At 35.3% G+C, this 51,161-nt stretch overlaps 1 protein-coding gene across 1 annotated transcript; it reads right to left on the bottom strand.

Annotated features, from left to right (window-relative positions):
* Positions 1–24,287: 24,287 nt before the first annotated feature.
* LOC121725956 (sterol 3-beta-glucosyltransferase-like) lies at positions 24,288–47,309 on the bottom strand. The gene is made up of 2 exons (XM_042113158.1): positions 46,609–47,309; positions 24,288–24,566 (listed from the first exon to the last, which is right to left on the bottom strand). The coding sequence occupies exons 1-2, from the start codon at positions 47,084–47,086 to the stop codon at positions 24,511–24,513; spliced, it is 534 nt and encodes a 177-aa protein (XP_041969092.1). The 5' UTR covers positions 47,087–47,309; the 3' UTR covers positions 24,288–24,510.
* Positions 47,310–51,161: the final 3,852 nt, after the last annotated feature.

Below are 51,161 nucleotides of genomic sequence, written 5' to 3'. Positions count from 1 at the left end.
TACGTACCTACTAATCGTCACAATATCGTTTGTAGCATCATGTCGTCCTCAAAATGTGTCGTCGTAAATATCATAAATCTCTAATCTCCGAATAGTCAGGTTGCGAGCTGATTATGATAATTTCAAAATAAGAACATCACTTAGATAAAATGATTGGTCTCGGCGCTACGCCGCGCCGTAGCGCCGAGCGCGAGACCAATCATATTTTATCTAAGCCCTATTAAGTATATCATCTACATTTTCAAATGTAGATACACTTTACAATACAATATGATATTTATTTGGCAGGAACTTAAAATGATAACATATTTTATTCAATTATGAAATCCATTAGCTTCATTTAGTGTCAATTAAGAACCAGCTTTGTGATACTTTTATTAGTCGATTACATTTTTACGATCTAGCCCATAAAAGTCAATCTTAATAGTGTCAGATTGAAGTACCGTACTGTGGGAGTGAAAAGACATACAAACTTACAGATTTCCGGGATAAAAAGTAGGTATCCTATGCCGGGACTCAAAGTATCTCTATACGAAATTTCAGCAAAATCGGTTTATCAGTTTAAGACTTTTAACAGTGAAGAGGTAACAGTCAGACAGACACACTTTCGCATTTATAATTTTAGTAAGGGCTAGAATTTTAATGATGCTAGCAACTCCGATGCGAAGCAATTGAGGACTTGAGTTGAAGAACACAATAAGTTCAGTAAAAAATTGCTTTTTTTTTGCATATATTATGGCCGAGGCTTTAGGGCCGGAAATAACGATTTGAAATTAAAAAAAAAAAGATCATTTTATGTGTAGCCAGATATATTATCCAGGTGATGGAGTATCTAAGTTACAAGGATTGTTCAAATTTTATAATTTAGTTTTAGGGAAAAAATTAGTCCGTATGTTACAAAATGTTAAGTAATCGTGTTCTTCAACTCACGTCTTCAATTCTTATAGTTCAATATTTGTCTTATAATTGGGGTTTGTCAATACAAATCCTTCCTCTAATTGCACGCCGGTTTTCTGTAAGGCCATTCGGTCTATCAAAATGTAAATGTTGTAAATTGTAATGTTATAAATTATAATGTACCTAACATACAGAGACATCTATCAGGCGGTAGGAAAAGCTTGAATATAATTTTTGCCCAAATAGCGAACTAATCAAAAGAAAACTTATAAAATAATTATTATTATGTATTTGTCGTTATAACTATGTAAATAGAAATTAATTTTAAGTTTTGTTAGTCTCGATAAAACTCGAGAGCGGCTGAACGGATTTGGCTGTCTTAAAATAATATTCGTGGAAGCCCAGGGAAGGATTATATTATTATTAGAAGGGTAGTGATACGAGATCATCTATGTATATTAAATTGATTAAAGTAGAATACAACATCTAGTTGCATGTAGGTAGCTCTATTATAGAGCTTCGTAGCTGTTCGTAGCTCTCCGTAGCTGACGTTTTAAAATGCAATTATTATAGAGTAAAGAAGTGTATTCAGTTTGGTAAAATCAGTGATGACAAAAGAATTTTTAAGAAGCACGCATTTTTTGGTCCTAATGGCCAGTTTCCATTATTCCAATCCAGCTGGTGGCTGGAATAAAGTAAACAGGCACTGGAATGCAATTCAGTATGTTCCAGGGCATTCCAGTACTCGTTTTCAGTAACAATCCAGCGCTAAATAGGATTGAAATAAAATTTAATATTATTTTAAATCAATAATATTTTTCATTCAACCGATCAGTGATCAAATCTCGAAATGGTGTTATCTTCATCTTAGTTTGTACGTGTCTATCAAAGACATGGGTTTCGTAAACCGCGATTAAATCGTCCCTTTGTCTTGTAGACAATGGGCTGCAAAGGTCAGTCACAACAAAACGAGACGACGCGACATAATATTATTATGAAATGTTTGAAATATAATGTACGTAACGCACTTGATTAAAATATGAATTTCGAGACTTTGCAGAATAAATAGAGAGTTAATCAGAAGAATGTAAGTAAGAGAAGGTGCTGGGTGCTGGCATGCTGGCATAGAAAATGTTACTCATAATATGGAGTGAACACAGGGCAACAAACATTATCTTTGACGGCATGTTTCCTTTTCAAATTCTGCAACATCTCAAAATGGTATAAATCTTACGCCGTAACTGTATAATTAATATCGTTGACAAATTTTGATAAACGAAGTTACAATTTACAACTTACTCTAAATTCTGCTAATATGCATCGACTTCTCGAGTACTTGCTACTAAGTAAAGTTTTTAATTGCCTAATTTTAAACATCGCAGCGCCACGTATCGTTTTGGTGTACCCTAACCCTAATGCGAGTGTATTGTCTAATGTAGACAGTGTATTGTCTAACACTAACACTTTCGGCCCGTATGGCGGAGAATGGGCCCGTATCCTTATGGGACGCAGGTCCTGGATAGTGGATACTATTGATTTAAATAATTTTAATAAAAAAGTGCATGGGGGTAGGCCCTTGGCAAAAGTTGGTAAGTGCTCTCAGACGCTCAAGTAATGACATTTTGTAAAATATAAGTTGTAACTCATTCGCGTTCTATTCTTAAGAAGAGTGTAAATCGTTAAAATATAATGTCGACGAGTGCTGGGCCATTAATAGCCAATTTTTAGCAATCTGTTTTCTAAACCTCCGAGGTGGTCTATTCTTTTTATTATTAAGGCTATGATCATGCTGCTCAAGTTAAGACTAAGTATCTGGGTAGTGGGTCCTGGAAGATAGGGATTTACTCGGATTAAAAAAAATCTGGATCGTTTTTTCTCCCCAAAATCAGGAAAAACAAATTATTACCATTTTTTTAAATTACCAATTACAGTACAATATTTATAATTTAAGGCCTCGTTAGCCTTTAACAATTAATGCCGATGATGTGCTGATTGATGAAGAGTATCAGCAATGCTTATCAAGCTGATCAGTCTGCGCCGGGATGAGGAATTGATATTTAAACAGAACCATTAATATCAATCGTCGTGTTGAGTAATTAATATTAGGTATGGAATAATGACAACTGCCAAGGAAATTGTTAATTATTTCACGAAGTTTATTAAAAGGAAGAAAACATTGTAAGTTTTTATTTTTATTCTTGGAGAATATTGACTCTACAATTAAGTACTGCGGGGTTAAAATGGTCACTTTAAAGAATCATGATATGAATCATAATATGATTCATTTTTCTAAAATCGCAAAATGCAACTCTGCTTGCAATTCATTTCTGTATTTTTGTACTGATTTGACATTTGTCAGTTTGACAGTTTTGACAATTCATTTTTGAATTGATTGAGAGGAATTGCTAAATGTGACTATTTTAGCCCCGCTGGGCTAATTTTATCAATAAATTTAGTAAATAATATTATGTAGAGTAGAGTGTAGACTATAGAGATGGGGGCATGCATAGAAATATATACAGGGTGCAATTAAACCTTCCTGCCAAAATTTTTCCAGGGCTTAGGTATTATTAGGAGAGTACATTTAAACAAAAAAAAAATTGGGTGTTATATTTTTTTATTAACATATTTTATCCCATTTTAAATCGTTGCAGAACGGTCACTCGCGGCGCGAGGGAATGAGAGGGGGTAATGCAGGGGGAGGCGCGCGCGCGGGGTCAATCACGCGCGGGCGACGCGTTGTGTCCATTAATTGTAGTGTTTTAGGATAACTTTCGGAAGCTATTTGTCAACATTTTAGTACTGACTGATTATAAAAGAAAAAAATACGTGTATTTTTATTTTTAACAAGGATCAGTATATCAAAATTTGGCAGGAAGGTTTGATTGCACCCTGTATACAGTACGAATGTTTCCATTACGAAGTGGCGAAAATGTTACCAAAATAAGATTGTTGGTAAATTAATAAATTAGTTAATGTTGTATTGTCAATTAAGGTGTATTACAAGTATTATAATGCAAATGGAAAAAATATGAAAGCAAAAATACCTTTTTTTACCATAACAGTTTTGTTTGTAATTTAGAGGTTACTATCTTAACATGATCACGGCATTGACAATTGTGGTAATTTCGTTATCTGTGTGTTGTGTTATGGTGCATGTGGTGTGGGGGCGGCAGATGTCGATGGTATCAGCGCCCTTCGCGATGCGCACGCGCCGACTGTCAATACGCTCTTAAGGTGACACCGCGTTAAATTAAAAAAAACCGTGTTTTCAATGAGAGGCCGGCCCGGCCTCTCATTGAAAACAAGAAATGGAACAGCATTAAATGGAAAGGGCGTAAGCAACAAAATGGTTCTTGTTGCGTAATTTAAAAACCATAAATATATTATTTCATATAAGCTATGTGCAAATTAAAGTGTATGATTGAACCAATCTATGTACTTACAAATTTTGGAAGCTTTTAAATCACTCTCCACTGTTGGCAAAATTAGAATCCCTTTTACACAGAGGTCTTTTTGATCGATTACTCTGTGTTATAAAAGTTGAACAATCGTGTTATGCTATGGGTAATTCAAAAACAAAGACATGATGAATACTGACAATGAATTTTAATTTCTTAGCTTTAGTCATTGCTGAGAAAAATCGATATCGCTACAGCCAAATTATCAAGGCGTCGCCTTAAGGCGAAGGCTGCGCTGGTGAAACGACTGAGGGAAGTAATATCTAAGAAGTTGATTTCAGATCGCGGACCTATGTAATATTGGTTACGTTTTGTCAAACCCAGCCTACTTACATTGAATTAACACGTCATATCCGTTCTTCAATGGTACTTAACATAATCTTAAAAACGCAAAAGTAGTAGGTAAAATATTGAATATTTGAATTTATAAACTGTTTGTTAATGCCAGTATGTAATTTTACTTTTTTTGTAATATTTCGAAATTTGTTTTGCACTTTTCTTTCAAATCATATCATCAAATCTTAATGTCATGAATAGACCCAAAATTAATATCTTTTAATAGTTCTTTATCTATAGCAGCTACTAAAGGAAGTTGTGAAATATGCTTCACGCTGAAATCGGTGTCGCTAATCGGGTACCCGAGACATTCCACAATCCACAATTAAACCACGCTTTCTAATTTTTCTTTGTCAATTTCGTAGCTTTGCACTCCATGCATAATTCTTTGATATTTCAGACTCAGTCAGAATTTCAACTGTAGATATCTATGAACAGAAAATATTTAATGTGTTAGAATAAGATTCACATGTATGCTATGCAGAGTTAAATCGCATTATGTATGCGTTTACGAGTAAATGTGTGTTTTAATATAATATTATATATAAAGTGATATGCATAATGCATTACATAATTAGGCACAAAAAATTAAAAAGTTATTTACTCTATCCTACGAGATTAATAACATCGACGGTCCCTACGTATAAAGCGACATGTCAAAAGTAGTGGTTTTCAGGAGAGCGTTTTTAAGATTCAAACTGTTACTGTAGATTATCATAAAACATTATCACAATGTTTTTGGTTGATTTGTAAAGCTTAATGTAGGCCGTTTCTAATGATATAACACAATTTTAAATATTTTCAATATTTTCGCCAAAATTACAAGATGACCGTTTTTACGCTGAAAATTCAAGACAAATTCAGTCTTGAATTGTCTGCGTAAAAACGGTTAAGTCGTACATGTCCGTTTTTACGTTGAAAAAATAAAAATATTATATTAGGTCCTAAATTCATTCAGCACTTTATAAAATGATTCTTATTGTCATAATTTATAAGTTTACAATGTATGAGTAATATAAATTCTGGCTCTTCAGTAAGAAAAACTAAAAATACAGACATATATTTTTATACGCTGCTAATTTAAGAAGTTTTTTCTATGTAATAATGAACGAATAAAAGGACATGTCATCAATAACTATAGGTCTAAAATGAAAAATTCTAATGAAATGTGACTATTTGATAAGTTCAACTGTATAGATTTCAAAAGTCTACAAATTTTAGTATCAATGCATTAATTAATTCTGTTTTCACTAAAGGGTAAAACGAAAACATCATTTCTTCTTCTTGGTCTTTTCGGATACGTCTTGAGCAAGGTCAATTTCTTTTCCAATTTCCCTTCCCTAGGTGACCATTGACGACCTTAGACTTTTATTGCATCTTACATGAATAAATTCTTTGAGGCTTCGTTATAACTTCTACAGTGGACAAGTCTGGACCGTAAAATATAATTCTGAGTCTATTATTATATTCAGCTTTTACTGACTCTTGAGAATATAATCATGAAGGTCGTAATTTTGAGCATTACCATTAAATACAGAGCTGCATCGATATAACCATCTTACACGTTCCTCACAGGAACAAAATAGTGTTTCATTCCAATTGACGACTACCAAATTGACCGCAGAACATCTTATCTATTCTAATATTATTGAGCTGAAGAGTTTGTTTGTTTGAACGCCCTAATCGCAGGAATTACTAGTCCGATTTTGAAAATTCTTTTAGTGTTAGATAGCTCATTTATCGAGGAAGGTTATAGGCTATAAATTATCACGCTAAAATAAATACGAGCAAGGAAACAGAAGAAAATGGAAAAAACGGAGAAGATTATTTGAAAGGGCTTATTTACCGTCGTTAGTTTGTCTATCGATCGAACAAGGAGTGTTCTTTATAGTTTTTAATTAATGTTACATTATTTATTAACTGTTTTAAATAAAATAAACAATATTTCATTTAATACAAAAACAATCTAACGCCTTTTGTTCGCAAAACAAATATGCAGTCAATGTTCTTGCAAAGCCGCAAACATAATGATATTTTATTTAGTTTTTTAAATAAAGTAACATAATATAATATTTATAAGCTTTTAGTTTTCCGTGATTAATAATTGAAAATGGGAACCTATCAGAATTCGCTTTCTATATGTGGTCCGTCCGTCTATCGCCGAGGTTCATCTCAAAAACCGCAATAGCAGAAATGTTCACCAAATTACGTTTTTTTGTTGGCGCTTTAAGAAATATATTTAAATCAAAATAAAACAATGATTATTGTGGGGCTTCGAACAACAAACGAGATCTTTTTGCTCCATGTCCATACCGGTAAGGCCCTAATGGTTGTTAATCATGAAAAGAAGCCTCAGCTTCCGTTGCAGCCATTATTTAACGTCACTGATTATTTATAACACTTAAATATTCATATTGGTTAAAATTTGATTGAATGTGTGGCACTAGTCCCACTAAAAACAAACAAAAATCTCATAATAACTGAACGTAAATGATAACAAGTCTATAAATAATTCTCTACCTTAGAGGTATAAACGGACATGTACGACATGTCGCGGGACGGTGCGTAATTTCCAACGCGGTACAAGACGGTAAGTATAGATGTCCGCATCTACCACAGCAAAATCTAATAAAACACCCAACTTGTCGTCATTTACGTCTTTTTATCTTTGAAATTACTTGTGATAGAAAAAAAAATAATGTAGGAATATGCGTCTCATTGTATGGAAGTGTATGATGCATTAAAATTTTTTTGCTATTTGGACATGACCTTTTATACGTAGGGACCGTCGACATGTATGCGTCCCCTTAAGTAACATTAAGCATGTTGTGGGTAATGCATCGCGAAGAGGTGACGCTAGTCTATTACCGCTACATGGCGGTATTGGGGAATTTTTGCAATACCGGTATAATACCAGTATTGATATTTCAAAAACCGGTTTTCCGGTTTTTCAGTATTTTTGCGGTATTTATCAAAAAAGCGCTAAATCCTTTTTAATTTAATCGAATAAACAAAAAAAAACATTAAATCAACTTGTTTATTTAAAGTTTAACAGTTAAATATTGTTTTGTTCCTTACACTAAACAAATAAGTAAAAAAAACTTCTTATACTTAACCAACAATTTAAACATTAAAAAAACGACTATCATTTACATATAAGTTTCCAGTGATGGAATCCAGACAGACCCGGAGAAACTGGAAGCAGTTCAAAATTGGCCAACCCCGTAAGAACAAAACCGAAGTACGGGCATTCTTCGGCCAATGCTCATGCTGGCATTTTGTTAAGGGATTCTCGGAGACAGCCAAACCATTACATCGGCTGACATAAGATAAATAACAATTTAGTTAGGATAAGACTTCTGAAGATTCTTTTCAGAAACTGAAGAAACATCTGTGTGAAACACCAATCCTGGAGTATCCACAAACTGAAGGTCAGTTTATAGTCAACACGGATGCAAGCAACACGGCCATCGGAGGGGTGTTAGGTATCTCAAAAACAGGGTGAAAGAGAAGTTGTTATTGCATATTTCAGCAAATCATTCATTATCTAAGCCCTCTGGCTTCTCTCTAGAAACTTGTGTGTGACAAGAAGGGAACTCTTGGCTGTCGTAAAGACGCTACAACATTTTAACAAATATCTTATCGGCAGACAGTTTTTACGGTGAACTGATCATGCAGCCTTGAAGTGGCAACTGCAATTCAAGAATCCAGAAGGTCAAGTAGCTCGATGGATTGAACATGAACAGCTCCAGGAGTTTGACTTCAAGACGGAACAGCAGCGGAAAGACGCATGGGAATGCACTTACACGAAGGCCGTGTTCGGAAGACTGCAAACATTGTGTTAAGCAGGAATCTAACGAAGTAACATTAAAGTTAACGAGAACAAGTCCTTTGGGTCTCTGGGAGAATAATGCTATGAGGGAGGCTCAAGAAAGAAATGACGACCATCGGCACATCATCACATGGAAGAAAACTCGAGTGTACTGGGCGCAATGGGATAGTCTGATACTTCGAAACGGAATACTCTACCGAAAATGGGAGAAGACTAACGGCAGAGAGTTCTATCTTCAGATAGTTGTCCCAAGAACGAGAGTACCAGATGTTCTTCATGAAATACACAGCATAAGAGTCAGCAGGTCTTTCTCTCCAAATCCTTCGAAACCTAGCATATAACATTATTATAATAATAATTAGTGTAACTAAGAAATATGCCAATTGCCAACACAGGACTCACACACACACAGCAAAACTATTATTTTACTAGCAGTTGATTTTGAGTGTATTGGTATACTTTCAATTGTTTCATAAATCATAATATTGTGTTGAAAACACTTGTGCGTATACAAAAATACATTAAAGCTAAAATACCGAAAAACCGGTATTTTTCTCTTTAGCACCGGTATTTAAAAATGGTCTAAATGGTGCGGTATTACCGGTTTTCCGGTAATACCAATTACCGGTATCCATGCCCTAATCACCACACAGACAGACAAACAAACATGTTATTTTTACTCTAAGCAAAATATACCTCCATGGTTATAAATAATAGGTATGTACTTATAGTAGGTAGGTACTCTAGTTTTACTGTCTTAATTAACTTAAAAGAAAATAATTTCAAAGTCAATTTCAAGTATATTCTTGTAAAATTTAAATTTGTAAATCAATGAAGAAATCTTGGCTAAGCTATATTGCAGTTGCAGTACTAAATATTGCAGTTTTAATGCCATAATAGTTATAATATCTACTTTACACTAAGTTATATAATATTATGATAATATTATATCCAATAATTCACTCAAAAATGTAACCAAAATGCAGATGGTCGATGCACATGCCATCCTATTTTACATGCAAATCGGGGTATTAATAAAAATGCAAAAGAAGCATTATGAGTGTATAATTTTTTTATTACCGAATATAGTAACGTACCTACTCAGGCACTTATTCGAGCTAAAAAGTTTAATGCATTTTTATTAAGCCAGTAATAAAATTTACACAATACTTTTTACCCGACTGCCAGGAAGGGTTATGTTTTTAGCTCGTATCTTGTATGTATGTAACTAGGTATGTATGTATATATTGTAATATTCTTTATTACCTTGTATCTAGAGAACCGCTAAACGTATTTTCACATTTGAGGTAGGCAAGTATCGTTATTGTTGAATTAGTTTAATGTAAAGTTGCGACAAAATAAAACAGAGACCCATGACAGGCCACAATTTACTATATTCCAAAATATAAAACGTTAAAATTATAAGTTATACACTTATAATAATAGTTATAAGTAGACATCGGATTATATGCACGATCAAAGTGCCGAAATATGCATGCAAATATGCACGAAAAAATGGCCGAAATATGCACAAAATATGCACAATCAAAAGTCACTTATTATAAAAATAACCCGTTTGCTCGTTATTTAAAAAAAAATATTTATTTTTGTAAGTGTTTTCCGGTGTTGCTCATAATAAATGCACTAATTTTCGTAATTTCATTAAATCCAGGACTTTTTCTTCTTTCCTTACTTACAATCTTAGTGCCCATGGAAGTTAATTACCGACTTTATTCAATTTTTTTTCAAATGTGGCCAACTACAAAGAAACATTTTGTTTCTAGAAAGATGTTGTACTTCGGGTGTTTTGCGGAAGTCTTTAAACAAGGGTGGGCTACATATTTGAAGGATTTTGATCTATCATACCTCTGTTTCGTGGCCTCGGTGTGTATTATGATAGCTAGTTTGGAGACAACGAGGGCATAATATGGCCGAAATATGCACTATCAACGAAAAAATGCCAAAATATGCACTATCGCCTAAAAAGCCCCATTATATGCATTTGCATATGCAAGTATGCAAATGCATATAATCCGATGTCTAGTTATAAGTAATTTGAATTTTTAAAACGTGATAATATGACCAAAATCTAAAATATCCAAATTCAAGAATTTGGCCACAAAAACGAAATTTCACGCGTGGGCCCAATTTTCTTCGCCTAATGAAGTAATTTTACGTTAGGTTGTAACCTTTGAGTTAAATTAATAATTGTCATTATTTTAATTAGCATGACAACGAGCATATGGCTGCAAGGCGGAGGTAACCCTTAGGGTTTGATAACTGTGAAATCATAATTGTCCCTTATATTACCGTACCTTCTTGGCCATATGTCACTCGAAATATTTGGGTCACTATAAAGATTGTTTTATGGGTTAATGTTGTAAAAATAATAATGGTTTTCATTAATTTTTATCTTTAAATTAGAATTATAGTTAGTTTCACAGTTAGATCACTGATTACTAAATAAATAATAATAATTACTACGTTAGGTGGTGTTCAAAATTTTTGCGTATTATGTACCTACTTGATCTAAATATTTTATTTTAACCTCTCGAATACCGGGATGTCAAAATTCTATTGAGCCGCAATGCTCGAGTTCTATGCCGCCATTTTTTTTTTAAATTTTACACCAATCAGCAACGAATTTAGGGCATACTTTTTGTAGCCAACTTCATACTCTTAAAAATAATGCATTGAACAAACAAAATTAAACCTTATACGCACTAAAATAAGTTAAAAAACTGCGTGAGGTCGAGTGCTGTCAGGTGGCTCGATAGCGAGTCAGTGGTACACGGAGTTATTTTACGGGTGGCTCGATATGGTGTCAAGGTTCAAGAAGTTAATAGTTATGTAGTTATTTAATCTTATGATAAGGCAAAATTTAGGTAACATACAGATTTATTTATTTAAGTATTTATTTTGTTCAATATTACAATAATATTACAAAATACAAGAAATGTTGCCGCAAAAACTACAAAGCATTGAGGTACTATAATACTTTATCTATGCTACAAAGAGTTTATCTGGACAAGATGTGGTCAAATATCAAGATAATATTGCCAAAGTGGGAAACATAACGATTGAAAGTGATAAGAACAGTTTTTTTAATAATTAAAGATTTTTCTTCCTCATATTCTTATTAAAAAAAACACTGCAACGCCAAGAACTCTACAGCAATGATACTTTTAACTGTGTGAAAAGTTAGTGACAACTGACAGGGGAGTGTGATCCCGTAGGCCGTAGGCCGTAGCACATCAATTGGTTTATCTGAGTTATCTGTAATCGGTGATTATCCTATCAAACAATAATTACAGTAGCTCTTTGGTCTTTCTCATGCGGGCCATTACATGTGCTAATGACTTTTCTAATTTGTAGCCGACCTTTCTTAAAAAAATTAACTCACCGAAAAAAGGGCTTAAAAGCAGCAGTAGTTAGTATATCGACGAAGTTGGACCGGCGTACATTGCGCCTCAAAATATTTGATCAGTAAGTAAGTAATTGCAACGACTGAACATAATATTATAGTCCATACAATTAGCGGCTGTTAGCAGAAGTCTTTTTCAACTTTATTTTGCCAATGTCTGCCGCCTCAATGCCTTACCGATGTCAGAGTTATAACGCCTCCGTGGTATAGTGGTATAGAGTGGCTCTTGACTCGGAGGTCGTGGGTTCGATTCCCGCGTTGGAAACATGGTATTTCCAAGTTTGGTTAGGACAATGCAGGCTGTCGGTTTTCCGTCCCACTGGGTTATGAGAGTAAAGGAATAGAGAGTGCTCTTGTATACACTTGGGCACCATAAAATTACTCCTGCGTAGCTGGCCTGGTTTCAATGAAACCTGCCACCGTCACCGAAACCGGTGTGGGAGCTATTAGATATTATTATAATGTCAGAGTGGCTCAATTTAAGACGTCTTTACCCTACCTCATAAGAGTTCTCTACTACCCTTGGCCATAAAATCCCAATAATAAAACCATAGTGGACGCTCACCAAAAACAACACCACAGTTTATCGATGAGCAGATAGCTGACCGCATCTGTATGGTAATGCCCATATATGGTAATGTCCATATGCCGCGCCACCTGGTGAATTAATTAGATCATTACGTCGGCGCGTGCGCAGCGACATCCCTGCTCGATGGTAATCTATGATGGGGTGGACTCATCACGTAAAACCAACGATTTGGCAGATGTAAATTCATCACTTTGACCATATTATTATTAATGAATAGTCTAAAGATTTTGCAAAAGCGCTGAAAGATCAATTTTTATTAATATTTATATGACCAAGGGTGCATACAGCAGCGTCATGAATTTTACCATACAAAAGTTAAAAAGACACTTTGAGCGCTGCTACTTTCACAGCAAAGTCTGCATAGGGGACCCATTCACATCCTAAATTATTACATCTAAGATATAACGTAGGTAGTTTTGTTACACCCTGTAAAATATTAACGAAGGTAATGCAATGTTGATATTTTTGCGTAAATTATACGATTTCAAAACCAAGAGCCACACGAAGAAATAATAACTCAAAATATAGTTATTGTTAATCATACCTTTTTATGGTTTACCGTTTCATGATCAAGGCTATAACGTAACTCTTGTACTATTGTAACCTTCTCAAAAGTAAAAGCAGTCGTATTATACCTAGTAACATGCTATAGTAACCTAATATTGTTCGTATCGGTAACTAGAGAGCGTAGCGGATACAGTAATGGTAGGTTTGCTGTGCATGTCAATCTAGGAAACATCATTGACGCCTATCTATAATCAGTGTCCGTATCATGATTTATAACAGTAGCTAATAGATAACGGCCGCTAGTCTATCTGTACTAAAACTATCCTATGTCCTTTCTCGGGACTCAAATTATCTCAATACCAAATTTCAGGAAAAACGGTTCAGCGTTTTGGACGTGAAGAGGTAACAGATAGACAGACACACTTTCGCATTTATAATATTAAAGTTTAGAAAGGTTTGATTTCTAGAAGATGTTCTTACTTGTTTTCCTCTTAGTTTCTATGAGCGAGATGGTTATGGCGTTAGATCCTTTAGGGCAGCATCATTTTTGTGGCGGAAGTCAGAATCCTTTTTCCTGTTCTTGAGATACAGCCTAATGAGTGAGTAACAGACATACGGACAGACAGAGAGACGGACAGACAGACAACGAAGTCTCAGTAATAGGGACCCGTTTTTACCCCTTGGCTCCCGCTACCATATGTGCAATGTGTGCAATACACACGGGCGCCATCCTCTAGGGGCACCAAATCGCCATCTTTAGGGGCGCCAAAACCAAGGATCCGAAAAATTTGCCTAAAGCAGGCCTGTCCCACTCGCGCCTTTAGGTATCGAACTGTAAGTATCCCTTTAAAGGGGCAGATCACAAGGGACTCACAAGCGAGCGGTGACGCGCGCGCAAGATTTTTTCGTCGCATATATCTATGTACTGATTTAACCGCTGTGACAGAATCATTATTAATCTGATAAATATGAACAATTGAAAAAAATCAAAGAAATATTTCAATAAAGTCATTTAAGACTTTAAAATACAAAAAAAGATAAAATAATACACAAACATAGCAAATAAACCAATTTGTTACAAACAAACCGCATACTACACATAAATAAACACAAGTTACTATGTTTAAGTTGTAAAAAAATCCTGACCAGCTCCTACACTATAATCGAATATAAAACTATTATAAAATATACGTTGGGTTACTAAAATTTGATTATTACTATAAAAAAGTTTGCTATTAGTAGCTATAGTAATTAAAAGAAGATTATTTTATTTTCTAAAAGGTGACAATCTTGATTTCGTCAGAAAGGGTACCTCTTACGCGATAGAAAGAGAGCATGTGCATGTAGGCAAATATAATTGTAGGCACCTAGCACTGCGCGGTCGGAATTTGAACTTTATAGTATCACAGCAAGAGTTGTTATTTTTTTAAACGGGTTTCACGAGTTGGACTTCTGTTGGTACTACTAATATATATTCTGTGCCTTAAGGGGCGCCAAAATCCTTTTTTTGCACACAGGCGATAGTAGCCCTTACGGGGGCCCTGCTGGCGGCATCGGCGGGCTTTGCAGGCTCCACTAAGCAAACTTTGAGATTGGCCATTCTAGGGGTTTTAACGCCTATCCGTCAGTAACTAGTCCGCGACTTCTAGTATGCAAAATCATGACATTCAGTACAACTACAAGTCACAATAGCAGCAAATAGTCTGTATTCACTACGAGTATTCTGTAATATTCTACACGGTGTACTCTTATTTTATCAACATTCATCTAGTTAGTAATTTCGAAGTTCAATTATTATAAACAACAATCAATTTAATTATTATTTGTTTCTGGTTTCTGCTCTTGTTTTGTAAAAAACATTAATTTTACAAATCGACAAAATAAATAAAGTTTTTAAAGGGGCCGGATTAGCAAAAGTTTACTGTAACCTTTGCTAATCCGGCTCCTGGCTAGCCCGGCGGCGCACCTTGAAATGCGACATGCCAATCACTGGTTAATTTAGGTACTTACATAAACATTATATTGCCCAATATTTTTGTAGATACTTTTTTTTTTAATTACTGATAAGTGCCTATTCTTTAGGAAAATCATTTTTGTAGTTCAGATAAAACGATTTGATTTTAAGGTATTGTAATATGTAAAAATCTAGGCAGTAGGTACTCTATAATCCGATAAATTCGCTCATCCGACACGGTCATGCAAAACGTTTGTCAGATTAACGGGGGTCTACTGTATATTTAGAAATAATTTTTGAGAGAACATTATTAAATCTCTGTTGTTCCCACTTATTGAATTTAAAAACAGCTTTGGCTTAGTCATCGCCACCCTTTAATCCCTATATCGGAAAGTAATATAAATCATTTTCGTTACAACCAGATGTACCAGGGCCGGTAAGGGATCCACCTGGAGGACCGGGGGCCGAACCCTTTGTCTTAGATGCCCCGGCAAGATATAGGGCCCTTTAAGGAGCGGAAAAAATAATTAGTCTGTCCCTGCAATTATGTATATTTAGTAGAAATTATAATGCCCTCGCACACTAAAGACGAGTTGCATAATGATATACTACAAAGAAAAATATTTTTGAGTGTAAATACTCTAAACCAGCTAAAGAAACATCCTAATTTTATGTACTCTTTAATATTGGTCGTATGGGTCCAATGAACAAACATAATATACTTTTAAAAATTATGTCTTTTATGTAAGTACTTACACAAGAACTTTTAATCATCATATCAATAAGTGCGGTTTTATCTTAAAGTTTAAATCAATAATTAAAAAAAGCTACAAAATATGCAATCATCAACTAACGCCTATAATGTGCGCTACATCTCCCTAAGGAGTGTGGTTTACTGAAGTATCCAATTTGCCGGGCACCTGGACACGTCTAGGGGTTGGGGGATGATCGTTATTAACGACTAACGGCACCTTGACGATGGATTAAAAAAAGTCAAGAAAAAGCCTTAGTGCCTTGTGCCTTATCACACTGGCGATTGGCGAGCGATTTGAAAGCGACGCGACTGCGCAGCGCACAAGCCGCGCGCGCGATTCCGCGGCGTGCACGTCGCGATAGCGCAGCGTCGTCGCGGCGTGGCATGGACGCCATTTTGTACACTCGTCTACACAGATTATTATTATATTTAGTAGACTCGTCTAGGGAGTGACGTCAGAATCCATTTTGCTGCTGCTGCGTGCACGCCGCGCAATCGCGGCGTCATCGCGGCGTGTGCGCTGCGCAGTCGCGTCGCTTTCAAATCGCTCGCTAATCGCCAGTGTGATAAGGCCCTTAAAGTAAGCTAGTATGTTTTCTCTTGTTAGTAGACTCCAGTATATGAAGAGCATGTACGAAAGTAATTCATATCTATCTGTAATTTGAAATCAATAAAGTAAAATATTTTGGTGAAAACATTTTATGTTTAATTAAATAATGCAGGAAAAAAGGAAAGAAAACCTGCATTTAGACAGATATTGTATTTACTTATTCATATTAACAATAAAGAAATACATAAGTACATAAGTTATGTTTTACACTTATTGGTTAACTGAAAGGGATAACTAGCTGTGCGCAGTCGATAAGGCCGCCATTTTTATTCTTTTTTTTTTATTTTTTTTAAATTGCACTTTTAATATTGTCATCAAATAAAGAGTTTATTAAAGGCTTAAATCGTGTTTAGTTTTTTATTGTTTTCTGATCTATTCAATTTTGATAAACCTAAAATATTTGTGGCTGCATTTTTAATGGGATTTTACCCATAATCATCCTATCCTGGTTCCTCGATTTTATGGTAATATCTAATTTGTAACTCACAGGAAGGATGTGCGTAAAAAAGTAGCCGCGCGTTAAATTTATGCGACAAGCTTTCACTGATGCCTATAATGTATTCGTGGGGTAAAGGCAAATTTTTGTACCTTAGGTAGGTACTATTTATATTATTAGATAGATACCACCTAGACCTGTATCAGCTGTCAGACATTTTATGTAGGTTACACGCTAAAACCTACATAAAAATGTTCCTACTTCCTATTGGGTTTCTAATCTCTGTGTTGCGATAAACTAAAAAGTTTTTGTTATATACGTTTCAGCCATCAGTTTAAATTGGCAAAAATGACTACAGTCTACTCGTTAGAGTAGACTGTAGTCATTTTTGCCAATTTTTTGCCAAAAAAAACGCTATAATAATTTAACCTGAGTAGGTTCGGCGTCTATTCGATGAGAACGAGAGTTCGTTCTCATCGAATAGACGCCGAAACTAGAGTGAAACTTTGTATCTGACTACCTGTAGCTCTACCATGAGTGTTTTTATCGATTCTCGATTATATGGCAAATTTTACAGCTCCTCTAGCGGTCACTTGCGGAACTAAAATCGCCATACTAAATATTTACGTAGTCGGTATCGAGTATCGATAAATACTACAGCTAAACTCATGGTAGAGCTACTGGAGGTTGTACAATTTGCGACAAATTGTAAGCTCTCTCAGAATTACCTCAAACTTCAAAGTTACATCACCGCCACCACTATATCTAGATATTTATACCGTTACCTGTCACCACTGTCTTATTGTCTAAAACCTAATAAGTATAATGTAACTAATATGTGTTATAATATAACCAATCATCTTTTTATAAGCTGCACAGTGCACGTATGGTTTGCACACAATGCACCAGTGACCAGATGTGGCTTACAAGCTGCGATTAGACAATATCCAATCACGCGCCATCCATCCACAATCCACATCTACCCCTATCCAATTAAAGCTCTTGTGTAATAAAAAACATCATTTATACTCATTTACATACAAATGTTTTATAAATGTCCTTAATTTGGTCATTGTTGGGACTTTTTTGCGTAATATCGGGGACCTGTTTTTTTGGGCGCGAGCCTTTTAAAAAAAGTTTTTATTGATGGCCTGCATAATTTTGATCGCGTGCGCGGAACCTGTATTTCATTAGGCATTCAATGGTTTCTTTTGTTATTTAAGATCACGAGCTTGATCCTCAGAAGCAGATAAATTATAATATTCTTGACAATATATTGCATGATAAACGCGTGTTTTATAAGAGCCAAGAACCGGTATTGAAATAAATCGTCTAAAAAGTCTTGTCATCAAAGTTTTACGAGTTACGACATATCTACTTATAATATTATTTTAGAGCCAAAAGACACAAGAGAGACCTTTAGATATCGCATGAATCCGTTGTAATAATATTATATATTATATTTTTTTAATATACTTTTTTTTATTTTTTATTTATTTACCATTTAAAACAATACATATTACAAAACATATAATATATCATCGAGAAACCACGAAGGTTTATTAAGACGACTTACCTTCATATTTGATTTGAGTTGATCTGAGTTCAGCCAATGTTCTAGAATCTAGCCTAATCTTTTTTAGATTTAATCAAAAGTCACAGAAACAATAAAACTTATCAAGTAAGCTAAGAATTTTAAGAAATGCCTGATCAAGTCCTCAACATGTTTTTAATTTCTTAAGACGTTGCTCTTTTTAATTTTAAGGCGTAACCAATAAGAATACAAATCAAGCAACTGCTGCAATAGTTTTCTCATATTATTATTGTATTTTATTAAAAATTATATAGGAAATATTGAATAAATAGATAATAATTATTATCTATTTATTTATATTATAAATTTTTTTATGAAATTAAATTTTTTATTTAAGTACGGTATATTAACGTTTTTATTTATGAAAATCTTCTACTTATTGAGGTTTATTTATGACATAAAAAAATATTCAGTAAGTATATAAAAAATGTTTTAATAATAATAATTAATAATTAAAATTATTCTTTCCCGCCTAGTTGAAGTAAAAGAAAATGCGTACCTTGCAATTTGCCTAACAATAAAAACTAAAAAGTTAAAAACTACTGATAGCGCCTTGAAATAAATATAAGCAACATCTATTGACATGTTCCCTCAAGATTTTCTCAGGAAATCAGAAAGTTACTCAACAAAGAGTCACAGATAGAACCTTCTTATTGTCTGCTGTTCTAAGAACTTGGTAATAATTTAATAATAATAAGCTTTATTTGCCACTACAAATATTAGGTATAGTTTTCCTCAAACGTCTCCGTGGTCCAGTGGTTCAGACTTCAGAGCGTGGATCTAGTGAGTCTAGAGCCACGCTCTGAACCACTGGTCGTGGTCGAGATCGTGGGTTCGATTCCCGCGTTGGAATCATGCTATTTTCAAGTTTGGTTTGGACAATGCAAGCTGATCACCTGATTATCTGATAAGTAAGATGATCCATGCGTCGGACCACGGATGGGCATGTAAAAGTCGGTCCTGCGCCTGATCTCTCGCCAGTCGTGTCGGTCTTCCGTCCCACTGGGTTATGAGAGTAAAAGGAATAGAGAGTGTTCTTGTGTACTGCGCATACACTTGGGCACTATAAAATTACTCCTGCGTAACGGGTCTGGTTTCAATACAACCGGCCACCGTCACCGCAACCGGTGTGGGGAGTTATTATAGTTTTCCTACACACAGGCCAATGCCAGCCTTTGATAATATGATTTTAGTTATCCCTGAATGAAACATGCAGCACCTACATACAGTAAAAAATTTAATAATACCAATTACTAAATACTGTTGGTGCTTATTCTTACAATCTATACTAATATTTTAAAGCGGAAGAGTTTGTTTGTTCGTTTGTTTGTTTGAACGTGTTAATCTCAGGAACCGATTTGAAAAATTATTTCAGTGTTAGACAGCCCATTTATCGAGGAAGGCTATAGGCTATTATTTATCACGCTAAGACTAATAGGAGCATAGAAATAGAGGAAAATGTGGAAAAAACGGGGGGAAGTTATTTGCAAGGGCTTACCCTTTCAAATTATTTCCCCCCGTCTTTTCCACATTCAACGCGCTAATCTCAGGAACTACTAGTCCGATTTGAAAAATTCTTTCAGTGTTAGATAGCCCATTTAACAAGGAAGGCTATAAGTATCTAATAGGCTATATTTAATCACGCTAAGACTAGTAGGAGCGAAGAAATAAAGTAAAATGTGGAAAAAACGGGGGAAATTATTTGAAAGGGCTTATCTCACGAACTACTGGAGCAATTTTTCTGTTATTTGGCAGAGATTAGAAGTAGACTTTTTTTGTGGAATAATTTGTCTGAGAAATATTTAATTTGTATTTCACAGATATGGCACCCGCTGTGCCACAACGAAGTGGCACAGCAGGTGGATCTGTTCCATTGCACTCTCAGTGAATTTACACATAATTGCCTGTTTGTCATTTGTTATGGGAAGATAAGTGATTATATACAAAAGTAATAATAGTTTGGTTTGTATTAATTTATTAAGATTTATTTACCAAGGATAGATTTTACTTACAATTTTTTACTTAAATTAATTATTGATGGATTAGATATTATATAATATACTGGTTATGGTTTTATAATTATTGTTATTAATTTTATCGTTTTAATAGTGGATACTGATGAACTCATTATTTTAATTTTTTAACTAAATTTGTAATACAATTTTATGTACACTACTATCGCATTAGGTAAACCCTATAATGATAGTTTAAGTGTGTGATGATGAAATAAATAAATAAATAAATTTACGCGGGCGAAGCCGTGCGAAACGTCTAGTCTAGTACATAATAATAAGTGTGATAATATTATAGGCATATCTTGAACATCTGTTCAAGATATGCTGGTACATAATAATATATTTTTTGATTTACTATTTTTGAGCTAAGTACCCAATTTAACATGCGAGAATAATTACTTGGCGTAAGAAATATTATTCTTAATTAATATTATAATTAATATATTATATAATTAAGTAAGGTAAGTTTTTTAATTTCTTACCTTACAATAAATATAATCACTTATTATTAACTTTTTATGAACCTTACCTTCTTCTATAAATTGTAACTGTGTGTCACTCATGAGTCATGACTCATTCATGCATTGGTAATTTTATTAAAAAAAAACAAGGTGCACACACAGACGATGGACCTGCCAATAAAAAAAAACTCAAATATGTTACCAGTTCCTGGTACAACGGGAGTTGTAGCCCGTGAGACCCCGTGACTCACCGGGAGAGGAATCTCCGGTGACTCACACTTTTACTCTGAGTCTGACCCCTCACATCACGCCACCAAAAATGGATCTGCCGAGCTTAAATTACATTTTAAATATATTTTTCTGATTTATTTCGTTGCCGGTCCCAAGGCAGCTTTAGCATGTCCCTCGCTCCCTGAGATCATATCAAAGGGTTTTCGTGGTTGGAAACCGCTGTCGATCCTGGTGACACAGGAGATACAGAGGTGTTTACATGTTTGGTGGGCCAAAACCGGTTAAAAAATCATAAATTACATGATATTTCAATGATTGCCATGTTTCCTGGTTATTAAATTGGTATAATGCTTTAACCTCCTGAATCATTCGGACGAGTTTTTTTTTTAATGAAATAAGGGGGCAAACGAGCAAACGGGTCACCTGATGGAAAGCAACTACCGTCGCATATGTACACTCGCAACATTAGAAGAGCTGCAGGTGCGTTGCCAGCCTTTTAAGGGGTAACAGGGGAGGGTAGGGAAGGGAATTAAAGGGTAAGGGATTGGGCCTCCGGTAAACTCACTCACTCGGCGAAACACAGACGCCGGTTTTCTGTGAGGACGTGGTATTTCTCCGGTCGAGCCGGCCCATTCGTGCCGAAGCATGGCTCTCCCACGTCAGTTGTCACGTCACGAGTTGATCAGTTTTTGCAGTAGCATCTTAGCATTAAGTAAACTTATGCTGCGAATCATTTTTCCGTTTGCTAATCTTTGATGCCATATTGTAATATATTATTATCTTTTATTATTCAAATAATAATAAGCATACTTAATTAATAATTACCCATTATAATAATTTGATGAATGGTTATTCAAAGTCGGTGTTTGGCTCTATCTACTTTACATAGACAAACTTTTTTTTTTTTTAAGGTGGACGCTTCACACCACGTCAGTCTGGCCCCGTGCTAAGTACCTGAAGGACTTGTGTTACAGACAACGGAAATATATTTAATACTTTTATACTATACATATATTTAAGATTTTTATTATAATATCATACACATATTTAATACACATCCAGACCCGGGAACATTGAAAAACTTTTTGTTCCGTCGGCGGGATTCGAACCCGCGACCCCCGGCTTGAGTTGCCAACTTGCCACACACTCTAACCACTGAACCACGGAGGTCGTCAAAAAACTCCCAAAAGGTTCCCATGTTACAGTCCGAAACAGGATTTTGAAGGAAATGAGCAAAATTCCCACATCAACATATTGATGCATCGACCATCGTGAGAAGTGTGCAGGCTTTGGTGTTCGGCATTAGACGGAAGCACAGCCGGTTTTGGCGAAGGAAGTGATATCATTTAATTATTTCCTTTCTCGTGCTTATTATGAGAAAATAAGATGCATTATTAATTTACATGGCGCCAAATATGTCAATGTCCGACAAATTAGTAGGGGGAAGTAGGGGGAAGGGGGTATCTTAGGCACAAAATTGTATAATTCTAAATACGAGAAAATTTATACGTGGGAGAGCCATGCTTCGGCACGAATGGGCCGGCTCGACCGGAGAAATACCACGTTCTCACAGAAAACCAGCGTGAAACAACGCTTGCGCTGCATTTCGCCGAGTGAGTGAGTTTACCGGAGGCCCAATCCCCTACCCTATTCGCTTCCCTGCCCTCAACTATTCCCTTCCCTTCCCCACCTTCCCCTATTCCCCCCTTCCCTACCCTCCCCTATTACCCTATTCCCTCTTAAAAGGCCGGCAACGCACTTGCAGCTCTTCTGATGCTGCGAGTGTCCATGGGCGACGGATGTTGCTTTCCATCAGGTCACCGATTTGCTCGTTTGCCCCCTTATTTCTTAAAAAAAAAAAAACGAATTATTACGCTAGTGTTTAGTGAGACTACTTGTAGTCGAGGTTGTTATTTTTTTAGAGTTCCGTACCCAAAGGGTAAAAACGGGACCCTATTACTAACACTTCGTTGTCCGTCCGTCTGTCTGTCTCCAGGCTGTATCTCAAGAACCGCTATAGCTAGACTTCTGAAATTTTTACAGATTGTGTATAATATAATATCTGTTGCCGCTATAACAACAAATACTTACTGAAAACAAAATAAAATTAATATTTAAGGGGGGCTCCCATACAACAAACGTGTATTTTTCGTCCTTTTTCGCTCTATATCAATAATGGCAAGAGGTAGGCACTTGAATTTTTCACACATTCTTTTGTTATATGTGTATTTTAATATTAATAATGTAAAATTAAATAAAAATTTAAGGAGGGTCCATACAAAAAAGTAAAAACACAATTGTTATCTAGCCTATTTTTGGTCTGTATCGGTACGGAACTTCGTGCGCGAGTCCGATTCGCACTTGGCCGATTTTTTATAATTCAGCCATTAGATTACTCATATTCATCTTGAACTTAGGTACTACTTACAGAAATTAAATTAAACTTAACTTAGGTAGGTACTGTTTGAAATAAAAAAAAACTGTCATTTTAAAATTATTTATTATAGCTTACAAAACAATAAAACATAATATATTTTATATTATTGGTTTGTTTTAAGTATGTACATATTATTAGATTTAATGAAAAATAAATTCATTCATCTATTGTAAAAAGAAGTCATTGTAACTACAGAAAACTTACTGCATAGTTTCTTTTCTAAAACAACCTTTTGGGAGTATTGAGACAGCTTGTACGTATATTAAATAGTTATTATTTTTAACTTGAATTTAAGTTCTGAAAATATACTGATAAAGAATTACTTAATGCCTTCTGGATTGGACCTTTATACTTAAATCTAGCTGGTAGGAAGCTTAAATATACAAAATTCATTATTGCAGAGATCATAGACTAGATTCTACAGTTTAGTATTCAATAAACCATGGAAAGAAAACGGTAAAATTAATGTACTTAGGCACAAACTAGTAAGTAAACGTATTTTAAATTCGAAATCATAGACTTTATATCTTTTCGCAAAAATAATACTGTATAATCGCTCAAAGTTTTTGTAACTTACTTTTTTATACACACATCTATGGATATTTTCGAACTCAGTGGGCAAATGAAAATATAAATGTTTGAAAATTATCAAAGATCGTTACAATTTGCAATAACATATTTTTTTCATAAAAAATCATTACTTATATTATTCGTTACTTATTTTTAATAATATTGTTTATTTTGTGGCAACTGGCACTATTTGAAATACAATATTATTAATAACTACAATTTCCCGTAGTCGCTGCTGCTAACATTAAAAAATAAGATGTTGAATTTTGAAATGATCTAGCCTCAATTTTCTGATATCCAAAAATAGCGTTCATTTGCTTTAATCTTAATTACTTATCACTAATATAAAGGTTTCTCTGTAATAACTTATTATTAATTATTATTTATCACGATGAGATACTTCTAGTTCTCTTTATCACTTGACGCAGACTCCGAATGCTTCCTCAGCGTCCAATAATCTGAAACAAAGAAAAAAATAATTATAAAAAACAAGCAAAAAGTCAGCAGATTTTTGTGTTCGAGTCAGGGAATATATTATAATATACTTATTGTATAATATAACGATATCACCTAGGGTGGGGGAGGGGCTCAATTTTAAATATTTAGTTTTTTGCTTATATCGCTAAAACGGTGCATTGTAGAGAAAAAATGTCCGGTACATAATGAAAGCTCATAAAATTTCCTACAAATTTGTCTTTTACACTTTCTATCTATCTCCACTCCTTGCCTTGCTATGAGCTCTTATCTATCTCATCTATACAGATTTCGAGTATCGTTTGATTAACATGCGGGGAGCTTCGGCACCGGACGTTTCTGTCACTTATAACGAAACGTTTCTATTGCGTCTTATTTCTCCTTTTTAGGAACAAACTAAGTCATCTATACATAATATAATAAAATCGTAGGAAAGTGAATTCTGTAAGTACATTGAATATTTTTGAAAAATAATACTTGGGACGTGATCTACTATGCTAACGCGGACGAAGTCGCGGGCACCAGCTAGTATTAAAATAAAATTAAAATTTAAGTGGGGCTCTCATACAAAAAACATATTTTTTTGCCTATTTTTGCTCTGTATCGGTTCGGAACCCTTCGTGCGCGAGTCCGACTCGCACTTGGCCGATTTTATTAAATTACGCGACAAAAACCATTTTGTCGCTTACGCCCTTTCCATTTTTTGTTGTTACAAAACAAGCAATCTAAAACATATCTAACACGGTTTTTTTACTTTAACTTGGTACTACTATTATATATTCTGTGCTTTAACGCGGCGTCACCTTAAAGCAACTTTGAAAAAAAAAACCAATAACATTTTCGGTTTCCGTTTACTGAGTAAGTATAATATCAGTCCCACGGGTGAGAAAACAAGTTAGGTTATAGGTACTTTGTTATCTGATATAAGCGGCCAAAAGAGATCTTTACGTATTACTATTGTTCAAACACAATAGAATATAGAATTTCTAACTACATAAGTAACACTTTGTTATAAATAAGCAATACGGCATGAAATAGGTTGGGGAAAAGTCTTTTCGCATTAAACAGTAGATATGTATGAATTTGTCATAAAATCTCTTGGGCTATATACTTACTACTTATACTGGCAATTGTATCCGATTGATTTTGGTATTGTATCAAAAAGTTTTAATTTTACAGCTAAGACAATAGGCATGATGACTAATTTTTTTCTTATCGGTAATTGAAAGACACTTAAAAAATAGAAACATCATTGAAAAAATGACTCTGATAGCTTAAAAATTCACCAAGATATGACAATTCAAATATCTTATAAAAAAGACCTGCCCGAAACGCTCCATACAAAGTGCTACGAAAGTATGACGTCAGTCTTTCGTAGTTTGTACGCATCGGGAGACAACTTTGTTCGACAGGTATATTAAATATTGCGTTTATGAAAGTGGTTTCATAACAAAAGTTGCTTTTAATTGCATAAGTTATCGAATTGTATACAAATATTAAAAAATTTAATTGAAAAAAAATTCGACTTGAAGGCGCATAACAAAAAAAATACAAATTGCTATCAAGCTGAAATTTTGGGAACACTTTTTTTTTACCGTGATTTCTTTATTAAAATAAAGAAATCACGGTAATAAATGTTAATAAATTAACAAAATTCGCTAATCTTTGACCTTGTCATCATCCCTATTCCAAATTCAAATTAGGTAAATGTAAGATTTTACATTGTTTTTCTTATTAATAAAATTAGTGATTCTAAAGAAGAAATTCGATACCTTTTAAAGTTTTATTACAAAAAAGGTATGTAAAAATGAAACACAAGCCTCGAAAAAAATTTGTGATGAACTTATGGACCTAATGCAGTATATCTGTGAGAGTAGCGCGAATTTGGTTTAAGCGTTTTCAATCTGGAAATTTTGATATCAAAGATGCACGTCGCTCTGGTCGCCCTGTTACGGACAAATTACAAAACTGATGCCATTTTTGAAAAAGTGGAGCAAGATCGGCATATTATTAGTAGTTACGAATTAGGATGTAGCTGAAGAACTGGGGATTGACCACAAATTAACGGTTTTAGCGCTTTTAAAAAAAGCTCGGTACACAAAAAAGCTCGATATTTGGGTGCCTCATGAGCTCACTGAAAGAAACCTAATGAACCGTGTACTCATTTGTGATTCTTTATTATGACATAATGAAACCGAACCATTTTTGAAGAAGCTGATAACTGGTGATGAAAAGTGGATCACGTACGACAAGAAGTGCGAAAAAAATCGTGGTCAAAGGCCGGTCAGGATTCACAGACTGTGGCGAAACCCGGGTTAATCGGGGAATGAACAAGGTGATGCTGTGTGTGTGGTGGGATTGGAAGGGCATTATCAACTCTGAACTGTATTGTGAACAACTGATGAGATTAAGAGGAGTCCACACCGACGTTTTTCCATACAAACGCTGTCCCCTGTTTCCTCCCTGGATAATGCCGGTAGAGTTATGATTTTTTTCCTGAATATCTTATTAGCATGTCGCTATGTTTTCTTTTTTTTCATAATTTTATTATTAAAAAAGATAAGAACGTCCAAAACCCCAAAAAAATGGCAAGATTTTCCTCTGTGTTCAAACACCCAGAAAACAAAACTGGCTAAAATATAAAAAAAAAAACATAGGAACATAGATCAAACCTTGCTTTAATTCTTAATGAAAAAAGTACTTAAATCGGTTAAGTTTTGGAGAAGGAAACAGCGGACAACGAATCGAAGATTTTCTGTTCTTTTATTAGAAATTTTGTCGTGTTGTCTCTATCGCGCTCTGCGGTGGGAGACTTGAGATTGGTGAGACAGAAACCTATTTTCAATTTCTCTCGCCCCTGGTGTATCCTCTTAAAGCAAGAAGTTAAGAGAAAGAGGCCGGAATTAATCAACAGAAGGGGTGTGGTTTTTCACCATGATAACGCCAGACTTCGCTAGACACTCATCCACTCAGCAAAAATTACGGAAGTTTGGCTGGGAGGTGTTAATGCATCCGCCGTAAAGTCCTGAGTAGTGAGTCCTGACCTTGCACCTTCAGATTTCCACCTGTTTCGGTCGCTGCAGAATTCCTTAGGCAGTGTCAGGTTGACATTACAAGAAGACTGCCAAAACTACTAGTCGCAGTTTTTTTATCAGAAGCCCCAACATTTTTATAGCAATGGGATCATGTTCCTACCAACAAGATGGCAAAAAGTTATCGAACAAAATGGCACCTATATACTTTAGTCAATTGTAAATAAACTTTATAAAAAACCTTTTGAATTTTTGTATAAAATGCGAAGAAACTTTTTCCCCAACCTAATATTTCTAAGGTTGGGTTGCACCAGAGAGGCGTGGTTTAAGTTAAAGTTATGGTTATAGGCTAAATTTAACTTTAACTTTAACCTTAACTTTGACCGGAGAAATTGACAGATGACTGCTGGTCCAACAAGGTTATAAATGAACGTGGGCGGGGGCGCTGCTGGTAAAGGAGAACTGCCAAAAATGGCGTTTTTGTATGATGATGAGTTCCTTTTTTCGCCACGTGCATTTAACACCTTGTCGAGCTCTATAGTTATGGTTAAATATGGCGTCTTGATGGCGTCCATTTTTAACTTTTTTTTTATGAAATAAGGGGGCAAACGAGCAAACGGGTCACCTGATGGAAAGCAACTTCCGTCGCCCATGGACACTCGCAGCATCAGAAGAGCTGCAGGTACGTTGCCGGCCTTTTAAGAGGGAATAGGATAATAGGGGAGGGTAGGGATGGGAAGGGAAGAGAAAAGGGGAGGATAGGGAATGGAATTGGGCCTCCGGTAAACTCACTCACTCGGCGAAACACAGCGCAAGCACTGTTTCACGCCGGTTTTCTGTGAGAACGTGGTATTTCTCCGGTCGAGCCGGCCCATTCGTGCCGAAGCATGGCTCTCCCACGTATAAACCAAACTTTAACCAAAGATTTGACATTTTGCATTGTAGTTAAAGTTAAAGTAACAGTTATAGTTAAAGTTAGTTGGTGCACCCAACCTAAGTCATTTCGAACATAAAACACACAAGTCTGCACTCTGCAGAATAATGCGTCCGAGCGAAATTTAATCGCGCAGTGCAGTAGTGTTAATACTAGCACTTTAGCAGGCTTGTTATTTCACGCAGTGCACGCAATTACAATACGATATTTTTGCTATAAACCTGGGAAATCACTTTCATAAAGCACTGGTAATTCTGTCAAGTCAAGACTCTGGTACGACTTACGAGGAAATACGAAACTATACCTGGTTAAAATATAAAACGTTGAACTGGTTTTTTATAGACTTTTTTTAATAATAGGGATGCCGGCTTAAAACTTATTTTTAAGCCTCCATTCGATGATATAATATGAAAAAATATAATATCATTGCCTCCATCCCTATTATTAAGTGTTATTTACCAGCAGCCATCAATTTATCTCAAAAATAAAAATTACATGCAAAATATCTAAATCAAATCCAGCCAAGCAAAAGGTTATCTAACCCGAAGCGAGCGAGACGGCAACAAAACCTGTTTGCGAGCGGAGTCTGACAGGAGCAAAAAAAAAAGAAAAAATACACCGACTTTATTGAAGCTACCTGAGTTACGCGGTAACATTGTTGGTAAAATCGTTTTTTTTCATATGAAATGACGAATTGTGTTCAACTTCATTTTTGTAAATTTTAAGACTGGCTTCATACTCGCCGCTTTTATTAGCGAGCAGGTTATTTTGGTTATTTTATGTAAAATGTTTTTTTTGTTTATTTGTGTTTGCAATGTTTTCTTTGCAAGCTTTAAAGTTCAAAGTCCGAGAAAAAATATTGTCAGATGGACATTATTAAGAGGATACCACAGCGGCTAGAGAAATGAAAAAAAAGTACGTGTAATATCTATAGCTGTCTCCCTTACCTCAAGCCTATACCGCAGAACGCGATAGAGACAACTGCAGAAAATCCAGAAAATCAACGATTCGTTGTCCCCTGATTCCTTCTCCAAAACTTAACCGATTTAAGTACTTTTTTCATTAAAGATTAAAAAAAGGCTTGAGCTGTGTTCCTATGTTTTGCTTTTTTTGTATAATCTATCCAAATCTGTTTTCTGGACGTTTGAACACAGTGGAAAATCTGGCCATTTTTTTGGGTTTTTGAACGTTCATATCTTATTTAATAATTAAATTATGAAAAAAAGGAAAACATAGGGACATTGTATTAGTGGCCGTAGATATTCAGGAAAAAAATTATAACTCTACTAGCATTATCCAGGGAGGAAACAGGGGACAACGTTTGTATGGAAAAAATGGCGGTGTGGAATCCTCTTAAACCCTCAATGAAAGTGAAGGCGATTTGGTCGGCAAAAGGAAATTCTAAGAACTTGCCCACCGATGGATCGGTTACGAAACGATTAAACAGAATAAGTTTTTTTCGTCGAAGACAAAGACCACGTGTGGTTTTATTGCATTAATTTCTCTGTCTAATTGATATTATTTACTATATTGATGATTTTTTTTATAATTTTAATTCGTCACCTTTACGAATTACGATTGTACTGTTCATTCGTAAAATCACGTAACTTAACTTCTTTATTCCAAGCAGGTCATGTTACGATCTATGATCAAACACAGCGCAAGCGCTGTTTCACGCCGGTTTTCTGAGAGAACGTGGTATTTCTCCGGTCGAGCCGGCCCATTCGTGCCGAAGTATGGCTCTCCCACGTTTATTAGTATGTAACAGATGTTCATAATTCATTAAAAATCTTATATTCATCTAATTAAATCAACATCTGGCTCCTAATATTACTCAGTTGTAAATTTTTTACAACCTTGCCAACCAGCTGCTGTTTACTATGTAAAAATATTTTCACATTTTAAGATTTATAGTTCTAAATATGTAGGTAAACTTAGATAGGTATTATATTTATTTATTTAAATAAGGACCTAAATGGATACATAACCATCTGTACTAGCATCCCGCTTACTAAAGTACTTCGTACACTAAAGCCCACGTGTATTTCAACAAGATTGATTATTTTCCAACAATGTAATCCGACTTCCAAGGTAAAAATAATAAGAATATTAATTAAAAATAAGTATTAAATAATTCTTACTCTTTAATAATTTTAATCCATTCAAAATCCCAACTATTTCTGCACATTACACATAGTCTTCAGTATTTTGAAGTCGGTACCAGCTAACTTAGTTCAGTCGATGTCAGAATATCTAAAATCTTTAGGACTGGTACCAAAGTGGAAGTCGGCTTAAAATGTTTGTTAAAAAGTCATAATTTCACTCTTTTTAGTTATTTAAATATTATGGCTAACACATAAGTTGTCAGTAATTATTGCAGATGGATAGGATTTAGGTATGAAACTATCACATCCCTGTACTTAACTTGAATTACGTTGAATAGATTTTACATAGTAATTAGTACCATAATATCATACATAATCCCCTACCCTAATCCCTTCCGTACCCTCCCTTATTCCCTTCCCTTCCCTACCCTCCCCTATTACCCTATTCCCTCTCAAAAGGCCGGCAACGCACCTGCAGGCTGCAGCTCTTATGATGCTGCGAGTGTCCATGGGCGACGGAAGTTGCTTTCCATCAGGTGACCCGTTAGCTCGTTTGCCCCCTTATTTCATAAAAAAAAAATATTATATGCTTTCAGTTCTTAAAACAACGATGAAACCCGCAAACTAGCACCCGGCCCGTAGCACCCGTTTTAGGACTATAATTATTATAGTCTACCTATGTCATAAAGTTTAGTGGCATTATATTTGATTTTTTGACTTTTGTTGATCGCGGCTAGCCGATGTAAAGATCGGAACGGCACCTTCAGTTTATCTCCGCTGTTTGTCTATACTTTCGTATTTCTACTGTAGCCATGCTACGGGTGCTAGAGTAGATGATGCGCGTGGCTAGATGCCGATGTTCTTGTAAGTCATCGTTGAAGATTAATTTAAAATCATCTTCCATTTAGCAGTTTCTTCCTAGCGTTATTAAAAATTCAAAAAATCGTCGTAAAAAAATTTAAGAAAAAAGTTATACTTAATGCTAAGTACGTAAAGGTGTCTTGTCGTGTACTTTACCCTACACTTTTTTTTTATAAAATACCAGAGTGTATGAGATTGGTATTCAGTCGAATCGTTCCCGAGTGAACAAAAAAGTCATAAAGAATTAGGAGCATTACAAAAGAAGAATTTCACTGGCTCCGTTCACGCTGCATTGTTTCCAAGTGGAGCAAATCATGATACTGATACAGGATGCTGGAGTGCTGTCATGTGCGACTAATCTGCTATCTGAAAATATTACTTGAACTAAATATCAAATAACATCCTTACTAATATTATAAATGCGAAAGTGTGTCTGTCTGTCCTCTTTACGCTCAAACGGCTGAACCGATTTTAATGTTTGGTATGGAGATATGTACTTTGAGTCCTGGAAAATGACATAGGATATTTTTTTTCCAGAAAAACGTACGGAAACCTCGAGATAAAGGAATTTTGGCGCAGCGGAGTTGCAACTAGCGGGCGACATCTAGTACGTGAAGATGAATTTAACAAGCAGGCAGCTGGCAGGCAGCAAGAAAATAACAACTAATAATTCAGCTATCTCTGTAAACTGTAAAGTAAATATTATCTATTAACTGTGCAGTAATATTATCACAAATTACAATTAGTAATCGATTATAGCAATTATTATTTTTAACAAAAAATTAAAACCGACTTCCAAGGTAAAAACAATAATAACATCCTTACAATATGAACTAAAAAGTATTAAATAATTTGCTTATCTAATAGTGCCTTTTTCCGAATTCGGCTAAACCTCTACAACCTAACCTAAATTTTGAAGTCGGTACCAGATATAGCTGAGTCTTCAGTTCTCTGACAGATTATTTGTAACTTTTGGAACTGGCACCGACTTCAAAATTATGAAGATTGAGTACAGAAATAGTTGAGGTTTAGCCGAATTCCGAAAAAGGCACTATAAGATAAGCAAATTACTTAATAGTTTTTAGTTCATATTGTCAAGATGTTATTATTGTTTTTACCTTGGAAGTCAGTTTTAATTTTTTGTTAAAAATAATAATTTCACTCTTTTTAGTTACTTGGTAAACTATCGCGTATATATTCTACGTATCTTATTATAATTTATTAAGAGTAGAGAGATATACAAATATCTGTAGTGTTAGCACGGCGACCAGCGGAAATGCGAAAGTATGGACAAACTGTGGAAATAAACCTAAGGTGCCGTTCCGATCTTTTTTCGTTCCGAAAAATTCAATTAAAATGCCACTTTATGACACACTATAGTATATGTGATAATGTAGGATATTATTTGAATTTTTAGAACTATAGTCTGTCATAAAGTGGCTTTTTAATTGAATTATTCGGAACTAAAAAAGATCGGAACGGCACCTTAAGTTTATCTCCACAGTTTGTGACTATAGTCTGTCATAAAGTGGCATTTTAATTGAATTTTTCGGAACGAAAAAAGATCGGAACGGCACCTTAGGTTTATTTCCACAGTTTGTCCATACTTTCGCATTTCCGCTGGTCGCCGTGCTAGCACTACAGGTAGGTAGATAATTTTAAACAATACTAATGTATTGTTAAAATTATCTACCTACCTGTAATTACTAATGGTTGGGTTGCACCAACTAACTTTAACTATAACTTTAACTACAATGCAAAATGTCAAATCTTTGGTTAACGTTAGAAATGTACGCCATCAAGACGCCATAATTATTTAACCATAACCATAGAGCTCGACAAGGTTTTAAATGCACGTGGCGAAAAAAGGAACTAACGCTGTCATAATACAAAAACGACATTTTTGACCGTTCTCCTTTACCAGCAGCGCCCCCGCCCACGTTCGTTTATTAACCTTGTTGGGCCAGCAGCTGTCATCTGTCAATTTCTCCGGTCAAAGTTAAAGTTAAATTTAGGCTTAACTATAACCATAACTGTAACTTTAACCACGCCTCTGGTGCAACCCCACCTAAAAAAAATCAAAGTGAACACGTGCTAGGTAATTTAACAATTTAAATATTGTATCCATAATCCATATACTTAAGTACACTAAACATTCACATGGTTGTTTAGTGTATTGTACATTGTAGTGTAATGTACATTGGTGACACTGATGTGGTAATGCTGATGATGATGATGATGATCATGATCATGATGAATATTATTTGCAAATTGCATAGTAGCATATGCTTTCAGTTCTTAAAACAGCGCCTAAATCCTCAAACTTGTATCTGAGTATCTAATATTAGGTTCTCTTAGTACCTTCGGAACCATTGTATACCTTGGTGCAAAATCTTGCGTTTTGGTAGCATTTGCGTAGGATGCTTCTCATAAAATCAAAATCACCATATTATGTTTCCATATAAATTTTGAGGAGTTCCCTCGATTACTCATGGATCCCATCATCAGATCACCACTTTTGTGAACATGGTACCAAATTGGAGTGAAACCTAATACAACAAAACAAACATTTTGAAAATCAGTTCACAAACGGCGGAGTAATCGTTGAACATACACAAATAAAAAAATAAAAAAAATATCCACAGCCGAACATATAACCTCCTCCTTTTTGGAAGTCGGTTAAAAAAAGAGATATGTTGATCGAATTGGATTTTATTTTTTAATAAAAAATGTGATGCGCATTGAGAATTGAGAATATTTGAGACACTTACATGAATCCCTCTCAATAAAAGCCATTAATAAAAAAGTAAGCAATTAAAAAAAGAACAGGAATTCGATTTTCGAAAGTTTTGTTTACCAACATTCGCGAGTTGTCGATTTCGCTTGCGTACCGTACCGTTACGGTGGGGTTGTTGACCGTATTATCATAACATAGTAGGATCATGGGCTACGTTTCTCACATTATAAAGGAGTAAATCCCATACACGTGATTCACATAGAAAATTATCTTTAGGCAATAGACATCTCTGTTGTTGTAAACGTCCACACTCGTAAATTATAATATGTATTAAAAATACGCAAGTTTCTGTCTATCTGTTTGTTACCTCTTCACGCTCAAACTGCTGAATCGATTTTGCTGTGATATGGAGGTAATACATGAAAATAGGATACTTTTTAGTTTTTTATCCGGGAAAAATATAACAAAAAGTTGTCAAAATATGTAGTTTATTTGAAAAATAATAAAGAAATAATAATAATAATTAATTATATTAACTTCAAAAATAGATTAAAAAATTAGCTCAAAAATAGTGTCTTAGTTTTTTATAGAATCCACAAATATTTAAAAAACATTTTTGCGAAAATGTGCTGTTAAATGAAAGATAAGTTTTTTTTATTGAACCTTGATTTTAATGTTACCAGGTGTATAAACTAGTTTTTTATAATTAAAATAAAAATAAAATGTAAAAATGTGCACTTAATTACTTTAATTAGGTAAAGTCTTTGTTAAAAAAGCAAAAAAAAAAGTTTCAATCAGCCTTCTGATGGGTGAGTAATAAGTTATGCCAGTTTTCTACAGCCTCACTACTAAGGGACAAAGTAGATACTGAAGAGCAGCCAGCAGGGGTCACCAATAATTGGTTTCGCTCGGGGTCCGTTTTACGACATGAAATGACCTTCGCGGTCCACACATTTCATTAAAAAAATTATTAAACAAAGGTAATTACGGAAATTACATTTTATTTAGGTATTTTTTAGATATCAATGAGAAAAGTAACCATTTTTTGTAGCTAATTATCTCTCTCAAGTTTGGATATTTCACTATTGGTGCAAGCTATAGCTGATATTGACATTAAATCCTGGAGATGTTGAAGTACTAAAATGAACGAAGATCATCTTCGAACATGCTTGGTCCGCACACAAGAGGTCGCGCGGTCCGCCATTTGGCGACCCCTGCTGTAGAGTGTAGATGCTGAAGTATGCATTGAATTAACTTTTTAATTAAAAGTAGTTATGTTTTAACCTTTTTGTTTTTCTCTTGCTTTTGTGCTCAGTTCTTGCTTCTTTAAAATAATTACAATATTCCATTAAGTTCATTGTGCATATAATTTATTTTATAACGCCTCAGCTCCGTGGTCCAGTGGTTAAGAGCGTGATTCTTGACTAATTTTAACTCTGACTCGTGGTCGTGGGTTCGATCCCCCCATTGGAAACATATTATTTCCAAGTTTGGTTAGGACAATACAGGCTGATCACCAGATTGTCTGACAAGTAAGATGATCCATGCGTCGGATGGGCATGTAAAAAGTCGGTCATGCGCCTGATCTCTCGCCGGTCGTGTCAGTCTTCCGTCCCAACTCCCACTGGGTTATGAGAGTAAAGGAATAGAGAGTGCTCTTGTGTACTGCGCTCACACTTGGGCATTATAAAATTACTCCTGCGTACCTGGCCTGGTTTCAATGAAACCGGCCACAACGTATTATTAATGTTTACAAATAGGCACTTGTTCTACTAGAGAAGAAATTATTTGACAATGTTTTACATTATATTTTATTTTAACGAAATTATTTCATTATAAGTAGTAACATACTATGAACTTGTAAGGTTTGGCTTGTTATTGTTTCCTACACTAGTAGTAGTAGCAGCTTATCAGCTGAGTTCAACGACATTGAAAGACCCTTGCCTCGCTTATATAACGCGTTATCAGTATTACATAATAATTTAATTGTATTTATAACAGTTTTATAATTGGAAGGTGGTAAAATACTTAGGGCAAGTGGAGTAGCAAAACAGTGCAAACAGAGTATTTGATTGGCTGAGAGAAGTGAGAACTGTCTCGCCCACGCCACTCTGCTCGTGTGTAACGTGGGCCGTGGCCCTTATGAGTTTAAATGGTAAACAAGACAGCTTAACTAGTAAACTTTAGATACTTAAATACTCAAATTGAATTTTATAGGTTATGATAATGTGCGATAATTCCTTCGGCTTGTAGGTTAATCCTGTCCAAAAAACATTGTGCATTTTACATTTTATATTTCTACTCATTCTAGCCGACTACAGCGATATTTTAGCAGTCTATTTATAGAAGTAAACAGATGTAAAAATTGAATAATTATAAGGATCGTCTGAAGGACGGCCAATTTTAAATGGTAATTACCAGTGTTTACAATGTAATTCACCACGATTTGACATTCATATCTAAAGGTCACGAATTTATAAACGTGAGTCAGAACTTGCCTTGCTGTGTCAAATATCTTTGGCTTCATATTTGTTAAAAAAGAAATCTCACCTTTTTTGGTGACAAGTGTAACTAACCGAGCAAAGTTCGTCGTTAATTATTGTCTCATGTCCATTAACATTAAAGTTATGTCTACAGATAGAGAAATATCATTTTATTTTAATGAAATAAGGGGGCAAACGAGCAAACGGGTCACCTGATGGAAAGCAACATCCGTCGCCCATGGACACTCGCAGCATAAGAAGAGCTGCAAGTGCGTTGCCGGCCTTTTAAGAGGGAAATGGGGTAATAGGGGAGGGAAGGGAAGGGACCAGGGGAAGGGAATAGGTTAGGGGATTGGGCCTCCGGTAAACTCACTCACTCTGCGAAACACAGCGCAAGCGCTGTTTCACGCCGGTTTTCTGTGAGAACGTGGTATTTCTCCGGTCGAGCCGGCCCATTCGTGCCGAAGCATGGCTCTCCCACGTATAATCATGTATAGCTATTAGCTATACTAATTAGTAATTACTATACATGTAGACAGTAGAGCCTATACATATTTCTCTATTTTCTCTATCAAATTGATAATGATAACTATGATTCTACTAATACGATATTAATAAGCATGCACAAGATGACATGGCACACGTATACTTGTAGACTGTACTAGTTACCTAAATCCTAATGCTACCATAACCTAATGCTCACTATACTACATAATATAATTTACTCTGTGGTTGTCTCAATTTGGTCTCAATCCGTTCACAGTTATACTACATCTCACCGCATTTTATGCCCACCACATAAGATCTATTTTACACAAAATATGACAATACAGTGGTAAAATAACTAAGTATATTCTCTTGCCTAGCAACAGTCCCCCTCCCCGGAAGGCAGGGACATAGACCACGGTGGTCACGCTGCTGCCCGTTCCGCTTCGGTTCCCAACGGAATTTTAATGGGAACTTTTTTCCCATGGACGCAGGAATGTTTAAGTACGTCGATCATTGCAGTGTTGAATATTTTAATTTTATGTGTATGAGATTTCATCAACTTAACCCTTTGGTAGACACGCAAAAAATACTCTAAGTACACTATGTAGTTATCGTAGAAGGATTTGTTTAATACTTACAGTAAAAAAGTATTGTGTAAATCTTTAATATTTATAGTTCCAACTTCCAAGTATACGTTACCGTATCTCGTTTGTAATGACACCGATACAAGAGAAAGTAACATTATTCTAGAACGAAAATCCTTTTGATCGGAAATCGAATCACCTTTTTCTGTATCTCACGACAGGATATTTTGCCTTCCTAACGATCGTCTTTTTTCTGGACGTCTGTTATCCGGCGGAGGTGGACGGAACAAAAAAGGGTCGAGGAACACCTGTCCATTCTAACGGATCTAGACCGGAATCGCGTTTACAATGCTCTGCTGAAGAAATGCGTTTTGACCCTTGCTTAGATATTTTTACAATCTCACATAATAATTTGAACGTTAAAATCACCCATTTATGGCCAACATGAGTAGCTCAAATACTTCTATTTAAACTGATGATAGAATTCTTTGGAGTAGCTTAGTAGCTTAATATGTAAAACTAGATGGTGCCCGCAGCTCCGTTGCGCTAAAATTCGTTTATTTCGAAGTAACCGTAAATTTTTCGCGAATAAAAATAGGTCCTTTCCCGGGACTAAAGTATTACCATAACAAATTTCAGCAAAATCGGTTCAGCGGTTTGAGCGTGACGAGGTAACAGACAGACACACTTTCGCATATTTACAATTTTAGCATAGTAAATAGTAATACAGTAGGTACACCTAAGAGCAAGCTTGGATATTCTTAAACCCTTAACAAAGTCAAAGAGAGTCAATACTCAAGGTAGGGCCTAAGCGGTATATTTGACTAATATTGACTAAGACACTCAAAACTTTTTACAGGAAATGTAGTTTTTTGTTTACTGAGCTCCGGGCCCAGTAGCGTGTGACGGTGGTGATCGTCAGTTGGTCGCACCTGCTCGTTCCGTACCGTTGCGACTTACATTTTACCAATAAATTAATACTACTGTTCAAAGCCTAAGTACCGATAACCAGATAACCAGGGTGGACTTTTGAAAAATTTGAAATAAGAACATTTTTTTTTTTATGTGCCAGTCTGAAACTTTGCAGAGGTTTTGCCATGGCCAAAAATATAAGGTTTTCTTTCTGGAAATCTTATATGCCCTTAGATATATTCTATCAATAATGGAACAATCAGCTGTATATTTAACGCCGGAACTCCGTATATGCCATAGCTGTAAGCGGGTAACGGGAACAATAGAACAATATAAGGAAGTGTCTGTCTGGCTGTCGAACATCTACCGACCATTGACCCGCACCCTAAAACGAGGATTACTAATCCTACAAATAACGCTTTACCTATTTACCCATTTTATTTTGCCTATTATGCCAAGTTACCTCATAAACATTTCCATATTAGTAGAAACAACAAAGTAGTCAACTCTCATGCATGATTCATGAAACATGATACCCAGTGGCGGATTTAAAATTTGCCGCCTGTAAGCTATTCAATTTTTGCCGCCCCTATAACTGACCTTTAAAATTCATTACGTTAGTTTAGTTCAGAATCATATCCCACCTAAAACATTTTTTGAAAATTTTTGCTGAGATAACCACACAAGGTTTTACCCTGTGCGGTAGCGAAACGGCGATGCCATACATTATTTCCTGGTATGTAGAATTTGTTTAAGTTAGGGTCAGTAGAGTTAGGCCGTGTAGATTCAGAAGCTAATTGGCTCTACATGAGATCTATAAACCTTATGTGGTCGTCTCGCCAATATTTTACAAGAAATGTTTTTGGTGGGATATGATTCTGAACTAAACTAACGTAATGAATTTTAAAGGTCAGTCATAGGGGCGGCAAAAATTGAATAGCTTACAGGCGGCAAATTTAAAATTTCTGTAGGATAAAAAAATGGGGCTAAATTTGCCGCCCCTCTAAATCTGCCGCCCTAGGCTCCAACTTAATTAGCCTATTGGTACATCCGCCACTGATGATACCTAAAACATTAACCTTAGATTGAGTCATGTGGTGACTCATAAACGGTCAGGAGGCACCAGAGGTGTGCCATGTGGTCAACCTGACCATTATTAGGTGGTTACGTCACGTTATGTTGGGGTCAAGAAATGTAGAGACTAGAGAATATGCTTGCTATGTAGAGAATACATATTGTAATAAGTAATAACTGTAGTGGACACGATGCATGTCCTTGTCGATAGAACATTTTGACTAATTATTAAACATGGAACAAATGGACAAATAACAATAATAGAAAAATTTTAAGAGGAAGATTCCGAAAGGAGACCGAATGGACCGATTTTGACGATACCACGAAATCTCCTAGTTTCCGAGGTATTTTGTTTTATCGTTGATAAAGGGCTTTACAGGCAAAGAAAGGAAAGGGATTTCCGTGTGGGAAAGTGTTCTCCGTGTGAACTGGCCACTTCAGGTGCATTCGCCACCAATAAAAATTCCTTAAACACAGTGTGAGGGGATATATTATACGTGGGAGAGCCATGCTTCGGCACGAATGGGCCGGCTCGACCGGAGAAATACCACGTTCTCACTGAAAACCGGCGTGAAACAGCGCAAGCGCGAATGAGTGAGTTTACCGGAGGCCCAATCCCCTACCTTATTCCCTTCTTTACCCTCCCCTATTCCCTTCCCTTCCCATCCCTACCCTTCCCTATTATCCTATTCCCTCTTAAAAGGCCAACAACGCACCTGCAGCTCTTCTGATGCTGCGAGTGTCCATGGGCGACGGTAGTTGCTTTCCATCAGGTGACCCGTTTGCTCGTTTGCCCCCTTATTTCATAAAAAAAACATAGATTAAAATGCTTACATTATAATATTACTAAATAAAATAAATATAACATTAGGAAATATTATAATAGAAACTTAATTTTGTCGACACTCAAGTTTAAACTTTTCGTTAAACGCTCTGTCCATTTTCTTATATCGTATTTTCTCTTCGTAGGGCTGCTGTAAGAAATTTCTATAGAAATAATCAGTGCCTTTGTGTCGTCTTTCCATGTAAATTGTTTTAGAATAAGTGTACAATTAATGTTAAATAAATAAATAAACAACTTTTCTTATCTATGTGACTAAGGGAAAAAACATGGGAACATGCAATATTATTGCGAAATGTTGATTTGGAAAATTTCTGTTTATTTTTGACATCGACCTAAAATACAGTAGATAAATCTCTGTATGTAATGCACGATAACGATGTTTGCGATCCGCATCACAACAAGGTTATTGGTGTCAAGTGGACGCACCTTCATGTACTCGATGTAGGATATAGATTAATCTAGTTAAAGCTTACGAAAGCTTATAAAGTTTTTAAAACCCTGTTATAAGTAATTTACTGTGTGTATGTATGAGTGTTAGATTTTTGAATTCGGATATTTCAAGCATGTATAATAAAACAGTTCGACAAAAAAACCAAAACCCTATAAACAAAAGAAATCCCCCATTATCAAATTTACTCACAATTAAGATTTGATTGACCAGGGTCCAGGCCTAATGACCCTAATTTTTTTACTAACCCGGTGCAAAGACCTTTTTGCTATCCCTTAAAAGCCACACATGGTATTCTCTATTGGATTCTCTCAAATAATAAAATCACTTTACTTTATTTAAAAAAAACTTGGCTTTAAGTCGATCAATATTATTATACAGAAGATTGTAATCAACACTCAAGTATGGTTACTTGTACTATTATATTAAGTAAGTATAGAATAGACATTCTGTGGTATGGTAGGTACATAATTTAATTATTGCCTCTTATTTTTTATTAATTTAAATAAGTGATGCCACACTTATTTAAAGAAAAAAAATATAAGAATATCCACAGACGAACATATTATAACCTCCTCCTTTTTGGAAGTCGGTTAAAAATACACAACAGTATATTATACTGTTATTATGCCGAATAGCAGCAAAACAATGTTAGTTTCTTTGTCTGCTAAACGACTTTTACAAGGTTCACAAAGTAGCAACTTTGTGAACAAGCCGTGTAATCGATCTAGAAATTTTATATCAATGAGAAATTGGAATTTTAAGTTGTCGAGGTGTAAATACAAACTTAACGCGATAAATATGTTTTTATTCGATAAGGAATCGCGTTAGGTGACAGCAGTATATGGGAAACTGGGTCAGATGTGGCGTCCGCTGGACTAGCCTGGACGGAGAGAGGTATTCTAGGCAGTAGGGATGCACTAAAAGAAAATATTTTAAACTGCCTCGGTCAGTAAACTTTGAAGATATCGGTTAGTGTGATATGTAAGGAAGTTTAAGAATATTTTTGAAGTTGATAAAAGTTCTTTGCGACTTTCTTAAATTATGTTTTTAATATGTAGACATTAATGCATTGTAATATCACAATGTTGCGGATTTACAGTTATTCAATAAATTGGTCTAGATCGAATATTCTTGCATTAAATATCTAGATCCTAGCAGGTCATGGACCCCAAAATGTGGCATTGGAAATAGCCACTCCGAATATTTTGATATTTAAGAAAAAAGTGCATTGCAAAAAACTAGGGTTGTCAAAAGACATAATTTAAACAATAAATCGAATTACTTACATAATACAATATTATTATCAAAGTTCAAACTGCAACATGTTCAGTTCTTTCTTCTTTTGTTAATTCGTTTATTTACATAATATTTAGTCAGTTCGGCTTAGTAACCTATCGAAACATAATCGACAGCAAGTACTTTTTGTAACGTTTTGGAATTTAATTTTCAATTTAAAATTAAATTTGAATTTAATTATGAAAATCACGACGCGACAGTGCCTATTTCCTAAGCCTTCGGAGGAATATTTGATCGAAGGCCTAAGCTATGCTATAGTGATACTGTGCGCTGTGTGAATGTTCGCTCTTTAATAATAAAGAAACTTCACAGCTGTTGTCTGCTTAAATTTAATAAAAAAGATGTCACACATGCATGAAGAATAATTATACTTCGTCGACATCCCTAAAACGTCAGCACTCAGCACGCGCGCGCATCTTTGAATATTTTTATTCCTTTATTGATATTCTAATTTCAAATAATATAGCTGAATTATTACAATCTCCAGCTTTTATTACTGAGCATATTAATATTAATAAACAATTATATTCACTTTGTAACTAATTGGCCACAATAAATATGCAAATCTTAGTGCAACGAACTCGGTCTAGACTGAGCTAAATCTAAGTTTTTTTGGTACGCGTGTGCCAACAAAGTTGATTTTTTGATTTATTATTTAGGTAGCTCAGGCATGTAACATGTTAATTAAATTAATTATCTACAAATTCTAGAATCTATGTATGTACTTATGTACATAATATGTATTTGCATGTCATGTAAGTTGTAACAGTACATAATAGTGGTCATATTTCTACATGGAAAGCCCGTGCATGTGTCAAAAAATAAAAAATAAGGAGGCGGCAACCCCATCAAGGAATAAACGGAAAAGAACTAAATAACTAATCTATGTGGCTGTCTTCGTCTTATGTGTTGAAGAATCTAGCCAGATAATAACAACCACAGTAATTAGGGCCTGTTTCACCACTTCCTGATAAGGTGCCGGATTAGCTATCCTGCACAACTCATTTCACAGATGCTCCATACTCAATCTGTCAAGTAAGTTGTGGATAGCCTATCCGACACTTATCAGGGAGTGGTGAAACAGGCCCTTAGTCTTCTTATTTTTCGTTTAGTAATACCAGTTTATAGTTATTTTTTTAAGTTTATCCCGGGTATTAAAAAGTGATCAATCTCATTTTATCGTCCACGTGATGCTCCCACGCCCATCAAAATTACAACTCGGCTCCAGTCACGACTTATTGACAAGCGTGATTTTTTAAACTTTCTTACAGTTTCTTATCTTTACAAGAATAAAATATTTTTGTAAAATATTAAAATTACTACTTAGATGACGGGGGCTAGTTGCAAATCCGTTGCACCAAAATTTTGTTTGCGAATCGTACATTTTTCCTGGATAAAAGTGTCTCTATAGAGAGAGTGGGTATACCCAACAAAATCGGTTCGGCGCGTTTGGGCGTGAAAAGGTTAAATAGACAGAAAGACAAAAAACACAGACAGGCAGACACATCTTTACGCATTTATAAATTTATATTAGTAGGGGCATGCAGCTTCAGCAGCGTTGTCCATTTGCGGTGGGCAAAAAAATGTTAAGTTTGCGTTAATGAAAAAAAAATGTTTACTATTTGAATAATCAATAAGTACTAATAATTATTGTTATTCTTTATTAATAAACTCTTCCAAAGTTTTGCCACACCTCTGTAATATATTTTTATAGTTCTCAACTTTGGTTCTCAAGTACCTACTCAAAAGTTCATCAACCGAACGAACATTATCTCTGGTTCATGGTTTTTTGTTACCACAGGCTCATGGTGTTGGTAATAGAAAGGCTATAAAAATAAGGAAGTGTACTGACTATAGACATATTAAAAAAATATTATTATTGTGCTACGAATTGTGTTTTAAATTTTAAATATACGAGCCATTCGATTAAACTTCAAAGAAAAATGATGGGCGCTTCCAAAAATCTGATATCGATAAAATTAAATTCCGAATTTAGTTTACTTTTTTGACCTGATTTTATATCCATGTTTATTTTAAATAACTGGCCAAGTGCGAGTCGGAGCCCCCCACCAAATTTTTTATTTTATTTTAATACATATTATTATTAATAATTATTGTTCAAGTGCACATATATTTAAGGACTTTGTGAAAATTTTAAGTGCCTACCTGTTGCTATTATTGATATTGAGCAAAAAAGGACAAAAAACCACGTTAGTTGTATGGGAAAAACCCATAAATATTAATATTATTTTGTTTTTAGTATTTGCTGTTATAACGGCAACAGATATACATAATCTGTGAAAATTTCAGAAGTCTAGCTGTAGCGGTTCTTGAGATACAGCCTGGCGACATACAGAGAGAAAGAAAGACAGACTTACAGACAACGAAGTCTTAGTAATAGGATCCCGTTTTTACCCTTTGGGTACGGAACCCTTTAAAAGATTAATTTTTTTCTCACTTTTTTTGGTAAAAAAGTGGGCCCCGTGCGAGTTTCTTACGCCGGTTCTTCTCGCCGGGTTAGTTCTCGAACCGGTGGTAGGCATCATGTAGGACTTTCTGAAAACATTTATTTTAAATTTATTCAGAAATAAAACAATTTTGATTTGATTATATAATAAGTTAACAAATAATGTTGACAGCTGGTAGTAAAAAAATATTTAATTTACAGAGTTAGGATACAATTTCGTATTTTTTGTTACTTCTCCCAAGAATTCATTTTGTATTGAAATTGAATTAGCTTTGATTATATGAAATGAGTATAATAATGTAAATACAATAACAAGTAACTAATGTAAAATGTGACTACATCTTACCCAACAAATTACGAAAGATGAACTCATAAATAAAGTTAGGAGTCAAGGGGTCTATAACATCCTATAATTATTATTGTAGATGGTAAAAACTAAAAAGTGATGTTAAATAGTGTAGCAAAAAACTTCGTGGACGATGACGTAACAGAGCGTCGACCCGGTGGCTGGGGCTCAGATTTGTTCATGACATGCATTACTCATCGCCATACTAATAAAAAGTACCAACTAATAGAAAATAGGCATGAAGATGTACTTATTGCCCGACATCGGGTATTAAGATTTACTGTATATATGTAACAGGTATTTAGGGAAAGGGTGCTAAAACTTGTGGCTTTGCTCTATTTCTTATTATCATTTCTTTTTAATGTTGTGCTAATATATTTTTTGGTGTCGTACTTAAATCTGAATTAGGTATATGCTTTATTATGCTGTGGTATATTATGTGTCTGGACCTTGATGTAGATGATATTAATGTAAAAAATAATAAATTGTTTTTTGCTTTTTTTTTGTTATCGGGCTTTGGCCCACCACACATTCCCACAGCTGTATCTCCTGTGTCGCCAGGATCGACAGCGGTATCCAACCACGAAAACCCTTCGATATGATCTCAGGGAGCCCGAGAGCCGAGGGACATGCTAAAGCTGTCTTGGGTGCCGCAACGAACTTAATCAGAAGAAGATAGGAGGAGTAGGAAGTATTCAGTTTTTCCTCCCCATAAAAAGCGGGAGAAAGCACAAAGTTTACCAAAAGTCAAAGAACTAAAGTGAAAGCAGCACGTGAATAAATGTTAATTATGACTACTAAGCTAGACTAAGTTAATAAATAATAATACATAATATGTATTACGATGATCTCGAGGACAGCGCTAGGAACTTCCGTGCCTTTTTGTCACAATCATTACTGGAAACAGTGTAACACAACAAATTCCTTCTTTTTTGCTTATTAAAACATCACTTTTAAATTTATTTTTATTTATGTGATTACTCCCGAAGTACTTTTGATAGTTCATATTCGTATAACAATAAGGTTATTTTTATTTCTTATGCCAACTGCCGAGATCAATGAACTTTAAATTTAGAGATGTACTTCGAAAATAAAACCATCATTATCTGTCAGTGTAAATTTATGAAGGGTTTTCTTAATGTTACAATATTTATTACGTGTCTGGTAAATACGTATGTACTTTTATCGATATTTTAATTTATAGGCCTTTAGGATTTAAGAGCACGACAGGTGCATCACGTCTAAAAAAGCTTTACGACCAATGTTTACGATCTGAATAGTACTGTATGATAATAATATTGTGTATTGAAAAACAAAAAAAAAACTCAAACAAAAAAATATTTTTTAAAACTTTGGTTCTACTTTGACGAATGCCTTTTCAAATTTTTCTAAAATGTATATAAAAACTAACCTGTCATCTGCAGTTGCCTCCTTGACGCCGGTGTTCGCGGTGTCCGCGGTGTTCGGGACGCTTTTGGTGTTTTTGGAGTTCGAGGCGTTCGAGTAGGAGTCCGCGGCGAGCTACCAGCACTTCTCCTCGACGGCGACCCTAACATTCGCAAGTCTGTATTCTCAACACAAGCCAAAGCCTCCGTTCCAGTCCTTGGACTATTCTCCTTATCCTCATCACAAAATTTCACCGGTGAGTCCAGTATCGAGGGCCGATACGAGCACTCCGTATCCACGTCGAAGTTGAATCGCCTGATGAAGCGCTTCCTATCCCTGTCGTACTGCTCCGCTACCAAACGTTTCGTTTCATCTCTGTCCGGTGCGCCGAATAAACATTTACAGCTTCCTCGTCTCCTTCTCTGAGCGTTCAGGTTCCTCAGCGCCATGCTCGAGGTGATGTCGAATCTTCTCTGCTTAGGTGTACGTCCGCCGGCGGCCATGGTCACGAGTCAGGTGAGCTTCGACTGGTTCAAAGAAACATCTGACTAATAATCTCCCGAGAGAAAACAGCTGTCAGGTAGCGGGAAAGGGACGGAATGTGCAGCGAGGGCGGCAAACGCGGAACACCTGGCCGGCGAAAACGCGCCAATTCTAACCTATAAGGTTCGGTTGTAGGCGAGCGCACGCGCTTATCGACTACGTTCGACTGACGCTTTCTTCGTTTCCCGCGCAACGCGCATCGCCTCATGCGCCGATTTTGGCAGTCACTTGGCGCGCAAACCCTTGAAACAACAATAGTCCCAAGGTCGTTTTTTGTTCGTCTCGGGATACAGGTGTACCTACTTACAAAGGGTTGAAATTGTTTACTAAAAATATCAAAGTGGTATATTATTATGACATACTAAAGTATTTTATGACATTATTTTATTAGTTGATAGTTTTAGTTTATGAGTAGCGTCAGAAAAATATTAAGTTACTTCGAGATATTATATTTAAGTACTTAAGTATAATAAGTACCTATGTATTTATTAAGTAAGTATAATATGTAAGTATTTATTATTCATAATTTTTCTTTTTTTGGGCTGAATATTAATTAAAAGTTTAAGTCTTTATGAAGCTATGTATGACTTCAGAGCTCATATTACGAACGAGTGATAAGAAATAACTGTAGATTAGTCTTGACTCTTAACTAATTCATTTCACTATCTTAGCTTTATCTACCGATTATACCTACAGTAATAATAATATTATATTTAAAAAGTAATGAGTAGGTAAGTCAACTTAAAAAACATCGATATAAATTATCGACTATTCGCATCCCTAATGTCACTGTCAAAATGTCAATGTAAAAAACTATTCCCTGCTATTTGCTAGCTTCTGCTTTTGTCCATAAATATAAAACAGCCATATAGTTTAGTAGGTATAATTTGAAACTACCAGTTGAAATTAAAACCGGCCAAGTGCGTGTCGGGTCACGCGCAATATAGGGTTCCGTTATCCTTAGTGCCGCTAGTTTTTAATATTTTTGTATGGTCAATGAATGTACATTTATAACGTGCTTTACACTACTAACAACATCATCTCAGTTACGTTCAAAGGGATTTGAACCAAAAGTTCCTTTAGGGGAAGGTGAGGTAAAATGATCCCCTTAAGGGAAAAATCTTAAGTATGGCTATAGTTGAAGGAAAAATCGCAATATTTGTATGGCTGGATGTAGTGAGTTTACCAAACTTCGTGATAGCATACTTATTTTTTATCATATGTACGTACTTATTTTGTACTAGAGGTTTTTGTAAAAGTTTAACTAAAGGATCATTTTATACACCCCTATGTATAAAATGATCCCTTGAGTTGGGGTAAAATAATCCCAGAGATAATATTTATTATTGATAACCAATTTAAGCATATAAGTAAGAAACACGCATCTTTTAGTTTATTAGCAAGTTTTTTAGGCTTCGGTAGCCGAAGGATAAAAAGGGGAGCAAATTTATTAAGATCTTGCTGTCTGTCAGTTTATCGGTCCGTCTCAAGGCAAAACACGATAGTTGTGACTTCTGAAATCGATATCTTTGATAATAAATTTGTTCTTTAATAATAAGATTAAAATAAAATAACAATTTCATCAAAAGAAAAATATTCGCCAATTTCTACTTTATATCCAGGGATCATTTTATACACACAAATAGGGATCATTTCACCCCATATACCAAATTCCAAGAAATCGATCAAAACACAACCATCAAATACCACGTGGGGTGATCTAAAACTGTTTAAATATTAGGTAACGGCTATTAATACCCTATAACAAAATAATATTTGAATTATTTAATAACAAAAACCGGCTTAATTAAGATCAGAGCGAAACTTTAAAAAAAAATTAAATAAAATTTCGCCAAGCGCTCTGATCGCCATGATACTATAAGTGACAACTGGCAGGGTTATGGGCAACCCGTTTCACGTGCATTTGGAAAGATGCCTCTGGTTTAATCTGATTTAAGAGGAGGGATCATTTGACCCGTAGGGATCGTTTTACCTCACATTCCCCTATATAGGTACCATAAAAGAAAATATTTTTTAAGATTTTATTCTCCGAGTAAAACCGCGGACAGACAGACGGACAGACAGACGCTACTACAGACCGAAACTATAAGGGTTCCTTCTCCTTGTAACGGACTTGTAACTACGGAACCCTAAAAAAGGTTTCATGTAGTCAGTATGGTCCATTGTGTTCAAAACGATGTCTTTACGGGGCCGGGTAATGTCGTGTACCTAATTGGTGTCGTAAAATGTAGGTCTGTAGCTTATAATCAAAGGTCTGTAGATAGCGTCCTACCACTCGGGCTACCGACTTTACCGTCTATTGTTCCAAACATGAATGGTAGTAAAAAATGTGCAACAAATTAAATAATTGACCTATACTCAATTTAATTGAAGAAATGCATATTATGTCTAGTAGAACTTGGCCTTGGAAATCGTATTTCACCCTTATCATCAAAAGCTTATGAATTATGAGTTATGACTAAGGGTGGGTTCCACCAACTTATTTTAACTAATAATTCTAACTTTAACGATAACTTTAACTTTAACTACAATGCAAAATGTCAAATCTTTGGTTAAAGTTAAAAATGGACGCCATCAAGATGCCATATTTAACCATAACCATAGAGCTCGACAAGGCTTTAAATGCACGTGGCGAAAAAAGGAACTAACGCTGTCATAATACAAAAACGACATTTTTGACCGTTCTCCTTTACCAGCAGCGCCCCCGCCCACGTTCTTATAAAGCCTTAGGGGGCGCCCGCAAATTACGTGAGGTGTTTTTTTGAATTTTTTGACCCCCCTCCCCCTTTGGTGAGATTTCGTGAGATTTTATTCAACCCCTCCTCTCCCCCACAAATCGTACGTGAGATTTTTCAAAATGTGGGATTCTTACGTAAACGTTTGGTTTGGTTTGACAATCAGTAGATTTTCTTTCGAACGAATTTGTGAATGATCTTAATCGTATAACGATTACACGCTTACGATTAAATCAGCATTTTAATGAAATAAGGGGGCAAACGAGCAAACGGGTCACCTGATGGAAAGCAACTTCCGTCGCCCATGGACACTCGCAGCATCAGTAGAGCTGCAGGTGCGTTGCCGGCCTTTTAAGAGGGAATAGGGTAATAGGGGAGGGTAGGGATGTGAAGGGAAGGGAATAGGGGAGGGTAGGGGATTGGACCTCCGGTAAACTCACTCACTCGGCGAAACACAGCGCAAGCGCTGTTTAATAATAATAATATCTATGGATGCTTCACACCACGTCAGTCTGGCCCCGTGCTAAGTACCTGAAGGACTTGTGTTACAGGTACCAGACAACGGAAATATATTTAATACTTTTATGCTATACATAATATATTTAAGATTTTTATTATATCATACACATATTTAATACACATCCAGACCCGGGAACATTAAAAACTTTTTGTTCCGTTGGCGGGATTCGAACCCGCGACCCCCGGCTTGAGCTGCCACACACTCAACCAATGGGCATTGTCCAAAAAAATCACATTTACTTTTTATATTTTTTTTTCGTTAAAATAGGGTATTTTAAGAATATAAAAATAATTTTGAATTTCATTGGCTAGTTTTTTCTCAATAAATTTTTAAAGTTTCGCTCTGACGTCATCATCGGCGGCCAATTGACCTCTGCAGTATGTTTTAAATTTCCTTTCAATCTTATTTATAATGGCTGGTTCATCAAATGCAAGTTCTCATTATGTGAAAGCTGATACGAGAAGCTTACCAAAAGTTAGAAACGTAAAGTTGGTCAAATTTATTGCTAATTTAACGCCATTGAAGGTCAAACTAAGGTTAAGCATATTTGTTCAAAAATATAAGTAACTAATGGGTATTTTTTTCGTTTATGTACAGAAAAACGATCACTGACCTTATTCCTCGAAATGTTTTTGTAATGAGCAAAATTAAAAAAAAATTAGAGGTCGTCACACGCCGGTTTTCTGTGAGAACGTGGTATTTCTTCGGTCGAGCCGGCCCATTCGTGCCGAAGCATGGCTCTCCCACGTATACGAACAT

This window comes from Aricia agestis, chromosome 4, assembly GCF_905147365.1.
Source record: "Aricia agestis chromosome 4, ilAriAges1.1, whole genome shotgun sequence".
Lineage (NCBI taxonomy): Eukaryota > Metazoa > Arthropoda > Insecta > Lepidoptera > Lycaenidae > Aricia > Aricia agestis.
This window is presented reverse-complemented; position numbering and strand designations above follow the sequence as displayed.

What these genes read in the sequence shown, in the direction of transcription:
- LOC121725956 (XM_042113158.1), bottom strand. Translation starts at nt 47,086, where the DNA reads ATGGCCGCCGGCGGACGTACACCTAAGCAGAGAAGATTCGACATCACC. An exon ending in GAGGCAACTGCAGATGACAG is followed by an intron (nt 24,567 to 46,608) that starts GTTAGTTTTTAT and finishes TCTTTGTTTCAG; the next exon opens with ATTATTGGACGCTGAGGAAG.